The 70711-nt window shown below is 44.3% G+C and overlaps 4 protein-coding genes and 11 non-coding genes across 16 annotated transcripts; 12 read left to right on the top strand and 3 right to left on the bottom strand.

The window, feature by feature from the left end:
* Nucleotides 1-22394: 22394 nt before the first annotated feature.
* On the bottom strand, nt 22395-24620 carry LOC123062743 (photosystem II 22 kDa protein 1, chloroplastic). Its single transcript, XM_044486389.1, has 4 exons — nt 24316-24620; nt 24101-24214; nt 22908-23151; nt 22395-22817 (listed from the first exon to the last, which is right to left on the bottom strand). The coding sequence occupies exons 1-4, from the start codon at nt 24526-24528 to the stop codon at nt 22573-22575; spliced, it is 816 nt and encodes a 271-aa protein (XP_044342324.1). The 5' UTR covers nt 24529-24620; the 3' UTR covers nt 22395-22572.
* Nucleotides 24621-25494: 874 nt separating this feature from the next.
* Nucleotides 25495-25566, top strand: TRNAQ-UUG (transfer RNA glutamine (anticodon UUG)). The gene has a single exon. It is a non-coding gene; the product is annotated as a tRNA-Gln (tRNA).
* A 57-nt stretch (nt 25567-25623) lies between these two features.
* On the top strand, nt 25624-25700 carry TRNAQ-UUG (transfer RNA glutamine (anticodon UUG)). The gene has a single exon. It is a non-coding gene; the product is annotated as a tRNA-Gln (tRNA).
* A 2626-nt stretch (nt 25701-28326) lies between these two features.
* Nucleotides 28327-43060, bottom strand: LOC123062742 (TLC domain-containing protein 2). 2 transcript variants are annotated; one of them, XM_044486388.1, is made up of 4 exons: nt 42710-43060; nt 41356-41633; nt 29063-29394; nt 28327-28507 (listed from the first exon to the last, which is right to left on the bottom strand). In XM_044486388.1, the coding sequence occupies exons 1-3, from the start codon at nt 42954-42956 to the stop codon at nt 29092-29094; spliced, it is 828 nt and encodes a 275-aa protein (XP_044342323.1). In that variant the 5' UTR covers nt 42957-43060; the 3' UTR covers nt 28327-28507; nt 29063-29091. The 2 variants fall into 2 exon arrangements, with proteins under 2 accessions (XP_044342323.1, XP_044342322.1); XM_044486387.1 differs by having other exon boundaries at nt 28327-29394; nt 42710-43059.
* Nucleotides 29723-29794, top strand: TRNAQ-UUG (transfer RNA glutamine (anticodon UUG)). The gene has a single exon. It is a non-coding gene; the product is annotated as a tRNA-Gln (tRNA).
* Nucleotides 31328-31399, top strand: TRNAQ-UUG (transfer RNA glutamine (anticodon UUG)). The gene has a single exon. It is a non-coding gene; the product is annotated as a tRNA-Gln (tRNA).
* TRNAQ-UUG (transfer RNA glutamine (anticodon UUG)) lies at nt 32579-32650 on the top strand. The gene has a single exon. It is a non-coding gene; the product is annotated as a tRNA-Gln (tRNA).
* Nucleotides 34027-34098, top strand: TRNAQ-UUG (transfer RNA glutamine (anticodon UUG)). The gene has a single exon. It is a non-coding gene; the product is annotated as a tRNA-Gln (tRNA).
* Nucleotides 35009-35080, top strand: TRNAQ-UUG (transfer RNA glutamine (anticodon UUG)). The gene has a single exon. It is a non-coding gene; the product is annotated as a tRNA-Gln (tRNA).
* Nucleotides 35906-35977, top strand: TRNAQ-UUG (transfer RNA glutamine (anticodon UUG)). The gene has a single exon. It is a non-coding gene; the product is annotated as a tRNA-Gln (tRNA).
* On the top strand, nt 37367-37438 carry TRNAQ-UUG (transfer RNA glutamine (anticodon UUG)). The gene has a single exon. It is a non-coding gene; the product is annotated as a tRNA-Gln (tRNA).
* TRNAQ-UUG (transfer RNA glutamine (anticodon UUG)) lies at nt 38897-38968 on the top strand. Its single transcript has one exon. It is a non-coding gene; the product is annotated as a tRNA-Gln (tRNA).
* On the top strand, nt 40381-40452 carry TRNAQ-UUG (transfer RNA glutamine (anticodon UUG)). The gene has a single exon. It is a non-coding gene; the product is annotated as a tRNA-Gln (tRNA).
* A 90-nt stretch (nt 43061-43150) lies between the features above and the next one.
* Nucleotides 43151-46404, top strand: LOC123062741 (AUGMIN subunit 7). The gene is made up of 9 exons (XM_044486386.1): nt 43151-43438; nt 43568-43653; nt 43737-43798; nt 43941-44032; nt 44272-44397; nt 44581-44671; nt 44843-44950; nt 45102-45200; nt 45913-46404. The coding sequence occupies exons 1-9, from the start codon at nt 43305-43307 to the stop codon at nt 46099-46101; spliced, it is 987 nt and encodes a 328-aa protein (XP_044342321.1). The 5' UTR covers nt 43151-43304; the 3' UTR covers nt 46102-46404.
* A 10602-nt stretch (nt 46405-57006) lies between these two features.
* LOC123062740 (peroxisome biogenesis protein 7) lies at nt 57007-58212 on the bottom strand. Its single transcript, XM_044486385.1, has one exon. It carries the CDS (start codon nt 58142-58144, stop codon nt 57182-57184), a length of 963 nt encoding a protein of 320 aa, XP_044342320.1. The 5' UTR covers nt 58145-58212; the 3' UTR covers nt 57007-57181.
* Between the last annotated feature and the right edge of the window lie 12499 nt (nt 58213-70711).

Raw genomic sequence — 70711 nt, 5'->3', positions numbered from 1 at the left:
CAAAATGGGCGAGCTTCTGAAACAACTTGTTGTAGTCATAGACAGACATAGAGCCTTGCTTCAGGTTGCGGAATTCCTCACGCTTGCTTTCAACCACGCTCTGAGGAATATGATGAGCTTTGAAGTCTTGACGGAATTCATCTCAGGTAATCTCACGGCCTCCTCTGGAATCTTTGTACTGCTGAAACCATTCTACAGCTTGGTCTTTGAGTTGGAAGGAAGCGAACTTGACAAAGTCCTCAGGCCTGACGTTACTGCACTCGAAATGCTTGCACAAGTCCACGAGCCAATCGTCAACATCAGTTGCCTCAACACAATTGCTGAAAGTCTTTGGCTGGTTAGCAAGGAACTGGTTGAGTGTAGCAAAGCAATTTTGATTGTTGCCTTGGTTGCCTTGGTTGCCTTGGTTTGCTTGGTTGCGCTCTTGAAGAATTTTCATGATCAACTGCGTGTTTGCATTGGTAGCGGCCATCACAGCTTGCCATGCCTCCGGAGGAGGGGGTGGCGGTGGCGGATCAGGATTCGGAGTCATGCGCGTTGGAGGAGCCATCCTGAAGAGGTTGACATCCATTAGCACATTGATAGACAAAAATTGAAGCTGAATCCAACGGGTTGAAATTGCAACATATAGTCTTCACATCCGAACAAAATGAACGAATGTATTCCAATTGAAATGGTCACATATCCATAAATTGAGAAGCCACTTAGAATTTAGGTAGAGGAATAAAATCAACAAGGTACGGAGCAAGAACGAATACTCGGTAAGGATCACCCAATCTCAAACCAAATATCCGTGGAAGAAGAACTAGAGCTACAAGAATTCCCACCTATGAAACTCCTGAACCTTTCCGGTTATGCAATCAGGTGTTGGGGATACAGGGGAAGCATAATATCTCACCCAAATCTAGCAAATCCTACATCCAGCTGTATCCATCCTTCAACACATAACCGAGAAAACTTCGGAAATCGTCTACCTCAACCTTCAAAAAGCATCTGTTATACAAGTTATGGCAATACTCCCGAACTGCCGCCCCAGTACTGGGTGGCGTCGAGGTTATCTCACCAACAATTGCATAAAAGAGATTTTCAATGTCGGCGAACTAAACTCAGGTATTCCAGAACTGCAACGATAAAATTGTGACGACAACACCTCGGAGCTCAACTCCCCGGGACACTGCCACAACCCCTAAATGACAGGAGGCACCAAGAACAATGTTCTCGTCACAAAACCATCAGAATGATTCCAAGATACCAACTTGTAACGCCCTCGATGCAGCTATATCTCCTACGTGTCGAAGCACGACTTAGAGGCATAACCACATTGAAAGCAATGTCGCAAGTAAGGTAATCTTCACAACATCCCATGTAATACATAATAAGGGGAAAGGTACATAGTTGGCTTACACTCGCCACGTCACACAAAGTACATAAATAGCATTACATCATCCAATACAATCATGGTCCGACTATGGTACCAAAATAAAAGATCAACCCCAACATGCGACATGGTCCCGATCGCCCCAACTGGGCACCACTACTGATCATCAGGGAAAGACACATAGTAACGGCGTGAGTCTTCGTCGAACTCCCACTTGAGCTCAAGCGCATCATCTGGAATGGAGTCATCGGGCCCTGCATCTGGTTTGGAAGTAATCTGTGAGCCACGGGGATTCAGCAATCTCGCACCCTCGCGATCAAGACTATTTAAGCTTATAGGAAAGGCAAGGTAATATGTGGAGCTGCAGCAAGCGACTAGCATATATGGTGGCTAACCTGTTCGCAAAAGAGAGCGAGAAGAGAAGGCAAAGCATGAACAAAGAACTAGAGAACAACCTACGCAAACATTACTCCAACACCGTGTTCACTTCCTGGACTCCGCCGAGAAGAGACCATCACGGTTACACACGCCGTTGATTCATTTTAATTAAGTTAAAGTTCAAGTTATCTACAACTGGACATTAACAAATTCCCATCTGCCCATAACCGTGGGCACGGCTTTCGAAAGTTCAAATCCCTGCAGGGGAGTCCCAACTTAGCCCATGACAAGCTCTCACGGTCAACGAAGGATATTCCTTCTAGCGGGAAGACCCGATCAGACTCGGAATCCCGGTTACAAGACATTTCGACAAGGTAAAGCTAAACCAGCAGCACCGCCCAAATGTGCCGACAAATCCCGATAGGAGCTGCACATATCTTGTTCTCAGGGCACACTCGGATAAGCAATCCGTACAACTAAAACCAGCCCTCGAGTTTCCCCGAGGTGGCGCTGCAAGGGGCTCTAGTTTGGACCAACACTTAGAGGAGCACTGGCCCGGGGAGGGGGGGGGGGGGTTTAAATAAGATGACCCTCGGGCTCCGGAAACCCAAGGGAAAAAGAGGATAGGTGGCAAATGGTAAAACCAAGGTTGGGCATTGCTGGAGGAGTTTTATTTAAGGCGAACTATCAAGGAGTTCCCATTATCACCCAACCGCGTAAGGAACGCAAAATCCGGGAACATAACACCGATATGACGGAAACTAGGGCGGCAAGAGTGGAACAAAATACTAGGCAAAAGGCCGAGCCTTCCACCCTTTACCAAGTATATAGATGCATTAAGATAACAAGATAATATAATGATATCCCAACAAGAAAAATAATGTTCCAACAAGGAACGATCTCCAATCTTCACCTGCAACTAGCAACGCTATAAGAGGGGCTGAGCAAAGCGGTAACATAGCCAATCAATGGTTTGCTAGGACATGGTGGGTTAGAGGTTTGACATGGAAATTTGGGAGGCATGATGAGCAAGTGGTAGGCATCATAGCATAGGCATAGCAAAAGAGTGAGCATCCAGCAAAGCAAAGATAGAAGTGAGTTCGAGGGTATGATCATCTTGCCTGCAAAGTTGTCAGAGTTGACTGGATCCTCGAAAGCAAACTCAACGGGCTCTTCATTAGCGAACTCGTCTCCCGGCTCTACCCAAACAAGACAAACAAGCAAAAGGGACACAATCAACCACGTGCAAATGCTCGAACAACATGATGCAAACATGGTATGCTATGCGGAATGCGGTATGAGATGCATATGCAAGATTTGACGAGGAATGATTGAACCTGGCCTCAAATTGGAAATCCAAGTGTGCCACTGGTAAAGTGAGGTGATTTCGATTGAAATCAATATAAAGAACATCGGAATCGGACGCACAGTTTGAAAATGGCAAGCAAAACAAATATGGCACCGGTCTGCGATAAACAACAAGTAGCCATCTAAATGCATCAAGGTAAATATGCTACAACACACAAACATGACAATAAAATACATGGCAGGGATCCATTCATGATGCTTGACAAAAGATGAACATTGAGCAATGGCCAAATCATCCATTAACAGGTTCAAACAAGCATGGCAAAAGTGCAATTGATAAATAGGTTTCAGACTTAGTGAAATTAACACTAGTCTGGAATTTCAGATCAGGTAGCACTCTTTGAAGCATGAAAACTATATGCTACAGGAACTTAACACGGCAAAGTAAAGCATGGCATGGAGCTACTCAAAGAGCTTAACAAAAGTCCCTTAGTGACCTTCAGCCAAAAGGGATCAGAAAATACAATTGCAAGCATGCGAGCATGGCAAAAACATAATCGGATCTCAGACTTAGTGAAGAACTGGAGCATGCAAAATTGTTAACGAGTAGGCATGTTTACGAGCTCGATGCACTCACTACAGAGCAAGGCATGACAAAATAAGCATACACCCATCAAGAATACACATTATATAAGCTAGCTAAGGCAAGAACAACAACATAGCATGCACGGATCAACAACAACATCCTCGGCAAAATCGCTAACAAGTAGACAATCTGCCCAGATTCACGAAATAGCAAAAGTAGAGCTCGATTGACTCAAGCTAGGGTGCTCCATAATTGCAAACAAAGACATGGATGGATAGAGAACCACAAGGTTAACAAAACATCCTTACTGATCATCCTCAAAAGAGGCACAGATCACTAGGAAACAACATGAACATATGGCATATTGATAAAAACAGATCAAGGACTTGGATAAATCCTAAGTCCCTAAAATCAGCATTAACGAAAGCATTACTTTGCAAGCTTGTGCTAGTCACCACACATATCAAAAAAATACATGGTAGGCACCTCTGGAAAGATGGCAAAGCATATAACAAAACTCATGTAGAACTCAGGGGCAGATCATGCACACATTAAACATGGAAAAAATGAGAAATAGCTATTTGGTGCAGCAAATCTGACAATTAACTCAAATAGCTCTCTTCCAATAGTATTTCGGGCATCAAGATGAGCTCAAATGAAAATGATGCAATGAGATGAAATGATGTGCTCTCTGAGACAAACATTTTGATATGCTAGACGCGCAAAACGGAGCTACGGATGCGGATATATAGCATGATGAAAAATGCAAAATGTCTAGGGTTTTGGGACAAAAGTCAACCCTGAGATTTAGATCTAGATCCAGCCGGCACAGATCCCGAGGTCGCCAAATCCGAGCTCACCGGAGCTATGGCCCGCGGTGGCCGGAGTCGAGGATGAGGAGGAGGTAGCCGGGGGCCGGGCGCCGGAGTCGAGGACGAGGTGCGGCGGTGGCGCCCACGGCATGGGGCGTCGGCGGCTGACGACGGCCGGAGCGGGCGGGGGCCGGCGCGGCGGAGCTTCACTGGCGGAGAGGCGGCACACGGGCGGCGGTGGCCGGCTCCGAGGAAGAAGGCGGCGGGGCGCGGCACTCGGGCATGGAAGAGGCGGGCGAAGACCCGGGCCGCGGGGGCCGGCCTTGGGCCCGGCGGGCTGGCGGCGAGGAAGTGGGCGCGGTGCCACTTGGCGCTTCCCGATTGGCCGGAGGCGGCGGGCGGACGCTGTCCGGCACAGGCCGGACACGTCCGGTTGCGCGGAAGGAGTGGATCTAGGGTTTCGGGGGAAGAAGGAAACGTGAATTTCGGAGGGGGGCTATTTATAGGCATAGGAGGAGCTAGGAGAGTCCAAATGAGGTGCGGTTTTCGGCCACGCGATCGAGATTGAACGCTCTAGATGATGGAGAGGGTTTTGGTGGGTTTTAGGCCAAATTGGAAGGGTGTTGGGCTGCAACACACACGAGGCCTTCTCAGTCCCTCGGTTAACCGTTCGAGTATCAAACGAAGTCCAAATGGTACGAAACTTGACAGGCGGTCTACCGGTAGTAAACCAAGGCCGCTTGGCAAGTCTCGGTCCAATCCGGAAATTTTTAACCCCCACACACGAAAAGAAGGTAGAAAGGACCACCGAAAGAGATAGGAGCGCCAGAATGCAAAACGGACAACGGGGAAAATGCCCAGATGCATGAGACGAACACGTATGCAAATGCAATGCACATGATGACATGATATGAGATGCATGACAAAGACAACAACACACGGAGACAAAAACCCGAACCCGAGGAAATAAAATAACTTAGCGCCGGAAACGGCAAGAGTTGGAGTACATATTAGGTAAATTACATATGGGGTGTTACAACACTCCACCACCACGAAAGGATCTCGTCCCGAGATCTAGGACTGGAAGAACGCCGGGTACTCAGAACGGAGGTGATCCTCGCGTTCCCAGGTGGCTTCACGGTCAGAATGGTGTCACCACTTGACTTTGAGGAATTTGATTGACTTATTGCGAGTCTTGCATTCAGTCTCTTCAAGAATAGCAACGGGGTGCTCACGATAAGAGAGATCTTCTTGGAGATCAATGTCTTCGAAGTTGACGGTGCGGTCAGGAGTCTTGAAGCACTTGCGGAGCTCAGAGACATGGAACACGTCGTGCACATTTGCAAAGTTTGAAGGAAGCTCAAGTTGATAGGCGAGATCGCCTCTCTTGCTGACGATTTTGAAAGGACCCACGTATCTAGGGGCAAGCTTCCCTTTGATACCGAAGCGACGAGTACCTTTCATTGGAGAGACGCGGAGGTAAACATGGTCTCCGATCTCGAAAGCCAAATCACGGTGCTTATTATCATAGTAGCTCTTCTGTCACGATTGCGTTGCTTTGAGGTTATCACGAATGACTTTACACATCTCTTCTGCCTCTGTGATCAAGTCATTTCCAAGAAGTTGACGTTCACCGGTTTCATACCAGTTGAGAGGAGTACGGCACTTCCTGCCATACAGAATTTTGAATGGGGCCTTGCCCGAACTTGCTTGAAAACTGTTGTTGTAGGAGAATTCGGCATATGGAAGACAATCTTCCCACTTCATACCGAACTGAAGGAGATAACGCAAGCCCTGAGCATATCTTCAAGAATCTGATTGACACACTCTACTTGACCGCTAGTTTGAGGATGAAAAGCTGTGCTGAAGCGGAAGTTGGTGCCCATGGCCTTCTGAAAAGAATCCCAAAACTTGGAGGTAAAGATGCTGCCACGGTCTGAAGAGATCACCTGCGGAATACCATGCAGAGAGACAATCCGAGATGTATACAGCTCTGCCAATTGAGCTACAGTGATAGACTCTTTGATAGGCAGAAAGTGAGCCACTTTAGTGAGTTTGTCGATGACAACGAATATAGCAGCATTGCCACGCTTGGACTTTGGAAACCCAGTCACGAAGTCCATCTCAATGTGGTCAAACTTCCATTCTGGAATGGCAAGAGGTTGGAGGAGACCAGCTGGCCTTTGGTGTTCTGCCTTCACTCTTCTGCAGACATCACACTCATTCACGAACTGAGCAATCTCGCGCTTCATTCGAGTCCACCAATAAGCCTGCTTGAGGTCCTGATACATCTTCATACTCCCAGGGTGGATGGAGAGGAGTGAATTGTGAGCCTCGTTCATGATAACTTTATGAAGGTCACCTTTGGGCACAACAATACAATCCTCGAAGAAGAGAGTGTCCTTGCCATCAAGGCGGTAGCACTTGTACTTGGGTTGACTCTTGGCAATCCTAATCTTCACCTTCTTCACCATAGCATCAAGAAGTTGAGCCTCGCGAATCTGGTCTTCCAAGGTAGGAGAGACTAGAAGGTTGGCGAGGAAACCTTGAGGAACAACTTGCAGATTGAGTTTGCGGAAAGCTTCACAAAGCTCGGGTTGATAAGGCTTGAGAATCAGACTGTTGCAGTAAGCCTTCCTGCTCAATGCGTCAGCAATCACATTGGCCTTGCCTGGAGTATACTAGATACTCGGGTTATACTCTTGAATCATTTCGATCCAACGAGTCTGCCTGAGGTTGAGATTAGGCTGAGTGAAGATGTACTTGAGACTCTTGTGGTCCGTGAAGATGTCCACTTTTCTTCCCAATAAGAGATGCCTCCAAGTCAAAAGAGCATGCACAACTGCCGCCAACTCGAGGTCATGAGTGGGGTAGTTCTTCTTGTTGGGCTTCAGCTGACGAGAGGTATAAGCCACAACTTTCTTCTCTTGCATCAACACTGCACCAAGACCTCGAACGGTTTGCATTCATCAGGAGGAGTCAGAACTAGAGCAGTGACCAATTTCTCTTTCAAAGTGTTGAAAGCGATGTCACATTCCGGAGACCAAACGTACTTGACGTGCTTCTGGAGAAGGTTTGAAAGAGGCTTCGCAATCTTAGAAAAGTTCTCCACGAACCTTCGACAGTAGCTTGCGAGACCAAGGAAGCTGCGGAGTTGCTTCACGTTCTGAGGTGGTTCCCAATTCACAATTGCAGACACCTTCTCAGGATTCACCGCAATGCCCTTGGCAGAGATGATATGCCCAAGATAGAGAACCTCATCGAGCCAAAACTCGCACTTTGAGAACTTGGCGTAGAACTGATGTTCCCTGGGCTTATCGAGCACCAAACGCAAGTGCTTGGCATGATCTTCCTTGTTCTTCGAAAAGACCAGAATGTCATCGAGATAGACCAAAACGAAGTCATTTGTGTAGGCGTTGAAGGCGTTACAGTAAACATGAATGATCAAACAATCTTCTTCTTCAAGACATGCTTGAAATAAGCTCAACTCTCAAATGACCAATCTTTGGATAATTCCTTGAATAACACCTTGGTCGACACAAACTCTCCTTGAAACCAACACATGTACTCCAAGAAAAATCTATGGACAAAACCTTCAAATATAACTCAAGGCAACCATTAGTCCATAGAGATTGTCATCAATTACCAAAACCAAACATGGGGGCACCGCATGTTCTTTCAATCTCCCCCATTTTGGTAGTTGATGACTGCTACGTCTTGAGCTTGCGTTGGTTTTCCCCGAAGAGGAAGGGATGATGAAGCAGAGTAGCGTAAGTATTCCCCTCAGTTTTTGAGAACCAAGGTATCAATCCAGTAGGAGGCCACGCTCAAGTCCCCCGTACCTGCACAAAGCGATAGCTACTCGCAACCAACGCGATTAGGGGTTGTCAACCCCTTCACGGTCACTTACGAGAGTGGGATCTGATAGATATAATATTTTTCGTATTTTTGGTATTTTTGGTATAAAGATGCAAAGTAAAAGGTAAAGGCAAAGTAAAAAAGCAAAGCAAGATTAAAGTAATGGAGATTGATATGATGAGAATAGACACGGGGGCCATAGGTTTCACTAGTGGCTTCTCTCAAGAGCATAAGTATTCTACGGTGGGTGAACAAATTACTGTTGCGTAATTGACAGAATTGAGCATAGTTATGAGAATATCTAGGCATGATCATGTATATAGGCATCACGTCCGTGACAAGTAGATCGAAACGATTCTGCATCTACTACTATTACTCCACTCATCGACCGCTATCCAGCATGCATCTAGAGTATTAAGTTAAAAATAGAGTAACGCCTTAAGCAAGATGACATGATGTAGAGAGATAAATTCATGCAATATGAAATAAACCCCATCTTGTTATCCTCGATGGCAACGATACAATACGTGCCTTGCTGCCCCTTCTGTCACTGGGTAAGGACACCGCAAGATCGAACCCAAAGCTAAGCACTTCTCCCATGGCAAGAACTACCAATCTAGTTGGCCAAACCAAACGGATAATTTGAAGAGACTTGCAAAGATAACCAATCATACATAAAAGAATTCAGAGAAGATTCAAATATTATTCATAGATAGACTTGATCATCAACCCACAATTCATCGGTCTCAACAAACACACCGCAAAAAGAAGATTACATCGAATAGATCTCCACAAGAGAGGGGGAGAACTTTGTATTGAGATTCAAAGAGAGAGAAGAAGCCATCTTGCTACTAACTATGGACCTCGAAGGTCTGAGGTAAACTACTCACACTTTATCGGAGAGGCTATGATGATGTAGAAGCCCTCCGTGATGACGGCCCTCTTCCGGCGGAGCTCCGGAACAGGCCCCAAGATGGGATCTCGTGGATACAGAAAGTTGCGGCGGTGGAATTAGGTTTTTGGCTCCTGTTCTGATTGTTTGGGGGTACGTGTGTATATATAGGAGGAAGAAGTACGTCGGTGGAGCACCGAAGGGCCCATGAGGCAGGGGGGCGCGCTTTGGGGGGGGGCGCCCCTCACCCTCATGACCGCCTCTTTTGTTCCTTGGAGTAGGGTCCAAGTCTCCTGGATCACGTTTGGTGAGAAAATCACGTTCCCGAAGATTTTATTCCGTTTGGACTCCGTTTGATATTCTGTTTATCCGAAACACTGAAATAGGCAAAAAACAGCAATTCTGGGCTGGGCCTCCGGTTAATAGGTTAGTCCCAAAAATAATATAAAAGTGGAAAATAAAGCCCAATATAGTCCAAAAACAGTAGATAATATAGCATGGAGCAATCAAAAATTATAGATACGTTGGAGACGTATCACTTTCAAGAGAGTTTATACAAGGAATTATGCATCACCAAGCAATGCAACAACCAATAATGCATGCGTATGAGATGCAAATGCTTAGGAACAAAACCAAAGCAAGGAGAAAACTCTGAAGACTTCTCCACAAAACTCTCTGAAACTTCTCCCCCATTGGCATCGATTGCCAAAATGGGCGAAAAGCTTAGAAGGTCAATATAAATTGTGTTCCTCCATAAATTGTGTATTTCTCAACAAGAGAGTGGAATGCAATACACATATCCAACGGTAATACTTGGAGGAAGGCCAACTATATTGAGGCACCAAGATTGCTAAAGGAATGATATGCCACAAGGACATAACAAAGAGAGACACAAGCAATCAAGCAATCAAAAGGTACCAATTGAAGCAAGCAATCAATGGATATCAATTGAACCAACTAGACCAAAGATCCTACGAGCTACATGAATAAAGGATATTATGATATGAGCAAAGGAGTGTTCTGAAGAAACTAGAGAAGCTCCCCATGATTTGTGCACACATAAGAAATTTTGTATTTGGATACAAAGTGCTCAAAATAGGATCATAGCTCCCCCAAAATCAATAGAAACTTACAACAAGTGCAAGTGAGCATAGGAAACAAAGCCTAGTACTTGCAACAAACACATGGTTGAGCAACAAGTAAAGAGGCAACTTAAGAATGGGCTCAACCAAAATGATGTGAGTGAGTCAAGGCAATGCACTTGAGAAGACTAATGTACGGATGAGCATTAAGCATCAATAAAGTCTTGAAAGAATGAGGCACATGGTGCACAACCTATCATTCCCACACACAACTAGCAAATGGGTCCACAAGATTACTAATAAGCATATAAAGAACCTATGGTTGTGACAACCCGTGGTGAAGATAGAAGATGAAAGCCTCATCAAGACGAGGGATACCAATTAAGATGGCAAAAGCCTCGTAAAGATATTCATGAGGAAAAATAATCTTCACCACACAAGAGTGCATCAAGATGCAACGATAGAAGACATGCACTCAAGGAAAAAGTTTTCATGGAGCCACCAAAGAAATATCATAAGAAAGACAAAGTGGACATGAAAGAAAGGATATCAACTAGATATGCAACTTCTCCCAAGTGTATAAGATTCTAGGTAGACGAAATCATGATGATATATATCTACAAACAAGGATGTACACCCGAAATAGTTACAACACGAGGAACAAGATATCCAAAGGGTGGTCATACATATACCAATAAGATATTTGCTTGGAAGCATAGCACATGGATAGATATGGTCTTATTGTATATAAATGAATTCCTACCACACACCCATCAAAGACATCACAAGTAGCAACAAGAGATCATTGTTGGGATGCTTTGAGAAAGGGAACAAGTATCACAAGAATGAATGAATAACATGCCATGATACAACCTACACAAGGTTGATGCAAGAAATGTGTGCATGAAGAATATGAAGATACTTGTTACCGAGTTAACATTGGAAGGATGTAGTAGATACCAATTGAAGGTAGATAGTAGTTCATTGATCATCCTAGCTCGACTCCAATAAGCACATGATGACAACGCCTTCCTTGTGAGTGAGCCGAGCATCCAATGTATCTCCAATTGTTCCTAGAACAACAACACAAACAAAATGGTACCCAAACTCATTGGTACCAAAGAGTTAGAGAACCAACAATACATAGGACAAACTCCACATAAAAATGTGCATATAGATACGAAAATGAATTTCATGCACATCTCATCCAATTTGAGACTTGGTGGAGTTTCCCCTATATATTGGGTCAAAGAAAGAAAGCATGCCAAAGATACTACATGAAGTTAATATGCATGCTCAAGACTTTCAAGAACCAATACCAAATGACAAAGAAATACCAAGAGAAGAAAAGATACCAAATGAATAAATCATCACTTGGAGGATATCAATTGAAAGATACATCAAGGAATGAGATATCCATTGATACCCACTAAAAAAAGATATCAAACCCCCAAAAGAGAGCATGGTTCCAAACAAACCAAGCTCTCTACAAAGTTTCATGATGGCACAAAGTACCAAAACGAAAACGGCTTGCCTTCCACCAACACACACTTGATAAGGATCGCAAGAGTGTTTTATAGAAAATAGGATAGCTCCCCCAAGACTAGTGCATTATAGAGAATTTTCATTTGAATACAAAATGCACAAGGTGGGATCACCACTTTAACTATATCTAGAAAACACTAGACAGGATCAAGAAATAAACAAGATCCACAAGTGGTATGGAAAACAAAGGGAGTTGATACATTCCTTGGCAAGAGAAAAGGCAAATAAAATCAAAAGCCAATGTAAAGATGATCAATAAATTCTACCACACAAGTGAGTACCAATTGTCAAAAGACAAGAAGTAAATGGAAATAACTCCCGGTGGTAGATAGCAAGGATATCCGACATCATCTTCACACCAAACAAAAAGCAAATTGCAACTTGTAGAGCTAATATGCCACCTAGGAACAAGATAATTTACAATATCAACTCTAGATGACAATATCTCAAATGTACACATTTTCTAGGCTAGTAATATACACATAGCATATTACTCCCCCATAATGTGATACCAATTAAAGATAGACAAGAGGCAATTAAAGGATCCAACAAGAGATAATTAATGGACTATTTAGAATTTGAATTTCTCATGAGAAGACATACCACATAGCGACTAGATAATCTTGTAATATCAATACTAGATGGTATTCCTCATGTACACACATTTATAGGATTGTGAGGTGCACAAAGCACATCACTCCCCGCAATGGGATATTCCATTAATCTCTCACAAGAGCCAACTAAGACATGACCAAGATGCACAAAGGCGAAACCAAACATTCAAAGGGGCAAGTAACTATCAATGTAGACACTTTAAGCATGAGTTACCGCAAGGAGGAACATTGGATATAAGATAGAAACTTGATAATCCGAATGACTTGGCTTGAGACAATAAGAATGATGAAGTCCCCTTAATTCTTCATAATGTAGCCAAATCTCCAATGACCTCCAATAACACCTATTGATCAAGCATGAGCTAGTTGGTCCCCAACCAAGTTGGGTCCTAAGAGGTTAGTCACAATAGGCTTGGCTACCCAAATGGTTCTTTTCTTGACACCACTTTGAGCACCAACAAATTTGGCAAACACATTGCCAACCTTATCCTTCCCAAGAGAATAGATATCATCAATTAGAATAGGGTTGGATAAGGTACCATTTGTGCATGAAGAAGCGACATGACCTTTTTCATGACATAGGTAGCAACGTCTACTCTTTACTTTCTTCTCACTTGATTTCTCAACTTGAGAAGCATTAGCTTGAGTTTTATTGGGAAGAGGCCTTTCTTCAACTTGAGGTTGAGAATGAGAGTGAATTTGTGGCCGCTTCCCTTGTTGCTTGTCACTAATGGGCTTCTTCTTCAATGGGCAAGATCTAACATGATGCCCTTCTACTTTGCACTTGAAGCAAACAATCTTGGCCAAATTCTTGACTTGTTCTTCGCCCTTCTTTTTGTTCACCTTGGACTTCTTCTTCTTGTTGGAGTTGAATCCAAGTCCACCTTTGTCATTGGGAGATTTTTGCACACTCAAGATATTGTTGAGTGTGAATTTCCCTTCATGACTCTTTTCCAAGTCTTTCTTCAAAGAAGTGACTTGGGCCTTGAGCTCTTTGATTTCCTCTGCATGGTTAGTCTCAACACAAGTACTAGAGGAAGTATAAGCTTCATCGTTAGAGCAACAAGGCAAGGAAAGGAATTCATCACAAGATGTACCAATGTTATGCATGGATGAATCGCGAGGACTAGCACAAGGCAATATATCATTTTGACCAAAAGTAGTGCTAGTATCCACATGAGGCTCACTAGATGTTACCTTAGCAAGCATGGCCTCATGAGCTATCTTTAGCACATTATGGGATACTAGAAGATCATCATGAGATCTTGTGAGCTTTACATGATTTTCTTCCAACATCCCATAATTGCTAGATAGCAACTCATGTTGAGCCCTTAGCTCAACATTCTCCTTTAATATGGATGTTTCACAAGAGATAGGGTTAGTAGCACAAGCATCATCATTAGAAACAAGAGGAGAAGACAACTTGGCAAGCTCTTTTGAATATGAAGCTTTAAGTTGAGCATGAGACTCGGTGAGTTTGATGAGCTCACTCTTAATGACCCTTGAGCCATTTTCGAGGTGCTCAAAGTCCTCAAGGAGTTTAGCATGCACAACTTCAAGCTCCTCATTTTTAGTTTAAAAATCATTGGCCACCTCAAGAGCTCTATCATGAGATTCCCTCACTCTAGATAATTCTAGAGCAAAAGTCTCCTCAAGAGATTCCTTGGTGGTTTGTTCAAGTTCAAGAGCTTGAGAGAGGTCCGCAATCTCATTTGCGTAATCACGCTCATGAGCTTCCATTTTATCAATGGTGACCTCATGCTCCTCTAGATGAGATTCCAACTCCTCAATGTATTCCTTGCCTTCAATGGCAATAGACATGATTTCCATGAAGTTGGAACGAGCAAGTTTATTTTTGTGAAGAGCTTTAAAAATCATTTCCCCCTTAGTTTTTAAGGAGGCAACATTATCATTCTCTTCATCATAATCAACATCATCATCACTCTTGCCATCATCACAAGATATATTGGGATTCAAAGTGGAAGATACCTTTGAAGCCTTGGCCATAAGGAAAAATGCAATAGATGATGATGTAGGATCTGTTGAAGCACCATTCAAGACCACATATTGTTCCATGGGGTGTCGGGTTTCCTCTACATTGTTAGCACAACAATTCGAGGACATATATGCATTTTTATCATGGCAACAAGACATAGTAAATGTATCATCATGAGATTTAGTCAAGAAATTTCTACATGATATGCAAGGACTATCAACACAAGCATGTGAAACATTTGGAGTGCTCGAAGTGTTAAAGCCCAAAGAAGGAGCATTGCAATAAGATAGTGATGAAGGATCATCCACAATAAACTTACTATCATCATTGCAATGACCAACTCTACTCACCATATCATTACCTTGTGGAAAACCACATGTAGGTGAAGTAGAAGAAGTTGAGAAGACTATACGGCCAGATGTGGAGGGAGAACAATCATCCCCACAAAACTTGGACACGCCATATTTATCTTGAAGCTTTGTCCACAACTCATTAGCATCCCGGAACGGCATGAGTTGAAATATAACTACATTGCTCAAAGCATCGAAAAGCACATTAGAAGCTTGAGCATTGAGATAAGAGTTTGTATCATCCTCTAAAGATAATCTTTGGGGATCCTTTGGAGGAGAAAACCCCATATGTACTATTCACTCTAAATTTGGGTCCATGACCCTAAAGAGATTAAGCATGCGAATTACCCAAACATCAAAATTTGTGCCATCGAAACTAAGAGTGTCAGAGAATCCTAAACCCCTAGTCGACATCTTTACTCTCTAGGCGGTAAAGCCTAATAAAGAGAGACGAGGCTCGGATACCAATTGAAAGATCGAGGATGTCGCCTAGAGGGGGGGGGTGAATAGGCGCTTTAAAATAATTACGGTTAAGGTTTGAACAAATGCGAATAAACCTAGCGGTTAATTTGTCAAGCACAAAACCTAAAACAACTAGGCTCACCTATGTGCACCAACAACTTATGCTAAGCAAGATAAGCAACTATGTGATAGCAAGACATATGACAAAGAACAATATGGCTATCACAAAGTAAAGTGCATAAGTAAAGGGCTCGGGTAAGAGATAACCAAGGCACGCGGAAACGACAATGTATCCCGAAGTTCACACCCTTGTGGATGCTAATCTCCGTTTGGAGCGGTGTGGAGGCACAATGCTCCCCAAGAAGCCACTAGGGCCACTATAATCTCCTCACGCCCTCGCACAATGCAAGATGCCATGATTCCACTAAGGGGCCCTTGAGGGCGGTCATAGAACCCGTGCAAATGGCAACCCTTGGGGGGCGGTCACCGAACCCGTACACTTTGGCAACCCTTGGGGGCGGTCACCGATACCCGTCAAATTGCTCGGGGCAATCTCCACAACCTAATTGGAGACCCCGACACTTGCCCGGAGCTTTACACCCACAATGATTGAGCTCCGAACAACACCAACTGTCTAGGGCGCCAAGGCACCCAAGAGGAACAAGCTCTAGGGTGTCCAAACACCCAAGAGTAACAATCTCAAGGGTACCAAGCACCCAAGAGTAATAAGCTTCTCAACTTGTAACTTCCACGTATCACGTGGAGAACTCAAACCGACGCACCAAATGCAATGGCAGGGGCACACGGAGTGCCCAAGTCCTTCTCTCCAAATCCCACCGAAGCAACTAATGCTAGGGAGGAAGATGAGAGGAAGAACAAGAAGGAGAACACCAAGAACTCCAAGATCTAGATCCAAGGGGTTCCCCTCACATAGAGGAGAAAGTGATTGGTGGAAATGTGGATCTAGATCTCCTCTCTCTTTTCCCTCAAAAACTAGCAACAATCCATGGAGGGATTGAGAGTTAGCAAGCTCGAAGAAGGTCAACCATGGGGGAAGAACACGAGCTCATAAGATAAGGTTCATTGGGGAAGAAGACCCCCTTTTATAGGTGGGAAAAATCCAACCGTTATGCTCATAGCCCGCACAGAGCGGTACTACCGCTCCAAGGAGTGGTACTACCGCTAGGGCGGTAGTACCCCTTTGAAAAACAACAGCGAGGAGGAAAAAGGCCAGTAGAACCGCTGGAGCGGTACTACCACTCGTCCTCACGGTACCACCGCAAATGTTAGCGGTACTACTGCTTGCGAGCGGTACAAAAAAATACTTCCGAGCCTACTTCCGCTGAGCAAAACACGAGATTTTGGTCCGGAGCGGTACTACCGCTCAGGAGCCGCGGTAGTACCGCTCTGGAGCGGTAGTAAAAAATTACATCCGCTCTAGCCACGGTAGTACCGCTGCGGCCTTTACCAAAATAGCCACAACTTCTGCAAACAGACTCCAAATTCAACGAAACCAAGTTTGTTGGAAAGCTAACGACATGGGCTAACACAATCTTGATAGAAATATCAATAAGAAGCAAATGAGAAAAGTCCCAAAAGAAAATGGTGAGAACCCTTCCTTGGAAAAGACATGCTTGCAATAAGCTCAACTCTCAAATGACCAATCTTTGGATAATTCCTTGAATAGCACCTTGGTCGACACAAACTCTCCTTGAAACCAACACATGTACTCCAAGAAAGCCTATGGACAAAACCTTCAAATATAACTCAAGGCAACCATAGTCCGTAGAGATTGTCATCAATTACCAAAACCAAACATGAGGGCACCGCATGTTCTTTCAGCCGTCCTTCGTGAAGAGAAGACCGATGCACGGTGGTCGGCGTTGATGTCGAGCAGCGCCGTCAAGCTCACCTGCTCTGGACCAACGTCGCCGCGAAGAAGGGAAACACCGACCTGGCTTTCCTGCTTGGCGGGGCGGACATGCTCCAGAGCACCGACGAGGCGGTCAAGGCATGGTACTTGGCGGAGCACGGCCTCATCCTGAACCAGCTTCCCTCAACAGCGTCGCCGACGCCGACACCCATGCCGCCGCCGCCAAGCCCGCGTGATGATGCCTCCACGATGCCCAGCAGCACCGAAGCCGCGCCGACACTGCCCAGCGCAGAAGCAGCTCCGACACCGCCAACCCCGCGCACACCAACTCCGCCGATGCCTAGGGCAGAGCGCGCCGAGTGATGTGTTGCGCACGCGAACTTCTGCCGCTCTATTTTTTGTATGCCGAATTGTGACTTGTGATCGCCGGACTTGTGACGTCTTTTGTGAGCGGGAACGACCAAGTTAGAATTTTCCGCGTCCTGGGGGCGTGACTGGGAGCTAGGTCACCCCCAGGGGCCAAACTAGCGCCGGTTCGCCCCCAGACCGCTCTTTTTAGCGCCCTGGGGGGCCGAACGGCTGGAGATGCTCTTAGCGAACTTGGCGAGCCCCCACTAGAGGACGTAGGCGCTGGGTTTGGTGCGGCTGAGTGACAACCCGATGACGTTGGGCGCCGCATCCGCTCTGGTCCCCACTTCCTCTTGGGTGGCCATTGGTGGATCTCACATGCCCTGTGCATCAGCGAGTGGCGGGGAAACGGAGTCGAACAACAATGGTCGTGGGCGGCGCCGAAGTGAAGGAAATATACCCTAGAGGAAATAATAAAGTTATTATTTATTTACTTATTTCATGATAAATGTTTATTATTCATGCTAGAATTATATTTACCGGAAACATAATACATGTGTGAATACATAGACAAACAGAGTGTCACTAGTATGCCTCTACTTGACTAGCTCGTTGATCAAAGATGGTTATGTTTTCTAGCCATAGACATGAGTTGTCATTTGATTAACGGGATCACATCATTAGGAGAATGATGTGATTGACTTGACCCATTCCGTTAGCTTAGCACTTGATCGTTTAGTTTGTTGCTATTGCTTTCTTCATAACTTATACATGTTCCTTTGACTATGAGATTATGCAACTCCCGTTTATCGGAGGAACACTTTGTGTGCTACCAAATGTCACAACGTAAATGGGTGATTATAAAGGTGCTCTACAGGTGTCTCCGAAGGTACTTGTTGGGTTGGCATATTTCGAGATTAGGATTTGTCACTCCGATTGTCGGAGAGGTATCTCTGGGCCCTCTCGGTAATGCACATCACTCAAGCCTTGCAAGCATTGCAACTAATAAGTTAGTTGCGGGATGATGTATTACGGAACGAGTAAAGAGACTTGCCGGTAACGAGATTGAACTAGGTATTAAGATATCGACGATCGAATCTCGGACAAGTAACATACCGATTACAAAGGGAACAACGTATGTTGTTATGCGGTCTGACCGATAAAGATCTTCGTAGAATATGTAGGAGCCAATATGAGCATCCAGGTTCCGCTATTGGTTATTGACCGGAGACGTGTCTCGGTCATGTCTACATAGTTCTCGAACCCGTAGGGTCCGCACGCTTAAAGTTCGGTGACGATCGTTATTAGGGTTTTTGTGTTTTGATGTACCAAAGGTTGTTCGGAGTCCCGGATATGATCACGGACATGACGAGGAGTCTCGAAATGGTCGAGACATAAAGATTGATATATTGGAAGCCTATATTTGGATATCGGAAACGTTCTGGGTGAAATCGGGATTTTACCGGAGCACCGGGGGGTTACCGGACCCCCCCCCCTCGGGGGTTAATGGGCCTACATGGGCCCTAAGGGAGAAGAGGAGGGCCGGCCAGGGCAGGCCGCGCGCCCCCTCCCCCTAGTCCGAATAGGACAAGGAAGGGGGGTGCGGCGCCCCCCTTTCCTCTTTCCCCCTTCCCCTTTCCTTCTTCAACAAGGCAAGAGGGGGGAGTCCTACTCCCGGTGGGATTAGGACTTCTCCAGGCGCACCCCTAGGGCCGACCGCACCTCCCCCTCTCCCTCCTTTATATACGGGGGCAAGGGGGCACCCCATGACACACAAGTTGATCTTCATGATCGTTCCTTAGCCGTGTGCTGTGCCCCCTTCCACCATATTCCACCTCGGTCATATCGTAGCGGTGCTTAGGCGAAGCCCTGTGTCGGTAGAACATCATCACCGTCATCACGTCGTCGTGCTGACAAAACTCTCCCTCAACACTCGGCTGGATCGGAGCTCGAGGGACGTCACCGAGTTGAACATGTGCAGAACTCGGAGGTGCCATACGTTCGGTACTTGGATCGGTCGGATTGGTAAGACGTATGACTACTTCCTCTATGTTGTGTCAACGCTTCCGTTGCTGGTCTACGAGGGTACGTAGACAACACTCTCTCCTCTCGTTGCTATGCATCACCATGATCTTGCGTGTGCGTAGGAATTTTTTTGAAATTACTACGTTCCCCAACACGACGTGCTCTGGTCGGAGAAGAGCAAGAGGGAGGAGTACAGGTATTCCGCCTCTACTATTATCGCGCGCGGCGCCGACGACTAGGCTGGGAGCTCTCGCTGCAATGAGAGAGGATCTCACCCTGCACCACGCGACAGGTCAGGGAGGACGGCTGCGGTGGCTACCGGAGCACCGCATCACGGAGGAGGGAGCTCAGTGTCAGGAGGCGCCGGGAGCGTCAGCCATCAGGAACACCGGAGGTAGCTCGAGGAACACGACAGAGGCGCCCGAGCTCGTCGGAGCTAGGGATTTTGCCACGACAGAGGCATGCCGAACACGGTGAAGAGGACTGCAGGCTGTAATTTAGGGCAACTAGGTGCAGTCGCTTTTGCAGAATAAACAAGGGAGGCGCGGTGAAGCTTTGTGACTTGGCGGCGTGGCTCAAGGTAGCCGGTGGCCTTGTGCGTGGCGACGGCGGCGGTGGTGTCCGCAGCACGGGCGCGCGCGGGGCGTGCAGTTCGTTCTATGAGAGGCAAAGAGGAGGGGAGGGGCAGGGGATAGATGGGCTAGGGCACTCGGGGGCGAGCTATATAGGCCCGAGGCGGCACTGTAGCAGCTCGGTGGCAAGCATCGGCGTCCATGGTGTCGGATGAATGACATGCAGGAGAGAGGGAGAGGAGGAAGATGACGCCATCTCCCAAAACCACCTAAATCATTACAAAACTGCTCAAGGGGCAAATTTATCCGGTTTCAAAGATTTCAGGGTTAAAAATGTACTCTTTCCGTCCGGAAATACTTGTCGGGGGAATGAATGTATCTAGATGTATTTTAGTTTTAGATACATCCATTTTTATGGTATTTGTCCATTGAGACACATTTGAGGTTGAAAAATAGACTTCTTTCAACCTCGAATGATAAAAAGAAGCAGCATATTGGAAGAAGATGGCAGACACCGTGACATAAGTTAGTTGGGCTTTAGTGAGTCTGCCTAGTGCACAAGTGAAAGCCCACCTTGGTCCAAAAGAAGGCCCACATAAAGCCCATATGTATTTGACATTTGTTGCACTGTGTCGTGCCGTTATAAGTTTGTCAAATTTTTTACTCCTCAACAAAATCAAATGGTAAGCTCCGGAAAAAAAATGGAGTTCATAGGTTGAAAACCCACAGGCTAGATACATCCGTTTTTTTTTTTGCGAAATTAGATACATCCGTTTGAGCGACAAATAATATAAATCGGAGGGAGTACAAATTATTTTGGGATGGTTTCTACACTTACCACAATAATCAAAGTTGACGCTAAAGATGAGGCAATAATATTTTATTTTACTTTTGCATATTTGATGACTAAATATGTTTGTATCGATCAGCAAACACCAACAAAAATCAAATTATACTTATCTGATCAATACCATAACCACTTTCTACTGATCCTTGTTTACATGCACAATGATGGAACACGAACTGCAGGAAGACATAACAATATTTACTTGTGTGGATGTACAGCTCCAAGAAAAATCTATTAAATGCTTAGTGATTCCCATACCATGTTGGTAACGAGAAACAAAATAATCGATAACTTAGGTTTGATATGGTTTTTCATTGGGTTTTTTGTTACATTTTGATATCCACAACCTTGTGGTGGTCCGAAAAGGCCCTCATAACCTTTGTTGGTGTGTGTACCTTGCATAGATCCACAGTGGCAAAGCGAGGAAATGGTAATGCTTTTGTGTTACACTATCTTGGGGAGGATGGCGAAGGGGTGGTGGAATGCAGTGTTCTTAGGTTGGAATAAGTCCTTCCCGCTCTGCCTTTGTTTTGACGGTGCTTGCTACGATACCAATGAATAATGAGTGTAGGTTTTAGCATGTTGCTCATTTGATCTGGTGGACCGTTTAGAAGTTAATGACCATCCGATGCTTTGGTTCCATGCGGTGGTGGTGCTGTGCACGAGAGTGAGTACCTTCCTCGATAATGGCTGGTGATAATCTTAGATGTGGGCTAGAGAAGCATGCAGCGTGTCCCTCGCCGTGTGTTTTGAACAATAAAATTGATCCTGTATTTCGAGACGGATGACTATTGTGACTAGCAAAACCAATGGCGATTGTGTGATTCTAGTACTGGAAAGATGGTTGTTTCTGTTATCCTTCTCACGATGGCATGCGACATCATTGGTAAGCACAAAGGTTGCCATGGACCGTTATTTGTCTGTCTCTGAAAATACTCCATCACTTCAAGAAAAAAAGATAGGTCAAGGTGCCTTTTGTAGTTCACAACTGATTTTTTTTTCATCTGCTATTCATAAGGTTCCTGAAAATCGCATTGGTGTAAGTCGATTTTCATGAAGAAGGAAGGGAGGCAGAGTGGAGCTCTGAGGCCGAGCTAGGAACAAGCTGGCGTCGGACATGACGTGGCAGGTGGAGACGAGGCGAGGGCGTGACAGGTGCGGGTGGGGGTGCCATTATTTTTTTTATTCCCGCTCGGATTAGACAATGACTTCGCTGGAGGCGGGGACAACGCGAGGTCATAGCGAGAGGTAACACATGGAGGCGAGTTGTTGGAGGAGAAAGAAGAGGAGAGGCCGGAGGAGGAAGGGTGCCCAGCCGGAGGATTTCAATCGAGCGGCTGGGCAAAATCGACTTGCACGATTTTTTCGAGGCGGCTTGCATATAGTCGTGCCTTTTGTTTTTCATTTCAAGAATTTTACTGTACGCTTCATTAAGGTAGAAGGGAACGATCAAGAATCCGAGACGATAGATCCGCAACTGTCGGCATGCATGGCAAATTAGCTGCTAGCTCTTGTTTTTCATAAGGCAACGACCAACTTCTTTCTTACACCTAAGTACACCCCAAGGTCTCACGTACACAACAAACAAGCAAAGCACGGACGGACGGACGTACAATTAATGGCCAAAAAGCATTCGCGCGTGATCTCTAGTCGTCCTCCTCGCCGCTGATGAACTTGCCGGTGCCGGGGTTGATGGCGGCGATGAAGAAGAAGACGACGTTGAAGAGCACGAGTGGCTCGATCTCGCTGATGGGCACCCCGGTCTCGATGTTGAGCTGCGCCAGCGCGCCCTTGCCCGTGATAATCTCCCCGATGATGGAGAAGGCGATCCCCAGCTGCGCCAGCCGCCCCACGAACAGCTCGTTCGACTTGGTGAACCCGAACAGCGGCCCTGCAGCATGCATCGTACAAAATCATCAGACATGCATGTCGTAGAGGCGCGAAGACGCCATGGAAATCGATCTAGCTAACTGCTACGTACCTCCCTCGCTGAGGCCGAGGGCGGAGCGGAAGCCTTTGCCGGGGGCGATGACGGCCTTGTCGAGGCCGGTGGGCTGCTCGTCGACGAACCTGCCGCGGTCTCCGAGCGCGCCGATGGCGCCGAGGAGGGTGAAGAGGATGAAGAAGAGGAGGAGGGGCTCCGCCTCGTAGATCGGGATGCCGGTCTCAAGGTTCAGCTGGGACAGGATGCCCTTGCCGGTGATGGCCTCTCCCAAGATCGATGCCTGATATCAACAGTAAAAACAGTTATCATCAGGCGCTCAGAAGTTCATCCTGACCGTTCACTTTGTAAGAAGTTCATTTTGACTGTTCCCTTCGTAAGAGAAGTTTGTTTTGCTTCACTAGTAGTGCAATGTACACTGCCGTCTAAACATAATTTCGATGCAGCATAGCAAAATACTATTCTGAAGTTTAGTGTTCTTCTCTTGAGTTACCGCAAAAAAGAAACAATTCTCTTGAGTCTCAGTCCTATTCTAAACCCTTCTCATTCTATAGAGTAGTATAATCTTTAGAGTAAATTTGCATTACGATTTTGTTTTATGAAAATTTAGGAAAAAAATAAAAATTTAAATAATTAAGAAAACATATTATAAATTATGTATAATTCTTTAGTTAACTAAGCCAGTAAAGTTTCCCTAAAAGAATTAAGCTACTTCCATAGTTGTACTAAAGCTGTGACAAGTAATATGGTTGGGAGGAACTAGTAATTTTCTCATACAATTTACAGAAACACACTATAACTTCCTTTGAACAAATTACAGAAAATCACTGAAATTTGCCAAAGTTTTTTTAAACTATTTATTATTTTGATGATTGGAAATATACTAGAGTAGTTTAAATTCCACACTATATAGCAAATCCACATATTTGTAAGTAGCCTGCACCGTTATATATTATCCTAAAAAAACCTAAGCTTTTTCCCTTCCGTCCTATTAATTCACATGGGAATTTCTTTTTGAGCGATTGTGTAAGCTTTTGGTAAATTTGCCCTCGGTTTCTAGTTTCTCTTCTTGACTATATGTTTGAGTTTGAACTTTGAACTGAATAGTATAAAACCATCAACTAGTTCTGTTGTTTGTTCAGCAGCTAGTTCTGTTGTTATTCTACGCTTGGAATGATCCACACATAAAAGAAAAGCAACAACAAAAACGTGCATGCCGCAGGAGCACTCACGGCGAAGCCAATCATGGCAACACGGCCGACGAAGAGCTCGTTCTCCTTGGTGAAACCGATCCCGCCGGACGTGCCGAAGATGCCGTCCTCCGTCTTGGGCTTGGGGGCAGCGACCTATATACATATAACCAAAACACAAGGCCATCCAGCGTCAGATAAACAAGCAGAGGCAGACCTGCATTGGTGAACAAGATATCAGGTAGCTAGGCTCGAACCTTCTTGGCCGGCGCGGCCTTGGTCTTCTTGCCGAACAGGGCCATGGTCCGGACGGAGAGGGACGGCATGTGCTTGTAGTACGCCGCCGAGGACGACGAGGAGAGCGCGAGCCGCGAGAAGGGCGTGGACGCCGACGACGGCCGCGCCGCCTGCAGCAGGCTCCTGCCGGAGGCCACGCCGTTGACGCCGGACATGAGCATCGACTGTGCCATGGCCCCTAGACTCTCACTCGTGATATCGCTTCGCGCGTCGTCTGTGGCTGTGAGGGTGCTGTATCTTGGGGGACTTTGCTCTGCGGCCGCGCGGCCACATTTTATGAGATCGCACGGCACGGGGTGGCGCCTACGTGTGGCGCTGCGGGGGCGCGTGATTGGCGAGCGGGCGGGGCGAGGATAGGGTGCGCGAAGGGCAGCGGGGAGACCACGTTTCCCCGAATCCGGCCAATGGCCGGGGCGATGCACACGTGGACAGCCCTCTCGTTAAGCTGATACGGTTTGTGCGATCGAACAACGGCCCGGGAGCCGACGGAGTTGGTAGTACGCTCGCCTCACTGAAAAGTGCTGCAGGGCCAGGCTGCCGCGGTGCCACGCGTGCGAGGCCACTGGTACATTGTAATTTGTACTGTACTGCGTTTGGAGTCTAGCGAAGTGGACTGTGAGTGGCATGGCTGGCGTTTCTGGTATCGGCAGTGCCATCCGTCGCACAACTAGTAAATTCTTTTTGTGGAAATTAGTAAACTGGATTTCTGGCCTCCGAATCTTGGTGTAGATTCGCGTGAGGTCCGACGAACTCGTCTACTCCGCCTCTTCGCCACAGCGGTGACATTCTCCCATTGTGGCATGACCTCAGCCACAGATTAGTGACGAAGACGATGCTGGCATTTCACCTCCGTCGTGGCAATATCGAAGGGGGCGGACAAATTGGGGGCCGCTTCGGTCCTAGGAGGATAGCCGGAGAATGGTAGATGATGGCAATGGAGTCTTTTGCGAAAACGCTGGTATGAACAAGGAAAACAAAGGAAGCTATAATCGTCGGATATACCCTGCTCCAATTAGCTGCCAAGTGGCAAACGAAAGCAAGTCCAAAAAAAAACCAGAAAGGAAATTTAACCCAAACGTAAAAGGAAAATGCTCGGTCTATAAGATGAATAGAGTTACCAGCGAAAAAACTCAACAAATGGTTTCGTAGTGTAGTGGTTAGCACTCCAGACTTTGAATCTGGCGACCTGGGTTCGAATCCCGGCGAGACCTACTTTTTTTTGTGTAACATCTAGCATAACTAAGACAAATATAATTACCAGTGACAGCAGTCATTTTTCGTAGTGTAGTGGTTAGCACTCCAGACTTTGAATCTGGCGACCTGGGTTCGAATCCCGGCGAGACCTTCATTTTTTTAGTTTAAAACTAACATTAGCCATTTACAATGTACTCATATTTGTTAGAGATTAGTATTTTCAGTTTACAATGTACTCAGACTCTTTTTTTTTTCCTGACATTTGGTATCTACATGGTACTGTGTACTCACGCTTTTTTCCCTGCTACAAGGCACATACCTCCCGTGCTACAAAACTCACAAGTGAAAGAAATGTGTTGAAGAATAAGTATCAAAAACCATGCACAAATAACATTCACAATGAAACATTAAATAGAAACAGTAAGCCAAAAGAAATTAAGGCTTGCAAAAAAGTCGCCTAAGCATCTGTTAGTACATTAGGTGAAGGGCTAAACAATACAAACACTTCCTTTGCTTTCTACTTTAAAAAATCTGTGCAAATGGTGGATCCAGGTCGGGTTGTCTATGTAAGTCATGATGTAATTCCACTAATGCTGGCGTAGCCAGAGAATCTTTCGGCGAGACAAATTCATCATACATAACAGGTTACATATATGGGTTGTCACCACAGTCTAGAGGCTAACAACACTTAGAACATACCTCTGTCTTCTGATTTACATTGGTGTGACTATAACCTTACCAAAATTTACACTACACTGCCAAGAACATTCAGTCCTGATGCGTCTGCTGATTTCTCTCTCGCGCAAATGCTTTAAATAGATCAAGCCCTAAAGATACATTGAGCACATTCATTCCCTGCTACAAGGTACATACCTCCCGTGCTACAAAACTCACAAGTGAAAGAAATGTGTTGAAGAATAAGTATCAAAAACCATGCACAAATAACATTCACAATGAAACATTAAATAGAAACAGTAAGCCAAAAAGAAATTAAGGCTTGCAAAAAAGTCGCCTAAGCATCTGTTAGTACATTAGGTGAAGGGCTAAACAATACAAACACTTCCTTTGCTTTCTACTTTAAAAAATCTGTGCAAATGGTGGATCCAGGTCGGGTTGTCTATGTAAGTCATGATGTAATTCCACTAATGCTGGCGTAGCCAGAGAATCTTTCGGCGAGACAAATTCATCATACATAACAGGTTACATATATGGGTTGTCACCACAGTCTAGAGGCTAACAACACTTAGAACATACCTCTGTCTTCTGATTTACATTGGTGTGACTATAACCTTACCAAAATTTACACTACACTGCCAAGAACATTCAGTCCTGATGCGTCTGCTGATTTCTCTCTCGCGCAAATGCTTTAAATAGATCAAGCCCTAAAGATACATTGAGCACATTCATTCCCTGCTACAAGGTACATACCTCCCGTGCTACAAAACTCACAAGTGAAAGAAATGTGTTGAAGAATAAGTATCAAAAACCATGCACAAATAACATTCACAATGAAACATTAAATAGAAACAGTAAGCCAAAAAGAAATTAAGGCTTGCAAAAAAGTCGCCTAAGCATCTGTTAGTACATTAGGTGAAGGGCTAAACAATACAAACACTTCCTTTGCTTTCTACTTTAAAAAATCTGTGCAAATGGTGGATCCAGGTCGGGTTGTCTATGTAAGTCATGATGTAATTCCACTAATGCTGGCGTAGCCAGAGAATCTTTCGGCGAGACAAATTCATCATACATAACAGGTTACATATATGGGTTGTCACCACAGTCTAGAGGCTAACAACACTTAGAACATACCTCTGTCTTCTGATTTACATTGGTGTGACTATAACCTTACCAAATTTACACTACACTGCCAAGAACATTCAGTCCTGATGCGTCTGCTGATTTCTCTCTCGCGCAAATGCTTTAAATAGATCAAGCCCTAAAGATACATTGAGCACATTCATTCCCTGCTACAAGGTACATACCTCCCGTGCTACAAAACTCACAAGTGAAAGAAATGTGTTGAAGAATAAGTATCAAAAACCATGCACAAATAACATTCACAATGAAACATTAAATAGAAACAGTAAGCCAAAAAGAAATTAAGGCTTGCAAAAAAGTCGCCTAAGCATCTGTTAGTACATTAGGTGAAGGGCTAAACAATACAAACACTTCCTTTGCTTTCTACTTTAAAAAATCTGTGCAAATGGTGGATCCAGGTCGGGTTGTCTATGTAAGTCATGATGTAATTCCACTAATGCTGGCGTAGCCAGAGAATCTTTCGGCGAGACAAATTCATCATACATAACAGGTTACATATATGGGTTGTCACCACAGTCTAGAGGCTAACAACACTTAGAACATACCTCTGTCTTCTGATTTACATTGGTGTGACTATAACCTTACCAAAATTTACACTACACTGCCAAGAACATTCAGTCCTGATGCGTCTGCTGATTTCTCTCTCGCGCAAATGCTTTAAATAGATCAAGCCCTAAAGATACATTGAGCACATTCATTCCCTGCTACAAGGCACATACCTCCCGTGCTACAAAACTCACAAGTGAAAGAAATGTGTTGAAGAATAAGTATCAAAAACCATGCACAAATAACATTCACAATGAAACATTAAATAGAAACAGTAAGCCAAAAAGAAATTAAGGCTTGCAAAAAAGTCGCCTAAGCATCTGTTAGTACATTAGGTGAAGGGCTAAACAATACAAACACTTCCTTTGCTTTCTACTTTAAAAAATCTGTGCAAATGGTGGATCCAGGTCGGGTTGTCTATGTAAGTCATGATGTAATTCCACTAATGCTGGCGTAGCCAGAGAATCTTTCGGCGAGACAAATTCATCATACATAACAGGTTACATATATGGGTTGTCACCACAGTCTAGAGGCTAACAACACTTAGAACATACCTCTGTCTTCTGATTTACATTGGTGTGACTATAACCTTACCAAAATTTACACTACACTGCCAAGAACATTCAGTCCTGATGCGTCTGCTGATTTCTCTCTCGCGCAAATGCTTTAAATAGATCAAGCCCTAAAGATACATTGAGCACATTCATTCCCTGCTACAAGGTACATACCTCCCGTGCTACAAAACTCACAAGTGAAAGAAATGTGTTGAAGAATAAGTATCAAAAACCATGCACAAATAACATTCACAATGAAACATTAAATAGAAACAGTAAGCCAAAAAGAAATTAAGGCTTGCAAAAAAGTCGCCTAAGCATCTGTTAGTACATTAGGTGAAGGGCTAAACAATACAAACACTTCCTTTGCTTTCTACTTTAAAAAATCTGTGCAAATGGTGGATCCAGGTCGGGTTGTCTATGTAAGTCATGATGTAATTCCACTAATGCTGGCGTAGCCAGAGAATCTTTCGGCGAGACAAATTCATCATACATAACAGGTTACATATATGGGTTGTCACCACAGTCTAGAGGCTAACAACACTTAGAACATACCTCTGTCTTCTGATTTACATTGGTGTGACTATAACCTTACCAAAATTTACACTACACTGCCAAGAACATTCAGTCCTGATGCGTCTGCTGATTTCTCTCTCGCGCAAATGCTTTAAATAGATCAAGCCCTAAAGATACATTGAGCACATTCATTCCCGCCATACCAGAAAGAGCTAGTGGCAGCTCAATGCCCTTATCAAACTTGTGTGCGTCGGTGATCAGTCTGTATGTGATCAATATGTGGCAGATCACCCTTGCTGTCACAAAGGTAGTCCAGTTGAGTACCCATTCCAGTTTCACCAGTTTTCTGTTGAAATCACGGAATCCAGCCATTCTCCTCAATTTCCTTACGTGCAAGAATATGGAGTGCATCTGCAGTCATAAAGTTCGTCAATCTATCTGCCATTGCTGCGTACCAATATTCTAACTTAAGATTAATCGCTGCAACCAAATGTACCCCTTCCACACGGCCTGCTTATGGTGGAGACTGAACTGAACTAGTTATTATGATACTAGATGGTTATGCCCTTGTTCTTAAATAGGGACATTAATGCCTCATTAATATTGTATTCATATTCAAGCAACGTGATGCAGACCTGTACAATTGACAAACGGAAGGAAATTTAACAGGAACCATCAACATTATGTCTGTAAGACAAATGACATAAATATAACCATCAGTGGACCACACTCAACAAATGGTTTCGTAGTGTAGTGGTTAGCACTCCAGACTTTGAATCTGGCGACCTGGGTTCGAATCCCGGCGAGACCTATTTTTTTATTTGACATATTGGTATTTCCATGGTACAATCTACTCACTTCTTTTTTGGGCTGACCGTTTAGTATTGGATAAAATATCGACTCACAAATTTTTAGCTGGCATTTAGTGTTTCCAGGGTACAATGTACTCTTATTTTTTGCTGAGATTTAGTGTTTCCCTGGTACCCAAACCTTCCATGGTACAACTACTCACAGTCTAGAGGCTAATAACCTTCCATGGTACAACTACTCGCACTCTGGAGGTTACTAACCTTCCATGGTACAATTACTCTCAGTCTGGAGGCTACTAACCTTCCATGGTACAATTACTCTCAGTCTGGAGGCTACTAACCTTCCATGGTACAACTACTCTCAGTCTAGAGGCTAATAACCTTCCATGGTACAACTGCTCTCAGTCTAGAGGCTAATAACCTTCCATGGTACAACTACTCTCAGTCTAGAGGCTAATAACCTTCCATGGTAAACTTGAAGATACCGCTGTCCTCTGATCTACCTTGGTGTGACTATAACCTTACCAAAATTTACAGACACGATCAAGAAAGGCACATTCGCTGCAACCAAATGTACCCCTTCCACACTGCTTACTGTGAAGACTCAACTGACCTAGTTAGTTCGATAGATGTACCCTTGTTTCTAAAATGGGATATCAATGCCTCATTAATATTCCAATCTGGCGATGTGATGCAGACATGTTAAAGAACTCAAATCATGTATTCTAGCAATGTGCATGAACATGAAGAAGGAACTGCAATGGCCACTAGCGAGTGGTTGGAAGATCAGCTGAGCAATCAAAACAATTAACCTTCAAGGTCATACTGAATGGACCAACCATATTCCAAATTGTAAGGATAAAGTGAATTGTCTTATCTGCGTTCTATTTGTATCATCATTCAAGCAACAGGTTTACTGCAGTAAAGTTTGGCTACAACTTAGTCGCTAAGAGAGTATTACCTCTGTCATGACATTGTCGAAGGGGGACTATGGTTACAACTGATCCACAGAAGTGAGATATCAGAGACCGGCCACGGCGAGGGTGGTGCTGATAAGTTACAATGTTTAGGTCGTGCGTTTATTTTGTAAGGTGAAATAGAACTAGTGCTGGAAAATCCACTACTGGCTAACCATATTGAAATTAGATACATTTTGTTATCCAATGGTTGACCCAATGCATCTGCTCTCAAATATTGTGTGTTGTTAAGTGCACAATGTATATTCTTGAAGCTTAATAAAGAGAGGGAAAAACACCAAAAAAACACTCAACACTTCGTAAATCTGAATAGCACCTCAATGAGACAAAATTATTGTACCACGCAATAGAGCATTTGGCTAAATGAATTGAAAAACTAAAATAAAATAAGACATTCGTTGGATATTCCTTGCTCACTTTAGCTGCCAAGTGGCAAACTAAAGCAAGTCCAAGAAAACAGATGGAAATTTAACAGGGACAATCGAGTAAAGGAAAATATTTTGTCTGTAAGCCAAATGACAGAAATATAATAATCATCAGTGGATCAACTTAACAAATGGTTTCGTAGTGTAGTGGTTAGCACTCCAGACTTTGAATCTGGCGACCTGGGTTCGAATCCCGGCGAGACCTACTTTTTTATCTAACAATATAGTATTTCCATAGTACAGTGTACTCAAATTTTTAGTTGACATCTAGTGTTTCCAGGGTACAATACAATGTACTCCTATTTATGCTGACATTCAGTATTTCCCAGTGTACCCAGACCTTCCATGGTACAAATAATAGAGGCTGATAACACTTGAACATAACTCTAGTAATTTACATTGGTGTGACTATAACCTTACCAATATTTATAGTACACTACCAAAAAAGGCACATTCAGTACCTATAGATACCAACTTCAGATCGCTGCAACCAAATGTATCCCTTCCTCACTGCTTAAGTTGAAGACTGACCTACATAATTCCGTAGATGCTTATACCCTTGTTCTTAAAACGGGACATTAATGTCTCATTAATATTATATTCTATCAGTGATGCAGACCCATACCAGAAAAAATAAATTGTGTTCTAGCAATGTGAGTCAACATGAAGAACAAACTGCAATGGCCACTAGCGAGCGATTGAAAGCCCAGCTGGGTAATCAAAACAATTAACCTTGAAGGTCATACTGACTGAATGGACCGACTGTAATACTTGTTCCAAATTGTAGGGATAAAGTGAAATGTCTTATCTACGTTCTCTTCGTATGGAGGCACGGTTACAACTACTGATCAAAAGAAGTGAGACATCGGAGACGTGTAAGAAGGGTGGGCCTGCCACGACGAGGTTGGTGCTAATAAGTAAGAATGTCTTTGCCATGTGCTCATTTTTTAAGATGCCATAGAACAAGTGGTTGAAATCCACTACTAGCTAAGCATGTTGAAGCTAGATAAAAGAAATTATCCAATGGTTGTCCCAATGCATCTCCTCTCATATGATGTGTGTTGTTAAGTGCATAAATATTCTTGAAGCTTAATGAAGAAGAGAAAAACACAAAACAAACACTCAAAACACGCAGTAAATTGTAATAGCAACCCAATGAGACAAAATTATCATACCCACACAATGGAGCCTTTGGCGAAAATCAATTCAAAAGAAAAAGTATTCGTCAGATATTCCTTGCTCCATTTAGCTGCCAAATGGCAAACTGAAGCAAGTCCAAAACAAATGTAAGGAAATTTAGAAGGAACAATGGAATAACGGAAAATATTTTGTCTGTAAGCCAAATGACAGAAATATAACCATCAGCGGATCACACTCAACAAATGGTTTCGTAGTGTAGTGGTTAGCACTCCAGACTTTGAATCTGGCGACCTGGGTTCAAATCCCAGCGAGACCTGTTTTTTAGCTGATATTTTAGTATTTCCATGGTGCTATGTGCTCACTTTTTTTTTAAAAGATGACATGTAGTCAGGAAAATATCGACTCCCAATTTTGTAGATGACATTTAGTGCTTCCAGGGTAGAATGTACTCCTATTTTTGCTGACATTTAGTATTTCCCTGGTACAATGTACCCAGACCTTCCATCACAGTCTAGAGGCTAATAAGACTTGAAACTTACCACTGTCTTCTGTTTTACATTGCTGTGCCTATAACCTCACCAAAATTTACAGTATACTATCCAGAAAGGCACATTTAGTACATATAGTTACTAACTCAGCCAAATGTACCCATTCCCCACCACTTAAGGTGGAGACTGAACAAAACTACTTATTTCAATAGATGCTTATACCCTTGTTCTTAAAATGGGACATCAACGTCTCATTAATATTCTATTCTAGCAAAGTGATGCAGACACATTAAAGAACTCAAAACCTTGCATTCGAGCAATGTGTGTGAGCATGAAGAAGGAACTGCAATGACCACTAGCGAGCGGTTAAAAGCCCAGCTGGACAATCAAAACAATTAACCTTCAAGGCCATACTGAATGGACCAACCACATTACTTGTTCCAAACTGTAAGGATAAAGTTAAATGTTCTCTCTACGTTCTAGTCATATCATCATTCTGGCAACAGGTTTACTGTAAAGTTTGGGCTACAGCTTAGTTGCTAAGACGGATGAACTCCGTCGGGACATTGTCAAAGGGGGTGGACAAGTTGACCGCAGATTCGGTCCTAGGATTGTTAGAGAGCGGTAAAGATGATATGATAGCGGGCCGGCGATAGGCTCGAAGGAAGAGGTGCCCGGGGGGGGGGGGGGGGGGGGGGGTATGGTTACAACTACTGATCCACAGAACTGAGATATCACAGACCTGTAAGAAGGGCGACTCGACCACCAGGAGGTTGGCGTTAATAATAACAATGTTTTTGCCATGTGTTTATTTGCCACTACTGGCTAATCATGTTGAAGCTAGATAGATTTTGTTATCCAATGGTTGTAGCAATGCATTTCCTCTCATACGATGTATGCTGAAAGTGCATAATATATACTTTTGAAGCTTAATGAAGAAGAAGAGAAAAAACACCAAACACCTAGTAAGTCTTGATAGCAGCTCAACGAGAGAAAATTATCGTACCCACGCAATGGAGCCTTTGGGTAAAATGAATGGATAAGAAGTATTCTTTGGACATTCATCACTCCATTTAGCTGCCAAGTGGCAAACGGAAGCAAATCCAACGAAAGGATTTAACAGGGACAATCAAGTAAAGGAAAGTAGTTTGTCTGTAAGCCAAATGACAGAAATATAACCAGCTGAGGATGTCACTCAACAAATGGTTTCGTAGTGTAGTGGTTAGCACTCCAGACTTTGAATCTGGCGACCTGGGTTCGAATCCCAGCGAGACCTACTTTTTTATTTGACATTATAGTATTTCCATAGTACAATGAGCTCATAATTTTATTTTATTTTGATGACATATAGTAGTCCTGAAAAATATCGAATCACAATTTTTTAGATGACATTTAGTGCTTCCAGGGTAGAATGTACCCCTTTTTGCTGATATTTAGTATTTCCTAGTACATTGTACCCAGACCTTCCACGGTACAAATACTCAGTCTAGAAGCTAATAACACTTGAGCATACCTCTGTCTTATGATTTACATTAGTGTGACTACAACCTTGCCAAGATTTACACTACACTATCAAGAAAGGCACATTCAGTACCTATAGTTACTAACTTGAGATTAGTCGCTGCAACCAAAGCCCAAAGATGCCCATTACCCACTGTTTACGGCGGAGACTGAACAGACTTAATTCCATAGATGCGTATGCCCTTGTTTTCAAAATGGGATATCAATGCCTCACCAATAATCTATTCTAGCAATGTGATGCAGTACAAGAACTCAAAATATCGTATTCTAGCAATGTGAGTGAACATGAAGAAGTAACTGCAATAACCACTAGCAAGTGGTTGAAAGCGCAGCTGGCCAATCAATACAATTATCCTTCAAGGTCATACAGAATGGAGCGACCATATTACTTGTTCCAAATTAACGCACCTCAAACACCTAGTAAATCCTAATAGCAGCTCAATGAGACAAAATTATGGTAACCATGCAGTGAAGCCTTTGGCTAAGATGAATTTAAAAAAGGGTATTTGTCGGATATTCCTAGCTCCATTAAGCTCCAAAGTTGCACATGGAAGCAAGTCCGAAAAAAGGGAAGGAAATTTAACACAAACCGTCGAGTAAAGAAAAATATTGTCTGTAAGGCAAATGACAGAAATATAACCATCAGTGGATCACAGCCAACAAATGGTTTCGTAGTGTAGTGGTTAGCACTCCAGACTTTGAATCTGGCGACCTGGGTTCAAATCCCGGCGAGACCTAATTTTTTGGCTGGCATTTTAGTATTTCCATGCTACAATGAACTCACCTTTTTTATGACATTTTAGTATTCAGGAAAAATATCGACTCACAATCTTTTAGCTGACATTTAGTGTTTCTAGGGTAGAATGCACTCCAATTTCTGCTGACATTCAGTATTTCCCTGGTACAATGTACCCAGACCTACCATGGTACTAAACTACTAATACTCGCAATCTAGAGGCTAAACACTTGAAACATACCTCTGTCTTCTGATTTACATTCGTGTGACTATAACCTTACCAAAATTTACGGCCACAATCAAGAAAGGAACATTCAGTACCTATAGTTACTGACTTCAGATTAGTCATTGCAACCAAAGGAACCCCTTCCCCGCTGCTTACGGCAGAGACTGAACAAGAACTCAAAATATTGTATTCTACCAATGTGAGTGAACTTGAAAAGGAACTGCAACGGCCACTGGCTAGTGGTAAAAAGCAAGCTGGCCAATCAAAACAATTATCCTTCAAGGTCATACTGAATAGAGCGACCAAATTACCTGTTCCAAATTATCGTACCTAAAACAACTCTTAGATCCTAATACAGGTCAATGAGAAAAAAATATTCTACCCACGCAATGGAGCACATGGCTAAAATGATTTCAAAAAATAAAATAAAATAACATAATCATTGGATATTCTTTGCTCCATTTAGCTGCAAGGTGGCAAAAGCAAGCAAGTCCAAAAAAACAGAAGAAAGTTTAACAGGAACTATCGAGTAAAAGAAACTATTTTGTCTGCAAGCCAAATGACAGAAATATAAGCATCATTGGGTCACACTCAACAAATGGTTTCGTAGTGTAGTGGTTAGCACTCCAGACTTTGAATCTGGCGACCTGGGTTCGAATCCCGGCGAGACCTACCTTTTTGGCTGGCATTTTAGTATTTCCATGCTACAATGAAGTCATCTTTTTTTATGACATTTTAGTATTCGGGAAAAATATCAAATCGCAATCTTTTAGCTGACATTTAGCGTTTCCAGGGTAGAATGTACTCCTATTTTTGCTGACATTTAGTATTTCCCTAGTACAATGTACAAAGACCTTCCATGGTACAGGTACTTACAGTCTAGGGGCTAAGAACACTTGGATCTTCTGATTTAGATTGGTATGACTATAACCTCACCAAAATTTACAGTACACCATCAAAAAAGGCACATTCAGTACCTATAGTTACTAACTTCAGATTAGTATCTGCAACCAAACGTACCCCCTCCCCAGTGCTTACTGTGGAGAGTGAACTGAACTACCCATTTCCATAGATGCGTCTACCCTTATTCTTAAAAAGGGACACTAATGCCTCATTGATATTCTATTCTAGCAATGTGATGCAGACCCATACAAGAACTCAAAATATCGTATTCTAGCAATGTGAGTGAACATGAAAGAACTGCAATGGCCACTAGCGAGTGGTTGAAAGCACAACTGGCAATCAAAACAATTATCCTTCAAGGTCATACTGAATGGAGCGACCATATTACTTGTTCCAAGTTATCGTACCTCAAACACCTAGTAAATCCTAATGGCAGCTCAATGAGACAAAATTATGGTACCCACGCAATGAAGCCCTTGGCTAAAATGAGTTCTAAAAAAAGTTACTTGTTAGATATTCCTAGCTCCATTAAGCTCCAAAGTTGCAAATGGAAGCAAATACAGAAAATTGGAAGGAAATTAACACAAGCCATCGAGTAAAGGAAAATATTTTGTCTGTTAGGCAAATGACAGAAATATAACCATCAGTGAGTCACACCCAATAAATGGTTTCGTAGTTTAGTGGTTAGAACTCCAGACTTTGAATCTGACAACCTGGGTGATTTCCATGCTACAATGAACTCACATTTTTTATGACATTTTACTATTCGGGAAAAATATCGACTCACAATCTTTTAGCTGACATTTAGTGTTTCCAGGGTAGAATGTACTCCTATTTTTGTCGACATTCAGTATTTGCCTGGTACAATGTATAGAGACCTACCATGGTATACTAATACTCACAATCTAGAGGCTAATAACACTTGAAACATACTTATGTCTTCTGATTTACATTGGTGTGACTACAACCTTACCAAAATAAAAATAGAAGTAAGGTATCATTGGATATTCCTTGCTCCATTTAACTGCAAGGTGGCAAACGCAAGCAAGTCCGAAAGAACAGAAGGAAATTTAACAGGAACCATCGAGTAAAGGAAAATATTTTGTCTGTAAGCCAAATGACAGAAATATAACCATTAGTGGGTCACACCCAACAAATGGTTTCGTAGTGTAGTGGTTAGCACTCCAGACTTTGAATCTGGCGACCTGGGTTCGAATCCCGGCGAGACCTACTTTTTTAGCTTGCAATATAGTATTTGCATAGAATGTGCTCACAATCTTTTATGACATATTAGTGTTCGGGGAAAATATCGACTCCCAATCTTTTAGCTGACATTTAGTGTTTCCGGGGTAGAATGTGCCTCCTTTTTGCTAACATTTAGTATTTCCCTAGTACAATGTACCCGGACCTTCCATGGTACAGATACTCATAGTCTAGAGCATTGTTTTTAAGGCGTCCTGCCTTGGACGCTTAGGCGATAAGGCGCCTGGGCAGCGCCTTACAAATATGCCTGCCTTAGGCGCTTAGGCGTCCGCCTTAGGCGCCTAGGCGTCGCCTAGGCGCTAGAATGGGTGGTGCTCGCCTTAGGTCGCCTTACCGCCTTAAAAACAATGGTCTAGAGGCTAAGAACACTTGAAACATACCTCGGTCTTCTGATTTAGATTCCTGTGACTGTAACCTCGCCAAAAAATTACAGTACATCATCAAAAAAGGCACATTTAGTACCTATAGTTACTTACTTCAGATTAGTAGCTGCAACAAATGTACGAACTACCTATTTCCATAGATGTGTATACCCTTGTTCTTAAAAAGGGACATCAACACCTCATTTACCCGCAAAAGAAACTCATTAATATTCTATTCTAGCAATGTGATGCAGACCCGTACAATAACTAAAAATCTAGCAATGTGAGTGAAAAATGAAGATGCAACTGCAATGGCCATTACCGAGTACTGTAGTTGATAGCACAGCTGGCCCATCAAACAATTATCCTTCAAGGTCATAATGAATGGACCAACCACATTACTTTTTCCAAATTATCGTACATCAAACACCTAGAAAACCCTTATAGCAACCCAAACAGACAAAAGACCGTACTCACGCAATGGAGCCCTTGGCTAAAATGAATTGAAAAATAAAATAAAACAAGTCATTCATCAGATAACTCCGCCTATGTCTTCTAGGCATAGCCGGTCCCAAGCCCGGGTAAAGGAAGAGGGTTGTGATAGGCTTGGCGAGCCAACGTAAAAACTAGCCAGTCCCATAGGTATGAAACCCATTTGAGCGAGAGTAGTACTAGGATGGGTGACCTCCTGGGAAGTCCTCGTGAAAGGGTTTCATATCTAAGGGTTGTGATAGGCTTGGCGAGCCAACGTAAAAACTAGCCAGTCTTTTGGGTATGAAACCCATTTGGGCGAGAGTAGTACTAGGATGGGTGACCTCCTGGGAAGTCCTCGTGAAAGGGTTTCATATCTAGCCTACCCCAACTTGTTTGGGATAAAAGGCTTCGTAAGTAAGTAAGTAAGTCATTCATCAGATATGCCTTGCTCCATTTAGCTGCCAAGTGGCAACCGGTAGCAGGTCCAAAAAGACAGAAAATTTAACATGAAGCATGGCCTAGAGAGATAATATTTTGTCTTAAGCCAAATGACACAAATATAACAATTGGCGGATCACACTCAACAAATGGTTTCGTAGTGTAGTGGTTAGCACTCCAGACTTTGAATCTGGTGACCTGGTTTCAAATCCAGGCGAGACCTATTTTTTTAGCTGGCAATTTAGTTTTCCATGGTACAATATACTCACATCTTTTTGTGGCATTTAGTATTTGAGAAAAATATTGACTCGCAATTTTTTAGCTGACATTTAGTGTTTCCAGGGTAGAATGTACTCATATTTTTGCTGATATTTAGTATTTCCCTGGTACACTGTACCCAGACCATCCATGGTACAGATACTCAGACTAGAGGTTAATAACACTTGAAACATATCTCTGCCTTCTGATTTACATTGGTGTGACTATAACCTCGCCAAAATTTACAGTACACTATCAAGAAAGGGACGTTACCTATACTTGCTAACTTCAGATTAGACGCTGCAACCAAATGTACCACTTCCTGACTGCTTACGGCCGAGACTGAACTGAACTACTTGTTTCAATAGATGCTTATACCCTTGTTCTTAAAAAGGGACATCAATGACTCATTAATATTCTGTTCTAGCAATGTGATGCAGAAACATACAAAAACTCAAAATCTTGTATTCTAACAATGTGCATGGACATGACGAAGAAACTGCAATGGCCAATAACGAGTGGTCGAAAGCCAAGATGGACAATCAAAACAATTAGCCTTCAAGGTCATATTGAATGCTGACCACATTACTTGTAATGTAAGGATAAAGGGAAATGTCTTCTCTATGTTCTCTATGTATCATCGTTCCGCAAACAGGTTTACTGCCACAAAGTTTGGGCTACAACTTAGTTGGTAAGTCGACATTACCTCTGTTGTGAAATTGTCGAAGGGGGCGAACAAGTTGAATGCAGATTTAATCCTAGGATAGTCAGAGAGCGGTAAGATGAGATGATGGGGGCAGGTGATGAGCTCGAAGGAAGAGGTGGGGTACAACTACAGACCATAGAAGTGAGATATCGCCATATCGGAGACATGTAAGAAGGGAGACCTGACCACGACGAAGATGGTGCTAATAGTAACAATACTTTTGGCATGTGCTTATTTTTTAAGTGCTATAGAACAAGTTGTGGAAAATCCACCACTGGCTAATCATGTTGAAGCTTTATACATTTTGTTATCCAATTTTTGTCCCAATGCATCTCCTCTCATATGTTGTGTGTTCTTAAGTGCATAATATATCCTTGAAGCGTAACAAAGAACAAGAGAAAGAACACCAAACAGACACTAAACACCTAGTAAATCCTAATAGCATCTCAATGAGACAAAATTATCATACCCATGCAATTGAGCCTTTGGCTAAAATGAATTGAAAAAAAAATTGTCGGATATTACTTGCTACATGTAGCTGCCAAGTGGCAAATGGAAGTAAATCCAAAAAAGGGAAAGAAATTTAACAGGAACCATCAAGTAAAGGAAAATCTTTTGGCTGTAAGCCAGATGACAGAAATATAACCATCAGTGTACCACACTCAACAAATGGTTTCGTAGTGTAGTGGTTAGCACTCCAGACTTTGAATCTGGCGACCTGGGTTCGAATCCCGGCGAGACCTACTTTTTTTAGCTGACATTTTAGTATTCCCATGGTACAATGTACTCGCATTTTTTCCGGGTTTTAGTATTCAGGAAATATATCTACTCGCGATTTTTCTGCTGAAATTAGTGTTTCTAGGGCTACTCCTATTTTTGCTGATTAGTATTTCCTTGGTAAAATATATGCAGACCATACAAATACTCACAAGTGAAAGAAAAGTGTAACTCCAAATGTACACCTACCCACTGATTACGGTGGAGACTGAACTGAACTAATTATTTTGATACTGTGTTCTTAAAACAAGACATGATTGCCTCAGTAATATTCAATTCTAGCAACATGATGCGCCAACCCGTGCAAGAACTCAAAATATTGTATTCTAGCAATGTTAGTGAACACGAAGAAGGAACTGCAATGGCCACTATCGAGTGGTTTAAATCCCAGCTGGGCAATCAAAACAGTTAGCCTTCAAGGTCATACTGAATGGGCCTACCATGTCATTTGTTCCAAATTGTACTGATAAAGTGAAAGGTCTTCTCTACGTTCTCTTTGTATTATCATTGGCAAAAGGTCTACTGCAATAAATTTTGGGCTACAACTTATTAATGTGGTCATCTACCAACTATGGTCATGCTTGTGACAGCAGCTCGCAATCCTGAGTTGGAAAGGCAATGCTAGTGTACTGATTTACATCACATGCCACAAAGATGGTCTGTTGGTGACAATTTAGGTGCAATGCAATTTATAAGTGCAAAGGAAAGGATTTCTCTCTTAAGGAGTACACACCTATTCCTCAACAACTGGGTAAATAGTAACCCCATGGCAAATGATAAGACAAAAAACTATTTGAAGTGACCAAGTAAACCAAATTTGTCAGCAAAATTAAATGCCAGAAAATATGAGAAAAGATATGTGTATGTACCTCGCATAGAAGAGTGAGAATTAGGTAGTTGATTGTCACATTCCGATACAGAGCTAGCGTAAAGCAAATAAGCAGAATAAGGTGATGCATCAGAATCCCAGGAATCCATCCACTGTACAGCCGGTAGCGGAGCATATCCAATTGGTCATAAGCAAAGTAGCCACATGAAAAGCACAGAGCAGAATATGCTCCAATCCAACTGCTACCAACTAATTCTTCATGCTGAAACATGTTCTCAAGGCCTTTGGTACGCCATTGGCACAATAGAACAAAGATAACTGCAAATCGAGATAGGAGTGAGATAGAGTCGATCAACAAGCCTAACAACATATGACAGCATCGATGGAACAAACTAAAGAGATAAATATTTACCAAAAAAAGACATAGTTCAAGAATATGCATTACACCTACGAGCCATCCATTTAAAAGAAGGATCAACAGTTTTACATACTGCAGAGGGAATGCTCTACAACTTCCTAACTATCTTGAGAGAAACAACAGCACCACTAAATCCAATGGCACATGGACCATCTACGACATAAAATTTCCATTTCTATCATTTTTTTGCTTAGGCATTGTCAATTACATGGGCGATGGATTTACTGGCAATAAGTACGTGCAAAGAAGTGGTACACGAAGTAATGCTTGAGAAAGGTAGTGTTCTAAAAATCAGCCGCCTAGTGCACCTAGAGGGCCCCCAGATACTAGGTGACACCCATCCTGCTAGCCAATTTATCCCTCCTAGGCCCACCTAATTGGCGTTTAGGCACTAGATGCTGATTTGCCGCCCAACTAGCAGACAAAATGGAGATATTTGGTGCCTAACTAGTGAACTCTTCTAAACACACTGTATACCATCACCATTCTTTTTAAGGGTTGGCAAATTTTCATGGAAAACATGGAAGTATTTGCACGCAAGGCCATTGCATGGTTGCCACATTTACTTGGAAACTGAAACCACACAACCTCTAGAAGCTGAACATGCTATAAACAGCAAGGTAGCAAGCAATATGGGCTTTTAGAAATCCTGCACAATTTCAGCCAATCAAAGCTCAAATGGAGACAATTTTGAACAGCACAAGTAAGCAGTATCACAGTGACCAACGATACTAACAATAACAGTACATAGCTCATAGTGCCCCCTTTTGTTCAGGGCCGGCCAAATTGCATCAAGCATCAACAGGTTTACCGGCTGATTAATCTGCCGCGCCCTCTCTATCCCCACCAAATTCGCGCAACGCTGGAAGTCAATTGGGCGTACGCTTTCTTCTACTAGGCGATTAACCCGAAGCACGTGTACGGGAAAAGCGACGGAACTAAATGCGAGGGTTCGGAGGGGGGGGGGGGGGCGGACCTGAGGCGGAGGTGAGGGAGGAGTGGAGCAGCGAGACGGCGGTGTTGACGAAGAGCGGGTCGCGGGAGACCGCGGCGCGGACGGCCGTGTTGGCGGCCTGGAAGAAGGCGAAGCCGGCGGCCACGGCGGCCAGCTCGCGGCGTCCCCGGGCGCCGATCTCGAACCCCACCGACACGGCCCACAGCACCAGCGTCGCCGCGAAGAAGGCGCTCGTGTCGCCCGCGCCGGCGCGGCGGGGCGGCGGCATCGGGGCTCGTGCCGTCTCCGCGTGGCGAGCCGAGAGCCGCACCCGTCCACACGCTAGCCGGCTAGTCCCCCCCTCCCCTCTTCGTCGGCCGCTTGGATTGGACCGCCCGCTTGTTGCTTTCCGGACCTAGAACCCGACACCCGGGCCCCACCCCTAGGGGAGAGAGAGAACCGATCCTTCGAAATTTGAAACGAAAATAATTCGATCTAGTAGAAAAAGAGGAAAAGAAATGCCCCGGGCGTAACGTCATCCATCTCGCTCGCTGGGCCGTCCCCCGTCGGCTCGATCCCCACAGCCCAACCACCACCAAGCCGGCCGGCCACCGCGAGCGGGGGGGTTGATTTCCCCATGGCGTCCAAGCAGATGGAGGAGATCCAGCGGAAGCTGGCGGTGCTGGCCTACCCGCGCGCCAGCGCGCCTGCGCAGTCCCTCCTCTTCGCCGGCGTCGAGCGCTACCGCCTCCTCGAGTGGCTCTTCTTCCGGTACGCCCGCCCCCGCATTTCCGCCCCGCCCGCCCTCCGCCGTGTGCCTCGGCGCGGGTTCTGGGGCTCGTAGGGTTTCCGAATTGAGGATTTCGTTTGCTGACCTGCTGCTGCTGCTGTGGTCCGGAGGCTGCTGGGCGACAGATCGCCATTCACGCAGCAGAACTGGCAGGGGGACAGCCTCGACCGCGACGAGGAGAACAGCAGGATCCAACGTAAGGTTTCTGCTCCACCTGTTTCGCCGCGCTGAATAGGGAGTGCTTGCTCGTGCCTTGTGCTGATGGTTGGGGTTATGCAGACTTGGCGGAGATCGCGAATTTCCTTGGTATCACGCCTTCAGTCGACACTGAGGCGATTCAGGTGAGAGGAATGCAGCTCTTTGTTCTAGGAAGCTTACATTTGTTGAGTATTAGATTTTGTTACACACAGATGGCAGATCTCTGGTGTGTGGTGAAAATCGCAAACTCAGATTCAGCGTTTGTCATCTTTTGTGGGATTGCAGGGCAGAGGCAGCTACGACGAGCGGGTGGAGCTCCTCCGTCTAATTGTTGACTTGGTGGAAGCTAGCTGCTATGCCGACAATCCAGAGTGGAGGTTAGGTTGGTTTGCACTTTACTGTCTGTGGTATACTTTTGCTATGCTGATTATGCAAAGGCATTAGTCAGATTCTGATGTCGGTAGCTATTTTCAGTTAAACCTTTTCTAGCACTGTAAGCGGAAAGGAATGTTTGATGCAAAATGTACTGTGTTGTACAGAAAATATTAGATGATGCTTTAACCTCAATATTAGGGCATCTAAAACATAAACTTTCTGACAAATTGCTCCCTGGCAGTGTTGATGAGCAGTTGGCAAAGGACGTACAACTTGTAGATTCCATTGCAGAGAAACAGGCACAAATATTTTCAGAGGAGTGCAAGCTTTTTCCTGCAGATGTCCAAATACAATCAATTTACCCCCTGTAAGTACGCCCAATTTGATGCTCTTATCATTTGTGTTATTTAGAGGGCTCGGATTTCTAGCACCCTTATAACTCCTTAAATGGTATTAATCCATCTTGCTGTCTTGTGACCCCCAGTTGACTAGCAATTTAACGAACCAGTGAACCACCACTATTTCACTGAGTTAAATTATCATTTTGCAGGCCTGATATAGCAGAACTAGAGTTGAAGCTCTCTGAGTATACCAAAAAGATGTCAAATCTGCAACAGATGGTGCAGGAGCTAGCCTCAAAGGTATATAAACACATTACTGGATCCTACTTCTGTATTCGTATAATTGTGATCATATATTTAAAATCAATCTATACACTTCTATCTGAAATTCCCATGCATATCATGTTTGTTAGTTTGTTGACAGTACCCTGCAGTATGCTATTTGCGCTAACAGTGGTCTCTGCTGCCCAGTATGACTATAATCCGAACGAAGACTATGCCGAGACAGAGTTGAAGTTGAGGGAACATTTGCAATCGTTTCTTGAAACAGTAAAATCCTTCAATATGATATACACTAAGGTGAACATCTTATGCAACGTTATGTAATTTTCTCCCTGTATCTCCTTATATTCCAGACAAATAACCTTGACATGAATATCATTTGTACTTCTGATTATCATTTTTCATGTGTTTTGAGTTGTTGGATGATAGAAGTTATTTGTCGTTGTAGGAAATTCATCCTTGGACCCACATGATGGAGGTGCCACAGTTGCATGGGTTTGGTCCAGCTGCTAACCGCTTGTTAGAGGCTTATAACACACTTTTAAAGGTACTATCTAAATATATTTTTATTCGTTTATTGGTCACTTTGTTGCTCATTTGAATTTCTTGTCTATCTCTGACGGTCTGACCTATATGTCATGATCTGGTTATTTGAACTTTTGATGGGATGAAAATAGTAGAAGTTCATTTGTCAGTAGGTACTCAGTATGTCAAAATACTGTCATAGTTTTATGATATTTCTTTCAAGTTTCAGTGACTATTTATTATCATAGGTTATTTATTGTCCTGCAATATGAACTTAATGCACAGGACAGATGTTTGTTTTTCCCTGTCAAAAACTCAAAAATAGCCTCGTATAAACCTTATTGGTGTTATTTTTGAAATGCTGATGGCCGGCAATATTATCTTGTGAACTCTAGTCAACAGGAATTAAACACCCTGCTACAAATTCTAAAGCAAATCTGGGTAGCTTCAGATATCTATAAGCCTGGAAGTTTCTGTGTAGTGAGTAGTCCTTGTATTCTGTTCTATGAAATGTATCTCCAAAATAGTAGTATAAGATAACATGGTATAGCTTTATGTAGAATTACACTGTGTCATCCGTTTAAAATAATACCACCTCTTACTTCAAACTTTTACAGCTCTTGTAGTAATTCATGCCCTTTCAAGTAGTTAGCGTGCTCTGGCTAAGTGCTGACAGCGTCAACCATACTCTTACAAAACATGCTTTGACTTGAGTGCTTATTTATGATGTGCAGTTCCTTGGAAATTTGAGGAGCCTGCGAGATTCATATACAGCAATGGCAGCTGGCTCACTTTCAAATTCAAGCGAGCCTTCATCCGTCACAAAAATCATTTCAGACTGTGAATCCGCGCTCACGTTCTTAAACAACAGCCTTGCCATCCTTTCAACTTCCGTGGCACGGGAGCAGGGTGAAACGCTATGATTTTATGGCCATCTTATACCAAGATTCAACTCTGGTACACGTGTGTAAGCTTGTAGTGATTCAGCTGTTTGCCTTTTGGTTTCAGTTGAGGCGCGGAGTAAAGCTTGTGTTCCCATTGTCGGTGTGGTCGTGTATTTGTGTGTGGTTGTTGATTCTTTTGCAGTTGTAACTTGTGACGTTCAGTGAACAATTCTTATAAACTTGATAGCATAGTACTAGTTAACTGTGTTTCTACATTCATAGCGAAACTGATTGTGATGGCTTATGGATTATGTCTCTGCACCTCATTGGTGCATTCTTCGACTGCCTGGCATATTATCCAATACCATGTCGATCAAGATTGGCTTTGTCTTATGAAAGTTTATTGAGGGAGTATTTGGGTTATATTAATTAAGGAAACATTCAGAAAATATCCTATGAAAACTTAGAAATGCATCTAAATATGAGAAAATCCTTTTGAATTTAATTCGTCATTGTTTGTTTGCCGGTCGTTGCACCACCAAAGAGAACAAATTCGTCATCTGTCGGAGCTAGAGATGATCTTCAGGGAGGAGAAAGTTTGGCAAGTAATTAAAAACATGCACCCAGGTGGCGCACCTGGACCGGATGGATTCGGTGCTATGTTTTATCAAAGAGCTTGGCCAATCATCAAGAATGACATAATGGCGGCGCTTGCCAAGCTTGCACTGGGAGAGAGCAGAGGATTCGCAAGACTTAATCGAGCCCTCATAGTGCTCATACCCAAAAAGACGGATGGCGTTGGATGTGGGAGATTTCCGGCCGATCAGTTTACCGCATAGTTTTTCCAAACTGCTCGCCAACAGAGTTCGAAAGCAAATGCCCGAACTGGTGGGAGTGAACCAGTCTGCATTCATAAAAGGGGGAAGCTTGCATGATAATTACCTCCTGGTGAGACAAGCAGCCACGAAAATCCATGCGAGGAAGAATCATGGGGTCTTTCTTAAACTGGATATCACACGTGTGTTCGACTCCCTCTCGTGGCCATTCCTGTTCGAGGTTCTCCGAGCCAAAGGATTCGGTACGCTGTATCTAAATTGGATCGCCGCCCTGCTTCAGACTGCTAATACGCGTGTGCTAGTTAATGGAGTCCCCTGGAGGAGAATTTGGCATGCCAAGGGACTTAGGCAAGGGGATCCGGTCTCCCATTTGCTCTCTCGTCGTTGCTATGGAGGCACTCTCGGCCATTATTACTAGGGCCTTGCAGGAGGGAGTACTAAGCAGTTACATGGGCATCTAGGCGATGCAGAGACTGTCCATATATGCAGATGATGTCGCCCTCTTTGTGAGGCCATCCATGCCGGACCTCGAGTTTGTCTGGAATGCATTGGAGATATTTGGTGAAGCTTTTGGCCTTAGGGTCAATTACAAAAAATCGTCAGCAATCCTAATAACGGAAGATCAGGAAGACCGGGCCAGAGTGGAGAGCCTCTTGCAATGCGCCATCGGGGAATTCCCCTGTAGATATCTAGGGTTCCAGTTAGCTATCAAGAAGCTTACCAAGGTGCAGTGGCAACCGCTCCTAGACCAAGTTAGACACTTTATCCATGCATGGCAGAGAGGTCTTATGCAGCGCTCGGGTCGGCTCGTGTTGGTGAAATTTGTCATCGCGGCTAGACCATTTCATCACTTGCTTATCATGAAGGCACCGGCTTGGGTCCTCGAGGACATCAACGGTTGGATGAGAGCCTTCTTTTGGGCTAGAAAGAACCAAGTAAATGGAGGCCAATGCTTAGTGGCTTGGAACTCAATCTGCAGACGGCTTAGCTACAGTGGACTTGGAGTGAAGAACTTGAGTCTGCAAGCCCTAGCCCTTAGAGTGAGATGGGAGTGGCTTAGGCGTACCGAGTTGCACAGGCCATGGCAAGGTCTTCATATGCTGATTGATGATGAGGCGCGGCAAGTGTTTGGTAGCCTAGTGATGATAACCATTGGCAGAGGATACAAAGTGCTACTCTGGAGGGATAGATGGATTCACGGTTTTGCAGTTCAGGACATAGCGCCATTGCTGGCCCGAGGAGTGGACACAAAGACGAGAAATACTAGGACAGTGGCTCAGACTTTGAGTGGAGAGAGATGGGTTCAGGAGCTGCAACCCCAACTCTCTTATGGAGCGCTGATTCAGGTCATGCACCTTAGGCATGCGATCGCTACAGTGCCGAGAGATGTGCAGGTCGAGGACACCTTTGCATGGCCACATGACAAATCAGGTGTGTACTCGGCAAAGTCCACCTACACCCAGTTGTGCATGGGTGGGATTCGATCCTCGATGGCCATTGGGATTTGGAGAAGCTGGGCCCCGCTCAAGTGCAAAATCTTTGCATGGCTAGTGGTGCAACACAGATTGTGGACATCAGACAGGAGAGCACGGCATGGCTTGCAGGAGGTGCCTTCCACTTGCTATACTTGCATGCAGGAAGAGGATAATGTCGAGCACATTCTGGTGCAATGTGTCTACGTGCGCGAGGTGTGGCACACATGTTTTGACACATTGCAGCTTACTGTTTCGACTCCGAGCAGAAATGATACCTTTGTCGAGTGGTGGCTCGGTACGAGGAGAGGCTTCCAAGGCAGGACAGGAGGGGATTTGACACTTTTGTCATCGCAGCTGCTTGGTTGCTCTGGAAGCAACGGAATGCGTGAGTCTTCAATAGGCAGGAGCAGCAAAAAACACCAGGAGAAACTGCTAGAGGGATCATCGACGGGATTCGAGACTAGAAGAGAGCGGGTATAGGTGTAGGAGGCCTAGATAGATTTGTGAGAAGTTGATATAAGAACATTTGTAGGGTGTGGGTGTTCCGACGATGATGTTCGCATTAACCGTTGGTCTCTTGTAATTATCTTTGATCCCTTCTATAAAGATATGGCACGTCATTGGCGTACTCTCGAAAAAAAAAGAGTAACAACTATGTCGCCTATGCATACCCCTCATTGTTGTTGTTGTAACCACTTGTCATGTATGGCGGGATCGGCACAAGGCGCGGGGATTGGCGCGGGGCATGCCCTGCCCTGTTTCGACATGAATCGATGACTGATTTACTATCACCCTCGCATGGGATCAGTCTACACACAAGACGAGATCATCGGCAACAAGATAGAAACCAAGCCGGCACCGCACAAATGATGGAGCATATTGTCGACAATGACACTAACCCACCAACTAATCAATGTCCTTGACTAGGCAACACCGCCGCCGACACCATACTCTAACCCTGACTACATGTCAAACACGCAAAGACAGGGTTCCCACCACCACCCCCGCCCGTTGGAGCAACAAATGGAGGGCGGGGGAACCAGGTCTGGGCCGGGGCCTTATCGCCTAGAGAGAGGAGAGGTTGAGAGTCATCGGCTTGCTTGTATATGCAAATAGGGTCGAAGGTCGGCCCTATTTTTGGTGGAACTTTTGTTATCGGCACACATCCAATGTGTTTGACATCTATTCAGAAGGAGAATGGAAGCTTAGAGGAGGAAGTTGTGTTGAGGCAAAATATGGGATGTGCCATTTTATTCATAATCCTTTTTTTGGTATATTTAGGCAGATTTTGGTAATAATGATACTCCCTCCGTCCGAAAAAGCTTGGAACGGAGGGAGTATATGATTATGGGGGCTAATAGTATTCGTGGTTGTATGTATATGTTTTAGCCGCAATGAAATGAGACCAACGTGATTGGAAACACGCGCATTCGCGCGCGCGCACACACACACAATTTTATAAGGATAGAAGAAGACAATGTGTTCCAGTTTGCACGGTATATAATTGAGTATTTGCATCTCATTTAGTCGAATAGGAACACCTTACCATATCATTTAGACAGCTTGTGCGAGGAACAAGAGTGGGATTCATACCACGTACATATAATAAACAACTAACATTTTGTGCTCAAGCCCCTAAAGACGGGGTCGATAAGATACATGAAAACCATGACTATAGACTACTATGAGATTCCAACCCCTCCACCCAACTTTGATTTGTTGGGAAGAAAAGAAAAGTAAAAAAGGGACACTAGATTTGTGGTTTCACCATGTTCTTTGTATTGCTTGTTACTTTTGGGATTGTGAGGATCTCTAGACGGTTTGGTGTTGTCCAGAAGCTTCCAAAGTTCGCAACACCGCCCTCGCGGATTCAGATTCTTCCTCAAACATGTACCGAGTGGCTAGAAAGAGCGAGGATTATGTCAATAAACTGCGTAGGAGTCTAGGTCTCAAGCACTGCATCTCCCATGACGGAATAGGAAAAGGTGCAGGTATAGCTCTCTTCTATGATGAGCAAGTTGAAATAAAGAAACTCGCTGTTGGCCCGCGGTATATTGATGTATTGATGTGTTGGTTCGTCTAAATCCCCATGGCCGGCTATGGCGGGGTACATTTGTGTATGGAGAACCTAAAGCCAGTGAGAGGCACCACATGTGGGATCTCCTACGTAGAATCAAACCGAGGTCTAATGAACCTTGGTTCATGATAGGAGATTTTAACGAGACAGCTTGGCAACATGAGCACTTTTCCCAATCTCAGCGAAACGAGAGGAACATGGCAAATTTCAGGGAGGTGCTTGCTGACTGTAATTTGTTGGATCTTGGCTTCAAAGGCCCGAAATGGATATATGACAATAAACAGAGCAGAGCGGACAATGTGAAGGCAAGGATAGACAGAGGGGTGGCTGATCAAGAGTGGAATGCAATTTTTCCAAATGCTTCAATCGAGCACTTATGTACGTCCAGATCAGACCACCTTCCTTTATTGCTCAGATTTGGTCAGAGAGAGGAATGGCGTCCTATTAACAAAATCTTCCGATACGAGTACATGTGGGAAAGAATGGATTCGTTGACTGAAGCTATAGTGAGCAAGTGGAATGAGGATAAACCGGCTGAAAATTTGTCTGAGATATCACAAAAACTGCCAGTCTTGCAAAAGACTCTGAATGATTGGGCAAAACAAAATTTTGGGTCCATAATTAAGCAAACCGCGGCCATGAGGAAGCAGCTGGAGTATCTTTGGTCTAGACCTGCTTCAGCATCCAGAGATAAAGAAATTAAAGCGGCGGCTAAGAACTTGGACGAACTGTTGCATCGCGAAGAAATGATGTGGAGGCAAAGGTCGAGAGCTCTTTGGTTGCGGGAGGGAGACAAAAATACAAAGTACTTTCAGCGCAAAGCTACGTGGAGGAGGAAGAAAAACAACATCAGTAAATTGAAGGATGGAGATGGGAATTGGGTAGAGGATCGGGCCAAGCTTCAGGAGATGACAACAAACTTTTTCAAAAATCTGTACACTAAAGAAAGTGGAGTGGACCCTAAAGTCATTGTAGACTGCTTGACAAATAGAGTGTCAAGTGACATGAATTCCGCACTGGTTAAAGAGTTCTTAGAGAAGGAAGTTAGTGACGCACTTTTTCAGATCGGCCCTCTAAAGGCTCCCGGACCCGATGGTTTTCCCGCCAGATTCTACCAAAGGAATTGGGGCACAGTTAAGAGAGATGCGGTGAACGCGGTCCTGAAGTTTTTTCAAGAGGGAGTTATGCCGGAGGGCACCAACGATACAGTCATAGCACTCATACCCAAAGGAAACATGTCGGAGCAATTGAAGGACTTTTGCCCTATCAGTCTATGCAATGTGATATACAAGGTAATCTCTAAGTGTATGGTGAATCGCCTAAGACCCTTCCTGGATGAGCTCATTTCGGAAACCCAAAGTGCCTTCATCCCAGGGCGTCTAATTATGGATAATGCTACAATTGCTTTTGAGTGTTTTCACAAGATCCAGAATAGCAAATTGCCTAGGAATACTCATTGCGCCTTTAAATTGGATTTGGCGAAAGCTTACGATCGTGTGGATTGGGGCTTCCTGGAAGAGGCTCTATTGAAGTTGGGTTTTGATCACAAATGGGTTCAGTGGGTTATGTGTTGTGTTACGTCCGTGCGATATGCAGTCAAATATAATGGGGAGCTGCTGGACTTTTTCCTTCCCTCGAGAGGACTTCGCCAGGGCGACCCGCTGAGTCCCTACCTTTTCCTCTTCAACGCCGATGGCCTGTCCTGCCTGCTGGACAAAGAGATTCGTCGGGGAAGGTTAACTCCTCTTAAGATCGCTAGAGGCAGCCCGGGTGTGTCAAACCTCCTGTTCGTCGATGACAGCCTACTCTTTTTCAAAGCTTCCAAAGAGGAGGCCGAGGGTGTGAAGCAAGTGTTGGATGAGTTTCAAAGGGGTTCAGGTCAACTCCTAAGCTACAGCAAGTGCTCAATCATGTTCAGTGAAGTGTGCCCAAGTGATGTCCAGGAGGAAATCAAAAGTGTACTTGAGATAACGGCTTCTACGTTCGAGAGTAAGTATTTGGGGCTACCTACGGCAGAGGGGCGTATGAAAGAGTCATCTTTTCAACCAATCGTGGAGAGGTTCATCAAGAGATGCTCGGATTGGTCTGAAAGATTCATGTCCCATGCAGCAAAAGAGGTCCTCATCAAGTCTGTTCTTCAAGCCCTCCCAACGTACTGCATGGGGGTGTTTAAGATGACACAAGGTTTCTGCGATAAATATGAGAAACTTATCTGGAACTTCTGGTGGGGAGAAGAAAATGGGCAGAGGAAAGTCCACTGGATGTCTTGGGAGAGAATGATCAAGCCTAAAAGAGGAGGGGGTATCGGTTTTAGAGATATGAAACTCTTCAACCAAGCTTTGTTAGCGAGACAAGCTTGGAGACTTATTCAGTGGCCCGATAGTCTGTGCGCGAGAGTGCTGAAATCAAAATACTATCCTAAGGGGGAGCTGTTGGACACGGTTTTTGCTTCTGATGCTTCTCCGGTTTGGCGAGGCATTGAGCATGGTCTCGAGCTCCTGAAGGAGGGCATTGTCTGGAGGATCGGAAATGGAGAAAGGTTAATATCCAACGGGACCGGTGGATCCCTCGTGAGAGTGGTCTGAAACCTGCTAACGTCATTCGTCGATCCAGATTGCGTTGGGTGAATCAATTGATGCTTGCAGATGGAAGTGGATGGAATTCAGAACTGATTCACCAGCTATTTTATGGTTTTGATGCGGATGCGATATGTAGCATCAGGATCCCGAATTCGGCTGCGGAGGATACTTTGGCGTGGAATTATGAGAAGTCTGGAGTTTTCACTGTCCGGAGTGCGTATAAGCTGGCGGCCTCTCTTCAAGATCAGTCTGAGGGTGCGGCATCGAGTTCTACGAACGCATCACACAACCGTAGCATTTGGGGCATCATCTGGAAGGCCAAGGTACCAGAAAAGATCAAAATCTTCAGGTGGAGAACAGCCACCAATACGCTGCCGACCAAGCTGAACAAATGGAAGCGTACTTTGGATATGGACAGTACCTGCAATATTTGTGGAATGGGAGAGGAAAACGAACACCATGCTGTAGTCTCTTGTACCAAGAGCAGAGCCCTAAGAACGGAGATGAGAAAGGTCTGAAACATCCCCAGCGAAACGCTCTTTCAGTTTACTGGGGAGGACTGGTTACAAAATTTATTAGGGCTATGCAATATGGAAACAAAAACAAAAGTATTGTTGCTGCTGTGGCGTTGCTGGTTTCTTCGAGACGACTATTTTCATAGTACAGGGAAAGAGTTGGTTAGTAGATCGGCTTTATTCCTGCAGCAATACGTAGAGGAGATAAATGACAACAGCTATGTATCTATTTCAGATATGAAAGACAAGCAAGGTCTGGGGCAGCTTAGGAATGCTTCTGTTGGAAAGGAGTCAGCGGGAGGAGCTATGGAGGTGAGATCGGACTGCAACTTGGCGTCCTCTGGTGCTTGGTGCCCCCCAAGTAATGGCCTGGTGAAACTGAATACTGATGCCTCTTTCTTGGCTAACAGTGGGCAGGCATGTATTGGTGCAGTAGCTCGCGACCACAGGGGCCTGGTGGTCTTCTCGCAGTCTAAAAGTATCGAGTGTTGCTCGTCGGTTGAGGAAGCGGAGGCCCGAGCTCTCTTGTCGGGGCTCCAATCTTTAGCGGCTCTGTTCAGAGGGCCCGTCATTGCGGAAACAGACTGCTCCTTCTTAGCAAAAGAAATCCAATCTGAAGCCAGCAACCGTTCTGCCTGTTTTTCAATCATACACGATGCCAAGATTGAACTATCAAAATTCAGAAATGCTCGGGTGGACTATGTCAACAGGAATCAGAACAAATTGGCTCACTGCTTGGCGGCCCGGGCGAGAAAAAAGGGAGACGTGTATAAAGTTGCAGGTGTCCCGGATGATTTAGTGGAAGAGATGAGAGCTGACATGGAATCAGCTCAAGAGTAATGGAGTGTTACTCTTTTTCCTCAAAAAAAAACAAGGATATATGTGTGGGCGACATAGTTGTTGCTTTTCTCGTATTTGTTCTATTCTCCGGTGGCACTATCTGGATCTACGCCTTTTTCCTAACATGGTCATAAAGAAATGACAGAAAAACAGTGGGATTACTCCCACTGTATGTATTTATATTGACTTCTTTGGCATATGAATTGGGAAATGGTTCATTTCAACCGGCAGATCGCACGCGACCGTCTGCCACCTCTGTGCGACGAGTGTCTTTGGGTGCCTATTCTTGTAAAAAGAATCTGCAACATCATGGAAAGAAGTCCACATCACCCCCCAGGGTTTCACAAACCAGCTAATTTACCCCCTGAAGTTTAAAACCGGGTACTTAACCCCCTGTCTTTCTCAAAACAATGTGAATTACCCCCTAAACCTGATTATAGTGGTTTTGTGAGGTGGTTTGCTGACGTAGCAACGTTGCGAGGGGCCAGGTCGGCAGAGTTCTTTCTTCCCTATCCCATCTGCCTGCAATCACGTGTATACGGCATCGTTCACATCCTCTCACCTAAACCATCCTTGGTGCCGGCGTGCCAGTTTCACCCCGACATCGAGGTCCCCCGCGAACAGCTCGACGTTGAGGTACTCCATACTCGCTGTACAACATCAAACAGTTTACAGCAGCCGACAAGGAGCCCTAGCATGATGGAGCTCGTCCGACGTGGTTCACTAAGCACCGCACGGCTTTGATTTTTCGTAGGATGTGGTATAGGTGCACCACATCCCTCCCATTCATCCTCTCCTCGAACCCCGGAGTCATGCACTTCTCGACCTTCACCTTGAAGTCTCTGCCTTTATGGAGTTGTGCAGGCGGCCGGGACACACATCTTGCTCCTGAAGGTGGAAAACATGACGGCGCTGTCCGGGATGGAGGAGAGTCACTCTGCCGAAATCTCCTCAACCTCACTCTGCGGCAGCTCCGGCATGTTCGTGCCGGTGACGAGCACCAGCCTGCCGAGCTGGGAGACGAGTCTTGATCACGAGCGAGGGCCTGACTGGCCTCGAGCCCAGTGAAGAACCGAGGACGCCATGGTAACATGCATGACTCATATTTGTGAACACATAGGTGATTTTGGCAGCCTGGTGGTGAGGGAGGACAAAGGTGATGCTCGCGTTTGACGTCCTTGAACTCGCTGATATACACGGGTACACACATCATGGGGAGGAATTCAGTTAGATGTGCTTGGACAGCGGCAAGCCGGATGAGTGAACGCTCCTGGGAGTCGTAGCAGTATTCTCAGATCGGTGATGGGTCAGAGCTGCAGCTTCAATGATGCACTCCACGCCTGATTGAAGTGATGGCTTTCGATGTGTGACACTCTGGTGGCGTCGTGTAGGCTGCACGGCAACCTGGAGATGATGCGGTTCACCATCAAGAAGCTGACAGAGTTGAAAGAATGGACCAGCAAGCTACATGGTGATGTCGGCATCCAGGCGCTGCACACAACGCCGGCGTGCAGCTGAGGATGGACAAGGCCAGGTGCAGTTGGGTGCAGGTCCGAAAGGACAAAACCACCTGCCAAAACCACTCTAATCAGGTTTAGGGGATGATTCACATGGTTTTGAGAAAGGCAGGGGGTTAAATACCCGGTTTTGCACTTCAGGGGGTAAATTAGCCGGTTTGTGAAACACTAGGGGGTTATGTGGACTTCTTTCCAACATCATGTGTTACAAAATTTCTTTCTGCAGCAGTACCCATGTTGTAAGAAAATGAAAATGGAAAAAAAGAAGTATGCAATTTTTTCTGCAACATCATCTGTGTTACAAAATTTTCTTCCACAACAACACCCATATATTGCAAAGTGAAGACAAAAAAAAAACTCCAACTTTTTTCTGCAACACCATCTATGTTGCAAAATTTCCTTCAGCAACAACACCCATGTTGCAAACTAACAACACCCATGTTGCAAAATTTCCTTCCGCAACAACACCGACGCGTAGCACGCCCCATATAAATTACAGGTAATAGAAATGAGAGCCTACTCTATGTATGTACCAAACATAACCTAATTTAGGAGTGAATCCACCGAGTTAATGGAAAGCAGAGACCCAGTTGGAAACTGAAAGTATGCTTTCTTATTAGCTCTGTGAACCAGCAGCTTGATTTCCTCTTTAAATTTCCTTCTGCGTTTGTAGAGGTTTCCCTGAATGTTCTAGAAGATGAAATCATTTCTTGCAGTACAGAAGGCCCAGCAAGTCAAAATGAATAATTCTAGGAAGAAAGGCACCCCTATCAGATCTCTGAAATGCTCGATCATTCTCCAACGAAATGACATTGATGCAAAATTGATGCAACCGGGAATCCAGGACATAAATATCTCCAGCAAATCGATGCAAAATGACATTTGAAGAAAAGATGGTCTCAGGTTTCTAGAGTGTACAGTCCACACATAGGGCAGTTGCAATCTTCAATGTGAAATTGTTTTGTCAGAAGAAGCTCTCTGGTATTCAGTCTGTCGTTGATCAGAAGCCGAAAGAAAACCTTGTGCTTACTTTGGCAACATACTAGCAATAGCAACATGAAAAATCTAAACAAGCTAGCAATAGCAGGCTGCAATGTATGGGAGGGACAGTCCAACTCAACACATAAAAAACTTAACCAATTTGTGAAGCAAACAATGGTACCGTAGCATTATTCCAACTTCAACTCACCAGGTGTTTACTTCCATTCCATTCCATATGTATCACAGCCAATGTAAGATCGACTCAACAGACATGATACAGATTATCAAAATATGTTGTGTTACATTGCTCTGGGATCACTCCCAAATGGCCAAACGTAGATCATCTCGTCCCAGCCGGTGCTGGCCAGCAGCCCATCGGTGAGCACGCTCATGTCGATCCCAGCTACGAACTCGGTGTGGTGGCCGTACCTTTGCAGCAGGGCGTCCTCTTTCCGGTAATCCCACATGCAGACCGTCATGTCGTAGGAGCAGGACATGAGCATGCCCTGCCGATGCGGCGAGAACTTGACGCGCTTGACGGCGTACCCGTGCCCCGCGAGCTGGGCGAGGGGCGCCTGCGGCGAGCGGACGTCCCAGATGCGGATCGACTTGTCGACGGAGCCGGTGGCCAGGATGGACGGGTCGTACTTGTCCCAATCCAGGGAGAGCACCTCGTGGTCGTGGGCCGGGATGACGAGGGTGGGCCCCGGCTCCCGCACGTCCCAGACGCGGGCCGTGTGGTCGCCGGACGCCGACGCGAAGACGTCCGGGTGCCGGGCCGACCACGCGGCGGCGTAGACGCAGTACTCGTGGCCGCGGAAGGTGCGGACGGAGGCGGGGCGGTCGGGGGACCAGAGCTTGAGGGTGTCGTCCCAGGAGGCGGAGAGGAAGGCGTCGCGGCGGACGGGGTTCCAGTCGATCCCGTGGACCTCCCGCGCGTGCTCCCGGAGGAGGCGGACGGGGTTCTGCGCCGGCGGCAGCGTGACGTCGAAGAGCCGCACGGAGCCGTCCCCCGACGCGGCGGCGCAGAGGGAGTCGTGGGACTCGGACCACGCGCAGTCGAAGAGCGCGTCGGAGGTGGGGAAGGAGAAGAGCGGGGTGAGGCCGGGCCCGCCGGGCCCGGCGGCGGAGAGGTCGAGAACCAGGAGGTGCCCGTTGCCGACGAGACCGAAGTGCTGCGAGGTGGCAGCGAGGAGGCGATGCTCGTGGAACGGGCTGAAGCGGACGGAGAAGCCCGGCGCCGGGGCCTTGAACGACGGCATCGCGGCGGCGGTGTGGATCCGGGACGGGCGGGGCGGGGATAGATGGGGAGTGGGGGGTGGGAGGACTTGCGGAGACTCTGCCTTTGCGTTTTCTTCACGGGGTTTCCCGGATATATTTTTTATTATAAAGAAATCCCATTTTTTTTAGTTGGAACCGCAATTCCATTAATGTTGTGTTTGGATGTTTGTGTTGAAGGGCTTCATATTGAATTGGGCGGAATAACAATTCGACAAGAAGATCTTCGTAATGGCCATGGATACAAATTCAATTGTCTGGTTGTTCATTTAATTGGCATTGGCTTATGAAATCACAGTAAGGTTTCAATATCAAATGTTGTTTACAAATTATGGAACTGAATAGTAACATCGGTATGAAGATAATACTTTGTTTTACATGCCTCGAAGCAGCAATCTCAATTCACAAAAATAGCCATGTGTCAATCAATCTATACACGGATGATTCAATCTAATAATAATACAACGTTCGCCACCATGTCACACAAGCATGCATCTGTTCACCTCCTCCTCCTCCTCAAAGTGCATCAACGTCCTGAACTCCTCACGGTGCATCAAATTCTCCAATGTTCCCACACTACATCAAATTCACACAATCTAATAATACAGTACATATGTTCATTCAACAACGTTCAACACCTCCTCGTGGAGATAAGCCTGCAAATAATCAGACCCATGATTAGTAAGGGAAGGAGAGGAGGGGAGGAACGGGAGAAAGGGAAAGTGAGGACTTGGAGGAGGGGGGGGGGGGACATGAGCAAGAAAAGGAACCGAAGGAGGAAGAAGATAGGTAGGCTAAATCCGACGGAAGGGGACGACTGGGAGGTCTAGGCAGGCAGCGGAAAAGGGGCGACAGGAAATGAGGTTTTGCGGCTGGGAAGGTCGGCACCGTCGAAGATGAGGGTCTAGGCGGTAGATGGGGGGCGGGGCGGGCAGAGGAGGGGAACGAATGACAGAGCGATGGCGGGAAGAGGAAGGAAAGGAGCGGATGCCGAGGGGTCTCGATGGTGTGCCGCCTGACGGAGCTTAATCTGGTAGATCTCGGGTGACGGGTCCCGAGTTGGTGATCTTTGCTAGATGGTAAGAGGACAAAATAAGGTCCCGGTATTTCCCCAGGTTTGGACCATCTCAAAGAGGTGAAACCCTACGTCTTGCTTGTATTGTATTGACTGTGGACGGGGTACAGAGTACAAATTGGTCTGCCTCGAGATCGTGTGTCTCAATGAATCTCATCTATCAAATATGTTCTATCGACTTATGTCTAAATAACATGGTAATATACATACCACGGATGTGGTCGCTTATGGACAAATACTACGGTAACTTTGACCCAGAGAGAAAAACAGTTGTTGAAACCATACCCCTGATAACTTCTGTGGAAATAACATGGTAATATATGCACCGTAGACCTGATAACTCAGGTACAAACACCGTGATAACTTGTTAACCCGGGGAAAAGGTTGTTGAAAACATGCCCCGGTAACTTCTATGTCGATAACATGGTAATATGCGAATCATTAACCTGACTTACACACAACCACCATGGTAACTTCTGACTGGAGCAAAAAAAGTTCAAAACATACCTACGATGGATTATGTATAAATAGCATGGTAACATAACACACAATAGAGCTGATAACTCACGCACAAACACCACCATAACTTTGACCCGAGGGGGTTGTTTAAAAACATACCCCCAATAACTTTCATGTAAATAACTCATGCACAAATACAGCGGTAACTTTGACCCGACCTAGTAAGAAGGTTGGAGAAACCAATTTTATGCCCTGGTAATTGATGATGCGGCTTGAAGCTACGTCGGTATTTCCCCAAAGGGGAAGGGATGATGCAGCACAGCGGCGGTAGGTATTTTCCTCAGTGATGAGACCAAGGTTATCGAACCAGTAGGAGAACGAAGCAACACAGCGTAAACAACCAAATACTCGCAACCCGACGTGTAAAAGGGGTTGTCAATCCCTTTCGGGTAGCGGCGACCCAAGATAGGCAAACAGACGTGAAATATATTGTGGTAGATTGATAGACCGAACACCAAATAAAATAAATAAGAATAAAATGCAACAAGGTATTTTTTATTTTTGGTTTAATAGATCTGAAAATAAAAGCAAAGGAAAAGTAGATCGCAAAGGCAAGTAATATGAGAAAGAGACCCGGGGCCGTAGGTTTCACTAGTGGCTTCTCTCGAGAAAAATAGCAAACGGTGGGTAAACAAATTACTGTTGGGCAATTGATATAACTTCAAATAATCATGACGATATCCAGGCAATGATCATTACATAGGCATCACATCCAAGATTAGTAGACCGACTCCTACCTGCATCTACTACTATTACTCCACACATCGACCGCTATCCAGCATGCATCTAGTGTATTAAGTTCATGGGGAAATGAAGTAATGCAATAAGAACGATGACACGATATAGACAAGATCTATCTATGTAGAGATAGACCCCATCGTTTTATCCTTAGTAGCAATGATACATACATGTCGGTTCCCCTTTTTTCACTAGGATCAAGCACGGTGAGATCGAACCCACTACAAAGCACCTCTTCCCATTGTAAGATAAATAGATCAGGTTGGCCAAACAAAAACCAAATATCGGAGAAGAAATACGAGGCTATAAGCAATCATGCATATAAGAGATCAAAGAAACTCAAATAACTTTCATGGATATAAAAAAGATAGATCTGATCATAAACTCAAAGTTCATCCGATCCTAACAAACACACTGCAAAAAAGTTACATCATATGGATCTCCAAGAGACCATTGTATTGAGAATCAAACTAGAGATAGGAAGCCATCTAGCTACTAACTACGGATTCGAAGGTCTACAAATAACTACTCACGCATCATCGGAGAGGCACCAATGGAAGTGGCGAACCCCTCCGTGATGGTGTCTGATACGTCTCCGACATATCTATAATTTTTGATTGTTTCATGCTAATATTATACAACTTTCACATATTTTGGCACATTTTTATATGATTTATTGGACTAACCTATTGATCCAGTGCCCAGTGCCAGTTCCTGTTTTCTGCATGTTTTTTGTATCGTAGAGTATCCATATCAAACCGAGTCCAAATGCAATAAAATTTCACGGAGAATTGTTTTGGAATATTTGTGATTTTTGGGAGTTGGAATGACCGCAAACGGAGGCCCACACACACCGCACGACACCGGGGCATGCTAGAGGCCCCTGGCGCGCGGTGGTGGGTTGTGCCCACCTCGTACGTCGGTTGGACCTATACTTCGGGTGCAAGGAAGTTTATATCCAGAAAAATATCGTGTCAAAATCTCAGCGCAATCGGAGTTACGGACCTCCGGGAATATAAGAAACGGTTTTCGGCCAGATCTGGGAAACGCAAAACGGAAGAGAACAGAGAGGGGGATCCAATCTCGGAGGGGCTCCCGCCCCTCCGTCACCATGGAGACCAAGGACCAGAGGGGGAACCCTTCTCCCACCTAGGGAGGAGGCCAAGGAAGAAGAAGAAGGAGGGGGCTCTCTCCCCCTCGCTTTCGGTGGCGCCGGAGTGCCACCGGGGCAATGATTGGGACGGTGATCTACATCAACAATCTTGCTACCGTCAACACCAACTCTCTCCCCCTCTATGCAGCGGTGTAACTAAGGATGGCAATTTTACCCATGGACATGGATATCCATGGATACCCGAACTGAATGGATAGGGTTTGGATAGGCTTTTGTGTCCATGGGCGGCGCCCAAACTCGACCCGGTTGCTCGTGGGTAGGGCATGGATATAATCTTGTGTCCATGGGTATACCCAAACCCGACCTGATAGTATGACTTAATGGGCAAAAATCTGCTATCCCTACCCCACAGTCACATCTCCCACTGCAATTTTACACTTTGTTATCTAAAACATGCAAAAGAAATTACACAATCCCCATCGTAACTTTTATTAGTTGATATTCAATCCCCTCTGTATCATACTCCAATGCCCCTTCCCTTATTTTTATCTCCTTGTTAAATGACTTGTCATTCTCATCTGTTAGAAAAAACTAAATTATCTTAGGTTGTTAGTGGACATTGATTTTCCATAAATTAATGTTTACCATAGTCTTATTTATATGTCTCAAGAAGACCCAATGGATATCCAGTGGGTATGAATATCCATCGGGTTTGGACATTGACACGTTTTTTCACCCGTGGATATTTTCATGGGCGGGCAAAGATTGTCTTCATGGACATGGATATGGATTTGATATTGTTCAACCCGAACCAAAACTGACCCATTGCCATCCTTAGGTGTAACACCTCTTCTCCCGCTGTAATCTCTACTTAAACATGGTGCTCAACTCCATATATTATTTCCCAATGATCTATGGTTATCCTATGATGTTTGAGTAGATCTATTTTGTCATGTGGGTTAATCGTGATCTTGGTTGGTATGATTGTATATTTTATTTATGGTGTTGTCATATGGTGCCCTCCATTCTCACGCAAACGTGAGGGGCCCCCGCTATAGGGTGTTGCAATATGTTCATGGTTCGCTTACGGTGGGTTGCGAGAGTGACAGAAACTTAAACCCGAGTAGATGGGGTATGACGTATGGGAATAAAGAGGACTTGATACTTAATGCTATGGTTGGGTTTCACGACCTTAATGATCTTTAGTAGTTGCGGATGCTTGCTAGAGTTCCAATCATAAGTGCATATGATCCAAGTAGAGAAAGTATGTTAGCTCATGCGTCTCCCTCATATAAAATTACAAGAATGATTACCGGTATTTGTTATCGATTGCCTAGGGACAAATAACTTTCTTGTTGACAAAAGCTCTCTACTAAAACTAACTTAGTTGTGTTTTTATTAAACAGCCCCTAGATTTTATTTACGCACTCTTTATTATCTTGCAAACCTATCCTATCACACCTACAAAGTACTTCTAGTTTCATACTTGTTTCCGGTAAAGCAAACATGAAGCGTGCGTAGAGTTGTATCGGTGGTCGATAGAACTTGAGGGAATATTTGTTCTACCTTTAGCTCCTCGTTGGGTTCGACACTCTTATTTATCGAAAAAGGCTACAAATGATCCCCTATACTTGTGGGTTATCAAGACCTTTTTTTGGCGCCGTTGCCGAGGAGCAATAGTGTGGGGTGAATATTCTCATGTGTGCTTGTTTGCTTTATCACTAAGTAGTTTTTATTTCCTGCTCTAAGTATTTCTCTATCTTTAGTTATGGATATGGAACACGAAACACCAAAAAAATTAGTGGTACTTGCTACTCATGGAGATGGGGAACCTTCTAAAACCCTCGATGCTCGTTATGTGAAAAATATTATGCACTACTTTGATAATCCTGAGAAAATCCCATCCAACTTGATAATGGGAGTAACGTTGGATCAACGTGAATACTTTAGGGATTGTCGCTTGACTCAAAAGGGAAAACTTTTATGGGATCAAATTGAAATGTTGCAATGGTATGCTTGGAATCTATGCTTGAGATATGATTATACTTATTGCTCTAAGATTGGAGTTCCACACCTTTCCTATTCATGCGAATTTAATGATAATGAAATCTTGGCTTCTTATGCTAGAGGTATATATGATTATTATGATGTGGAACGAATAGAAGAATTCGTTGCTTTTAAGGGTGCTTATGAAATTGAATCTTTGTTTGAAAAGTTTGAAGATTTTGATGATTCAGTTTATAGACCTGGAAATCTTGCTATCCTTAAATATTGATATGATTATTATAAATACAATTACGATACTGATGTATTTATTGATAATAACTCCACTGTCCAAGAAAAGATTAATATTTTGCAGGAATCTATGGAAGAAGAAATTGATGAAACTATGAGCTCATTGGATGAAAAAGATGAGGAAGAGAGCAAAGAACAAACGGAGGAAGAACGGATTAGATACCCGTGCTCACCTTCTAATTGTTGGAAATATGCCCTAGAGGCAATAATAAATTAGTTATTATTATATTTCCTTGTTCATGATAATCGTTTATTATCCATGCTAGAATTGTATTGATAGGAAACTCAGATACATGTGTGGATACATAGACAACACCATGTCCCTAGTAAGCCTCTAGTTGACTGGCTCATTGATCAATAGATGGTTACGGTTTCCTGACCATGGACATTGGATGTCATTGATAACGGGATCACATCATTAGGAGAATGGTGTGATGGACAAGACCCAATTCTAAGCATAGCACTAGATCGTGTAGTTCGTATGCTAGAGCTTTTCTAATGTCAAGTATCATTTCCTTAGACCATGAGATTGTGCAACTCCCAGATACCGTAGGAGTGCTTTGGGTGTGCCAAACGTCACAATGTAACTGGGTGGATATAAAGGTACACTACGGGTATCTCCGAAAGTGTCTGTTGGGTTGGCACGAATCGAGACTGGGATTTGTCACTCTGTGTAAACGGAGAGGTATCTCTGGGCCCACTCGGTAGGACATCATCATAATGTGCACAATGTGACCAAGGAGTTTATCACGGGATGATGTGTTACAAAACGAGTAAAGAGACTTGCCGGTAACGATATTGAACAAGGTATCGGGGTACCGATGATCGAATCTCGGGCAAGTATCGTACCGATAGACAAAGGGAATTGTATACGGGATTGATTAAGTCCTTGACATCGTGGTTCATCCGATGAGATCATCGTGGAACATGTGGGAGCCAACATTGGTATCCAGATCCCGCTGTTGGTTATTGACCGGAGAGTCATCTCGGTCATGTCTGCATGTCTCCCGAACCCGTAGGGTCTACACACTTAAGGTTCGGTGACGCTAGGGTTATAGAGATATTAGTATGCGGTAACCCGAAAGTTGTTCGGAGTCCCGGATGAGATCCTGGACGTCACGAGGAGTTCCGGAATGGTTCGGAGGTAAAGAATTATATATAGGAAGTGCTATTTCGGCTATCGGGACAAGTTTCGGGGTCACCGGTATTGTACCGGGACCACCGGAAGGGTCCCGGGGGTCCACCGGGTGGGGCCACCTGCCCCGGGGGGCCACATGGGCTGTAGGGGGTGCGCCTTGGCCTATATGGGCCAAGGGCACCATCCCCAAGAGGCCCATGCGCCAAGAGAGAGGAAAAGGGGAGAGTCCTAAAGGGGGAAGGCACCTCCGAGGTGCCTTGGGGAGGATGGACTCCTCCCCCCCTTGGCCGCACCCTTCCTTGGAGGAAGGGGCAAGGATGCGCCCTCCCCCTCTCCCTTGGCCCTATATATAGTGGGGGGAAGGGAGGGCAACCATACCTAAGCCCTGGCGCCTCCCTCTCCCTCCCATGACACATCTCCCTCCTCCCGTAGCGCTTGGCGAAGCCCTGTTGGAATCCCGCTACTTCCACCACCACGCCGTCGTGCTGTTGGATCTCCATCAACCTCTCCTTCCCCCTTGCTGGATCAAGAAGGAGGAGACGTCGCTGCTCCGTACGTGTGTTGAACGCGGAGGTGCCGTCCGTTCGGCGCTAGGATCATCGGTGATTTGGATCACGACGAGTACGACTCCATCAACCCCGTTCTCTTGAACGCTTCCGCGCGTGATCTACAAGGGTATGTAGATCCACTCCTCCCTCGTTGCTAGATGACTCCATAGATAGATCTTGGTGACACGTAGGAAATTTTTGAATTTATGCTACGTTCCCCAACAGTGGCATCATGAGCTAGGTCTATGCGTAGTTTCTATGCACGAGTAGAACACAAAGTAGTTGTGGGCGTTGATTTTGTTCAATATGCTTGCCGTTACTAGTCTTATCTTGATTCGGCGGCATCGTGGGATGAAGCGGCCCGGACCAACCTTACACGTACTCTTACGTGAGACTGGTTCCACCGACTGACATGCACTAGTTGCATAAGGTGGCTAGCGGGTGTCTGTCTCTCCCACTTTAGTCGGATCAGATTTGATGAAAAGGGTCCTTATGAAGGGTAAATAGCAATTGGCATATCACGTTGTGGTTTTTGCGTAGGTAAGAAACGTTCTTGCTAGAAACCCATAGCAGCCACGTAAAACATGCAAACAACAATTAGAGGACGTCTAACTTGTTTTTGCAGGGTATGTTATGTGATGTGATATGGCCAAAAGGATGTGATGAATGATATATGTGATGTATAAGATTGATCATGTTCTTGTAATAGGAATCACGACTTGCATGTCGATGAGTATGACAACCGGCAGGAGCCATAGGAGTTGTCTTAATTTATTTATGACCTGCGTGTCAACATAAACGTCATGTAATTACTTTACTTTATTGCTAATCGTTAGCTATAGTAGTAGAAGTAATAGTTGACGAGACAACTTCATGAAGACACGATGATAGAGATCATGATGATGGAGATCATGCTGTCATGCCGGTGACAAGATGATCATGGAGCCCCAAGATGGAGATCAAAGGAGCTATATGATATTGGCCATATCATGTCACTATTATTTGATTGCATGTTATGTTTATCATGTTTATGCATCTTGTTTACTTAGAATGACGGTAGTAAATAAGATGATCCCTCATTAAAATTTCAAGAAAGTGTTCCCCCTAACTGTGCACCGTTGCGACAGTTCGTTGTTTCGAAGCACCACGTGATGATCGGGTGTGATAGATTCTAACGTTCACATACAACGGGTGTAAGACAGATTTACACACGCGAAACACTTAGGTTGACTTGATGAGCCTAGCATGTGTACAGACATGGCCTCGGAACACAGAAGACAGAAAGGTCGAGCATGAGTCGTATAGAAGATACGATCAACATGAAGATGTTCACCGACGTTGACTAGTCCGTCTCACGTGATGATCGGACACAGCCTAGTTGACTCGGATCATGTAATCACTTAGATGACTAGAGGGATGTCTATCTGAGTGGGAGTTCATAAGATGAACTTAATTATCCTGAACATAGTCAAAAGGTCTTCGCAAATTATGTCGTAGCTCGCGCTTCAGTTCTACTGTTTAGATATGTTCCTAGAGAAAATTTAGTTGAAAGTTGATAGTAGCAATTATGCGGACTAGGTCCGTAAACTGAGGATTGTCCTCATTGCTTCATAGAAGGCTTATGTCCTTAATGCACCGCTCAGTGTGCTGTGGATGTTGCGAACATCTGACATACAAATTTTGATAACTACGTGATAGTTCAGTTAAATGGTTTAGAATTGAGGCACCGAAGACGGTTTTGAAACGTCGCAAAACATATGAGATGTTTTGAGGGCTGAAATTGGGATTTCAGGCTCGTGCCCACGTCAAGAGGTATAAGACCTCCGACGAATTTTTAGCCTACAAACTAAGGTGAAAAACTCAATTGTTGAGCTTGTGCTCAGATTGTCTGAGTACAACAATCATTTGAATCAAGTGGGAGTTGATCTTCCAAATGAGATAGTGATGTTTCTCCGAAGTCATTACCACCAAGCTGCTTGAGCTTCATGATGAACTATAATATATCAGGGACATATATGATGATCCTTGAGATATTCGCGATGTTTGACACCACAAAAGTAGAAATCAAGAAGGAGCATCAATTGTTGATGGTTGGTGAAACCACTAGTTTCAAGAAGGGCAAGGGCACGAAGGGATACTTCATGAAACGGCAATTCAGCTGCTGCTCTAGTGAAGAAACCCAAGGTTGAACCCAAACCCGAGACTAAGTGCTTCTGTAATAAGGGGAACAGCCACCGGAGCAGAATTACCCTAGATACTTGGTAGATTAGAAGGCTGGCAAGGTCGATAGAAGTATATTGGATATACATTGTGTTGATGTGTACTTTACTAGTACTCCTAGTAGCACCAGGGTATTAGATACCGGTTCGGTTGCTAAGTGTTAGTAACTCGAAATAAAAGCTACGGAATAAACGGAGACTAGCTAAAGGTGAGCTGACGATATGTGTTAGAAGTGTTTCCAGGGTTGATATGATCAAGCATCGCACGCTCCCTCTACCATCAAGATTGGTATTAAAACCTAAATAATTGTTATTTGGTGTTTGCGTTGAGCATAGACATGATTGGATTATGTCTATCGCAATACGGTTATTCATTTAAAGAGAATAATGGTTACTCTGTTTATTTGAATAATACCTTCAATGGTCTTACACCTGAAATGAATGGTTTATTGAATCTCGATCGTAGTGATACACATGTTCATGCCAAAAGATATAGGATAGTAATGATAGTACCACCTACTTGTGGCACTGCCACGTAAGTCATATCGGTATAAAACGCATGAAGAAGCTCCATGTTGATGGATCTTTGGGCTCACTCGTTTTTGAAAAGTTTGAGGCATGCGAACCATGTCTATTGGTGTATATGCATGAAGAAACTCCATGCAAATGGACCGTTTGGACTCACTTGATTTTGAATCACTTGAGACATGCAAATCATACCACATGGGCAAGATGACTGAAAGCCTCGTTTTCAGTAAAATGGAACTAGAAAACAACTTGTTGGAAGTAATACATTTTGATGTGTGCAATCCAATGAGTGCTGAGGCATGTAGTGGATATCGTTATGTTCTTACTTCACAGATGATTTGAGTAGATGTTGAGTATATTTACTTGATAAATCACGAGTCTGAATTATTGAAAGGTTCAAGTAATTTCAGGATGAAGTTGAAAGATCGTCGTGACAAGAGGATAAAATATCTATGATATGATCATAGAGATGAATATCTGAATTACGAGTTTGGCACAGAATTAAGACATTGTGGAAATTGTTTCACAACTAATACAGCCTGGAACACCATAGTGTGATGGTGTGTCCGAACATCATAACTGCAACCTATTGGATATGATGCATACCATGATGTCTCTTATCGAATTACCACGATAGTTTATGGGTTAGGCATTAAAGACAACCACATTCACTTTAAATAGGGCACCACGTAGTTCCGATGAGATGACACCGTATGAACTATGGTTTAGAGAAACCTAAGCTGTCATTTCTTAAAAGTTTGGGCCTGCGACGCTTATGTGAAAAAGTTTCAGGCTGATAAGCTCGAACCCAAAGCGGATAAATGCATCTTCATAGGACACCCAAAACAGTTGGGTATACCTCCTGTCTCAGATCCGAAAGCAATAAGGGATTGTTTCTAGAATCGGGTCCTTTCTCGAGGAAAAGTTTCTCTCGAAAGAATTGAGTGGGAGGATGGTGGAGACTTGATGAGGTTGTTGAACCGTCTCTTCAACTAGTGTGTGGCAGGGCACATGAGTTGTTCCTGTGGCACCTACACCAATTGAAGTGGAAGCTTATGAAATTGATCATGAAACTTCAGATCAAGTCACTACCAAACCTCGCAGGATGACAAGGATGTGTACTACTTCAGAGTGGTACATGATCCTGTCTTGGAAGTCATGTTGCTAGATAACGGTGAACCTACGAGCCATGGAGAAGCGATGATGGGCCCGGATTCCGATAAATGGCTCGAGGCCATAAAATCCGAGATAGAATCCATGTATGAAAACAAAGTGTAGACTTTGGAAGAACTACTTGATGGTCGTAAGGCTATTAGGTACATGTGGATTTTAAAAGGAAGATAGACAATGATGGTAAGTGTCACCATTGAGAAAGCTCGACTTGTCGTCAAGATGTTCCCCGACAAGTTCAAGGAGTTGACTACGATGAGACTTTCTCACTCGTAGTGATGCTAAGAGTCTGTTGGAATTATATTAGCGATTACTGCATTATTTATGAAATCTTGCAGATAGGATGTCAAAACATTGTTTCCTCGATGATTTTCTTGAGGAAAGGTTGTATGTGATACAACCGGAAGGTTTTGTCAATCCTGAAAGATGCTAATAAGTATGCAAAGCTCCAGCAATCCTTCTAAGGACTAGAGTAAGCATCTCGGAGTTGGAATGTATGCTTTGATGAGATGATCAAAGATTTTGGGTTTATACAAAGTTTATGAGAAACTTGTATTTCCAAAGAAGTGAGTGGGAGCACTATAGAATTTCTGATGAATATATGTTGTTGACATACTGTTGATCAGAAATGACGTAGAATTTCTGGAAAGCATATAGGGTTATTTGGAAAGTGTTTTTCAATGGAAAGCCTGGATTAAGCTACTTGAACATTGAGCATCAAGATCTATAAGGATAGATCAAAATGCTTAATGGTACTTTCAAATGAGCACATACCTTGACATGATCTTGAAGGTGTTCAAGATGGATCAGTCAAAGAAGGAGTTCTTGCTTGAGTTGTAAGGTATGAAGTTAAGACTTAAAGCTCGACCACGGCAGAATAGAGAGAAAGGACGAAAGGTCGTCCCCTATGCTTAAGACATAGGCTCTACAGTATGCTATGCTGTGTACCGCACCTGAAATGTGCCTTGCCATGAGTCAGTCAGGGGTACAAGAGTGATCTAAGAATGGATCACATGACAGCGGTTAAAGTTATCCTTAGTAACTAGTGGACTAAGGAATTTTCTCAATTATGGAGGTGGTAAAAGAGTTCGTCGTAAAGGGTTACGTCGATGCAAGCTTAACACCTATCCGGATAGCTCTGAGTAGAGATACCGGATACGTATAATGGAGCAACAATTTAGAATAGCTCCAAGTAGAACAGTTATTT

Source organism: Triticum aestivum, chromosome 3A (genome assembly GCF_018294505.1).
Source record: "Triticum aestivum cultivar Chinese Spring chromosome 3A, IWGSC CS RefSeq v2.1, whole genome shotgun sequence".
Lineage (NCBI taxonomy): Eukaryota > Viridiplantae > Streptophyta > Magnoliopsida > Poales > Poaceae > Triticum > Triticum aestivum.
This window is presented reverse-complemented; position numbering and strand designations above follow the sequence as displayed.

Excerpts from the sequence above, each read along its gene's own strand:
- LOC123062743 (XM_044486389.1), bottom strand. The coding sequence starts at position 24,528 with ATGGCACAGTCGATGCTCATGTCCGGCGTCAACGGCGTGGCCTCCGGC. Across the intron at positions 23,152-24,100 it reads TTGCCATGATTGGCTTCGCC|GCATCGATCTTGGGAGAGGC; the intron begins GTGAGTGCTCCT and ends TGTTGATATCAG. Across the intron at positions 22,818-22,907 it reads CCTCGGCCTCAGCGAGGGAG|GGCCGCTGTTCGGGTTCACC; the intron begins GTACGTAGCAGT and ends TGCATGCTGCAG.
- LOC123062741 (XM_044486386.1), top strand. The coding sequence starts at position 43,305 with ATGGCGTCCAAGCAGATGGAGGAGATCCAGCGGAAGCTGGCGGTGCTG. Across the intron at positions 43,654-43,736 it reads GGAGAACAGCAGGATCCAAC|ACTTGGCGGAGATCGCGAAT; the intron begins GTAAGGTTTCTG and ends GGGGTTATGCAG. Across the intron at positions 44,398-44,580 it reads ATACAATCAATTTACCCCCT|GCCTGATATAGCAGAACTAG; the intron begins GTAAGTACGCCC and ends ATCATTTTGCAG.
- LOC123062742 (XM_044486388.1), bottom strand. The coding sequence starts at position 42,956 with ATGCCGCCGCCCCGCCGCGCCGGCGCGGGCGACACGAGCGCCTTCTTC. Across the intron at positions 41,634-42,709 it reads CTCCCTCACCTCCGCCTCAG|TTATCTTTGTTCTATTGTGC; the intron begins GTCCGCCCCCCC and ends CTCGATTTGCAG. Across the intron at positions 29,395-41,355 it reads TTCTCACTCTTCTATGCGAG|ATGCACTCCATATTCTTGCA; the intron begins GTACATACACAT and ends TTATGACTGCAG.
- LOC123062740 (XM_044486385.1), bottom strand. The coding sequence starts at position 58,144 with ATGCCGTCGTTCAAGGCCCCGGCGCCGGGCTTCTCCGTCCGCTTCAGC.